The sequence below is a fragment of the Lissotriton vulgaris genome, chromosome 8 (assembly GCF_964263255.1).
Source record: "Lissotriton vulgaris chromosome 8, aLisVul1.2, whole genome shotgun sequence".
Taxonomy (NCBI): domain Eukaryota; kingdom Metazoa; phylum Chordata; class Amphibia; order Caudata; family Salamandridae; genus Lissotriton; species Lissotriton vulgaris.
In genome coordinates this window covers 881,597,818-881,669,906 of record NC_141696.1, presented here as the reverse complement: position 1 = coordinate 881,669,906, position 72,089 = coordinate 881,597,818, and positions in this window count along the sequence as shown.

Sequence of the window (72,089 nt, the reverse complement as noted above, 5' to 3'; positions counted from 1 at the left end):
GATATCTAATATTCTGTGGTGGGTTCATGGGGTTTGTATAGGGTTGACCACTGACTTTTACCCCACATTGGGGGTCTTTCCACTCAGTCCAAGACAACAGCTGCAGAGCAGTACGATGATCAGACCTTGAAATATAGATATCATTGTACTTGCAGCAGACTGGTGTTGCCTTAGGTGCTAGCAAAGTTATTGTATTGATGATTTGACTCTTTCACAAGTTTTACAAAATATAATGGCATGCAGCAAATGAGCAAAAGACAGACAGGCTAACTTATGCTCAAAACGCAGTCTGGCAGTAGGCTCTTTAGGACATAACCGGCTTGTACATCTGAATGTGAGGTCATTGGGTCAAGTGCATATGTATGCCAACATTGTACCACTTTTTAAAGGATTACCTTAAATAAAACCTACAAATACTAAGTAAAATCGGGGCTCTCAAAATGGAGACATAAAACCTCATATCCAAAATGAACTAATAAAATCAATTTAAATGAGTATAAAATTAATATGTGTAAAATGGCACACATTGATGTAATAAGCTCTGCATGTATACTTCTTTTAATACTTGAATGTTTCAAGCAGTAAAATAAAATATATCATATAAAAGACATTATCATATTATACCATCTATTAGGAAGAGATGCATTTTGATAATGAAGTAGACTAGCCATGATTTTTAATACAGTGATTTGGAAAAAATAATGCAGCTTGGAGAAAATGGAAATAAAAAAAAGGAGAAATAGTCTATTTATAGCTCTAATTCTTTAAGATACAGAGTCTGTAGTTAGTGCAGGATTCTGTGCGTGTTTTTGTCAAATCAGGGTACAAATGCTTCTAAACTTCAGCTGAGATGTTTCCTGGATAGTGGAGTCACAGGCAGCATATGATTGATCAATAAGATTGATTGGTACGCAAGTATGTTACTGACTGCTTGTGAGGTGGAGGGACCAGGGAACTGTAACAGATAATCGGGTTCCCAAGCACTCAGAGATGGTAAGAGGGCTTCGATTGATGGCTCAAATGATGTGAGTGGTTTGAAAAAATCTTCAGGAAGCTCTTCAAAGGGTCATTCTGGTCCCTCATAGCTAGAATACCACAGAATGGGTAGGTTCATTGTTTAGCACTGTTTCTGATGTGACTGCAATGGTTGCAGGGGCACTTCTGCATCTAGAAAGCCACTGGGTTTGGTCCTCATGTACTTGCAAGATTAGTTTGGTTGCACAGTTTATGCATCAAAAGACGGGTTTCACTTGCAGAGCATCTATTTTGCAAAAAGACAAAATCCAGCTCTTGCCTATGTTCCAGATACTGCACTAGGGTTTCTCTGCACCTTTGCTCAGCTGGATATATGTACTCCATGTTGTCAATATTCTTGTTCGATCAGGTAGAAGATAAGACCACAGACACACAATATGTAGAAGGATGGCGTGGCAACCCTCCAAAAACACTTGAGAACAAGGAGTGAAAAACCAATGTGATCAGGCCAAATACAGCTTTAAATCCAGTCACCAGACAAGATCTGATGTTCTTGAAAAAGTGCCTGCTGGATGCCTGAAAAATAGTATATATGATATCAGCAAAGTGCTGTCTTTGTAACAGCTTGTATATTTCAAAAGTGGTTCTGGCATAGCCAAGGAAAGTTGTCATCAGGTAGGGAACTTTAGACTTTTTAATGTTCATTTGGTAACTATGTCATGTTAGAGTTTTCACTATCTGGTCCACCCTGGTTAGGTGTACATCCAAGTCGTCATCTGTGAGTTAGATGTCATCAATGTATGACAGCACTTTGGTTCTGGTTGCAAGATCTCTATTATGGGTGCTCAGAACATGCCAGGACTATTCGTATACCTCACGGGCAACCATTTAACCAAGTACTGCACTCATTAAAACTAAAGGCAGTTAGATATGGGCTAGTTTAATTTCATAATCTTCAGATAAACATGGCCAGAAGTCTGCTTTAATTATGCGCGGTGTATCACCTTCAATTTGTATGTGTAAATTGCAAACCCAGTTGGCAGGATTTACTTGTTTTTCAGGAGTCTCAATCTGTGCAGAATTGACATTTGAAGTCCCCATCAGCACCATCTGGAGAGTGTGAGGCACTATTGTTACTTCTGCTGTGCTGTCTAGAAGGGGTCTCGCCCTAGTCCCATTCTACAGATGTTTTGGTAGCTTGTACAGCATTCTTCTTAGAAAGTCCTGCCACTTTCTTCTTACTAAATTGAGTTTTAGAGTCTTAACCTTTCTCTCCTCTTTTTACACTGATCACAGTCTCTCATCATAATTCACATTTTTACTTGTTATATTCTTCTTTTCTACTGTACTCGAACCAAACCCCTCTCTCTTCTCTTATAACGTCATAGTCCTGGAAAGAATGGGATGAGTGGCTATCAAAACACTGGCACCATTCTAGCTTTTTAATTTTATGACGGTCCCCTAATATATAACCACCCTGACTGGACTACTGAGCTACTGCAGATCTAGTCAGTTTTTTCTCACTCCCCCTCTTTTTCTTTTTAACTTCAGTTACAGGTTTTCCCTTAATTGAATCCTCAATGTTACTTTTAGGTTTTAAATATGGCTTAATAGCTCGTGTACCCAAGGTATAACAGACCTCAGAGGTATAATCTTCTGAAATTATTCTCAGTAATTCCAGTTCATGATCTTGAGCTGAAACTGCTGTAATATCATGCTATATAGCCAGAGCTGACACTGCTACCTTATTGTTGCTTAGGATGATTGAGGATACTGTAGAGAAGTTTGGCATTAACGTCATACCTAAGTCCAGAGCCAGTGCAGCCCAGTGCTCATTTTGTACTTGTAATACTTCGGGGAGAGCTACTAGTGAGGGTATGCCATGTGTGTTAATGTAAATGCATTTAAATATACTTCCTATGGTGTTGTACTACTCTTAGGGTGGCACCATTCCAAATGGAAGACACCTCATGAGTATTCTAGGCTTGTCTTAGGGTGTGTATGAAGGTAAACAACTTCCAAATGCTTAGTCTTGCAAGCAACCCACATGGCAATTTTGTCATGCTAGAGCTGGTCAAGTGTTCATGGTCGTAGCACATATTGATTGAGTACACTGTATAAGAATACTATTTAATGTAATGTTCCTACATTGGGGAGTGCTAAGGTCTCAGGACGTGGAAAGGGTGTATATTCAGCTAGTGTTGGACGTCTTGCCGATACCTTAAGCAGGAGACCCAGTCTAACATGTGTGTGTGCTTGTGTGTGTGTGTGATAACTCACCAGCAAACCTGTTTTGGTGCTCTTGGTTTAATTCAAAGGGGTTTCCACATACTGGTATGTCCTATATGTACAGATGGTGCTGCTAGTTTATAAGACTGATACAGCCCTGATGCAGCATCTAGAGCCTTGTATTCCACTCAAGAGAAGAATATTTCAAAGGCGTAAGCTGCATATGCAGCTATTACAGATGTAACTGCTCCTGCCACTTCAGGAACACCTCTATTCTGGAGATATTGTGTAACTGCCTCTCTGTAATTTACTCTTATTGCAACTAGAGCCAACATTTTAATTGAACAAATTAAAAAAAAACATGAAATTCAAAAACACAGAAAACCACAGATGGGAATAGCTTTTTAGTAATTCCCTGGAGGTAATTATGAGTACCACGGACATCTTTGTTGACTAGTAATTATGGTTCCCTTGTGTGTGCATATTCAAAGACTTCTCACATGTCTAAAAAATCTGAATGCTGACATCAGGCACCATGTTGCATAAACTAGGGCTCTGGCCTAGGTCTGCAAGGCTTGGTTGCCGACCCACAGGTACCTGAAATTAGTTCAGAGCACCAATGCTTGAGCATGAAGATCCAGCTTGCTTTAGTCCCACGCAACACCATGTAACATACCTGTCAGTTTGGTGTCCATGCTATCTGAATTACTAACAGTCTTGTAAAAGGGGTCAGGGATGAAGCGGTAATTCAAACCCAATTTTGTGCTTCAGAATAGCACATACAAACACTGCACTAAGAAAAGACACAATGGGGTATATTTATGGGGATTTAGTGCAGGGCAGCACAGCAAATCACCTTGCTGCTCTGCCCTGTGTCAAAGTGAAAGCACTGGAATGCACCGTATCTATGGCATACAGTGCATACTGCGCATGCCTGTCCTTTCCCTTAGCACCGTTTCGGCAGCCTAGCATCAACCCAGGTACCCTTGCACCATGGTGCAAAGTTGCCTGCGTTTTGCATGACAGGATATGCCTTGCTCCATATCTAGGAGGCCATTCAAAGCCACACAAAGCGGCTTTGCCTGCCCTCATCAATATGATTTTGTGGTTTGCGTGGCCTTTGCAGCACAAAAAGTGACGCAAAGGCGGCACAAGGGGCTCATAAATAGGCCCCTATATATTTGAAAGGGTCTATTTCAACATCTCATCCTCTTGCTTAGTACATAAGTAATAAGAAAATAGAATTCATTTTGAACATAATTCCAGCTGCACAAATGCATGTCACAAACAGCAAGAAGAATATTAACAATTCTAACTTGATTTGAATTTTTCTAACAAGCAAACACTCTTAAAGACTACTTCTATGCACTACTCTATGAGCCAGATGCATGAAGGCCCTGTTTTGCGATTTCCTAATTGCGAATCTTTGCGATTCGCAATAAGGAAATCACAAAATGGAATACATGAAAGTGTGTTTAACACTTTTAGTGATTCCTAGGAGATCGCAAATGACCTACCTCATGAATAATAATGAGTTAGGTCGCAATTTAAGACCCCCGAGGAATCACAAAAATCACAGAGATGGTGGCCTGCTTAGTTCAGCAGACCACCATGTCCGTGATTGCTTTTTAATAAAGCAATTCTTTTTTTTTTTTAATGCAGCCCGTTTTCCTTAAAGGAAAACGGGAAGTGTTTAAAAAAAAAATATGAAACGTTTTCTGTTCATTGTTTAGGAGCAGGCAGTGGTCCCCTCTTGAAAAATGATTTAACTTCCATTCACAAAAGGGAAGGAGTCCCTTGGGAAAACCTTCCCATTTGCGAATGGGTTACCACCTACTTGAAGTAGGTGGTAATATGCGACTGTTTTGCGACCGCATTCACGGTCACAAAACATTAATTCATACCGTTATTATTCGCTATTTGGAAGGGACGCCCTAAACAAACCCCTTCCAAATAGTTAATCGCAAACCCATTTTGCGATTCGGTAACAGGTTACCGAATCTCAAAATTGGGTTTGCTGCATTAGAAATGCATTTTTTGCGATCGCAAACGGGCCGATTCTGCGAATCAGCCCGTTTGCGAGGATCAAAATGCATGATGCATCTGGCCCTATGAGAGCATGGAGTAGCTAACTTGCCTCTAGAGTTTCTTGGGATTCAGCGCACTGCATACCTGACTTTGGCCAGAAAAAAGTGTTCCCTCGACAGGAAAAGACACATCAGCTAGGCTCAGCTCCTCTCCTCTCAATATTGGCTCCATTGTGGCTCTCAGCGTAGGAATAGATGCTGCAGCAGTATGGTTGTCTGGCAGGACCTCTTGCAATAACCTGGGGCGAAGACCTCTTGGATTTGGTGGTCAATTCATGGGTTTTTTACAGGGTTGACCACATTTATTTATCCTACTTTGGGAGATTTTCCACTTAGTCCGATACATAACTGGTATAAACCAGTATGATGAAAATACGTCAATTCAGACAACATGTTTATTTTGTGCATTCACTAGTAAACTTTGAAATATAGTTATCAGAGAACTTGTGTATACTTGTGTTAGCAAAGTCATTGTGTAGATGAATTGACCCTTTCACGAGTTCTGAAAAAGATAATGACAAGGCATATGGGCCAAAGGCAGATAGGCTAACTTAATATGCTCAAAATGGTGTCTGGCTTTGGGATCTTTATCTCAGTATTTGTCACTTAGGCTGTTGTTGTTACTCTCCACATTCCTTGCTGGGGTACGAAAGCAATACCAGGAACTGATGTCACCATGTTGGTTGTCACCTTCTGTGCCAGTGTATCATCTCTTCCTGGATGGGTGGCTTCGCATCTGATGCTGCATGCTGCCATCTGGTAATGCTGGAGAGCTATTGCAGGGGTGTAGAGGAGTTTCCTGATTTAATGCCTGATTACAGTGTTGGAAGTCATACTGCCATCATCCTGTTGGAGGAGATGCGACTACCGACAGCCCTTCGGTTCAACCGCCGTATTACTATACTGACAGTTGGTTGACATCAGCCTGATACAAGACCGCCGACACCACCAGGATCCAAGATCCCGATGGTGCAGCAGCCAAAGGAGCATCCAGAAATGGCGGCAGTGCCTAAACAGGCACCGCCATCGTGAATACGATATCACGCTCTGGCATCCTTTTTATGATGGGAACCTCACCATTAAAGGTTGTCAGCAAGGAATCAGGGGGCCCCAAACAGTGCCACCTGACAAAGCCCAAAGAAAAGTGTCACTGGGGGCACATGTAGTGCCCCCTTCCTTAGCACTTACATCCGCTCACTGTGTGCCATGCTCTAAATGGTACATGACACACGGTGCATGGAGGTGTAGGAGGTGTTGCATGGCGGAGTCATGTGCTGCGCTCCTTTTCCATGCCCGCATCATTTTCACACCGTGGTAGCACCAACTTAGGACCGCCAATCGGGCGGTTCAATTGTAATACGGCATTCAGACTTCTGCATGCTCGTCAGGCGGTCTACCAACGGCAGCAAAGGCTGTCAGCGATCAAACCGCTAGCATCCAAATGGGTCCCCCAGTCTAGAGCTTGGAGGATATTTGCAAGGCACAAGATCTGCGGGTATATATCCTAGATACCCCAAGTACCATTAGTAAAGGTAAGTAACTTTTTCTGTTGTCTGGTACAGTGTGGCCATGTAAACATGTAATCTGGAAAAGGGCTACATGGATCTTGAAACCGCCACCGAAGGTTCATAAGGAGAATGTATTGTGTGAACTGTGATTAATGAAAAACTCTTGTCAGATTTCACCTTTAATATCTGATTTGCTTACCAAACTTTACTGACTTGTGAAAACTTATTTTGTACTAAATATAAAGGGACCATTTAAAGCAGTTTTGAGTTATGCATATTTTACCTTCATTGCATGTACATCACAAATTGTCCAGGATGAATGTCATTGGCGTATTAAGCTTTACTTATTATATTGAGATGGACAGATAATTGGCACTATGCTGGCCTACTCAAAACAAGTAGCATGTTTTAGGGATAAAGCGAGGGGGGCTATTAGTGGTTCAGATACATACAATATGCTCATAGCTGAATTTTTCAGATGGCTTTCAATTTGTGTTTGAAAATGTATATTTCTTGCTTCTCTTTGCAGGGCGCTTTCACTCTGGCCATGGCAAATATGCCATTCTTATGAATACTGAAACATCCTTAGATGCTGTTCTGACAAAGAGTGTAAGGAAGTAGACGTGTAAACCAACCAACCTCGCCAAATGTAGAGTGTTAGCAGATTTCTACTGATCATCAGAAAGACTGCTTTGTGTGAGGCAGTCCTATTCTCAATTTCCTATTCATGTCCCTTTGATCCGGATTTATTATATTCATTGATAATAAACATTAAATTCAATTAAATATTTTGAAGGTCTCTTATTATACTGGAAGTTTGAGAAATCACTTTGGGAATAGAGTATTACTTTTGCATGAAACTCATGTTCTTGTGTTTACTTTAGTTGGTATCATGAATGTGATGTTGTTAGTCTTGACGTTTCTATGCGTGTTATCCAAAAGCAGGTATACATTCTCACAATATGTGTTTCTGCGCATGTATGAACCTAGATGTTTTATTTTGGATTTTATATGTTAGGGTAGGCGCTGTTGACATCTGTCTCGACTAACGGTCCTCTTGCCATGGTTTCCATGCTGACCCACACATTTTGTGAGGCTCTTAAGTAAAGTGTTTGTGACACCTATTCATTTTGAGTTCCCCACATTTCATACACATTTCCTCAACATTTCCTCAACAGCAAATGGATACTTTGTCATTGCTTTTACTGTTTTCCGTTCTCAAAAAAGGCATGGAACACTCGTAGACGGTTATGTATCTGGTTTGGGGGCTCAAATGCATGCAGCATTTCTAAATTATTTTTATTTTTCAGAGATATTTGTCCTGTTTGTCATCTTCTTCATCTAGTTCTCTAATCTCTCTTAATATCACCTAGGACTATAGGCATCAAAAAATCACAAATATTTTACTAGACCTCTAGGTACAGTGACTACTCGACCTATTTGTAATTCTCTTGACCCATCAACTGGTTTCAATTATGTGATCCTGGGCAAATAATTAAAATTAATTGAGTGCAATTTTCTCCATTATCACATATGAGAGCACCTTCAAATGTGCAAGTTCAGCATGTCTTGCTGCACAAAAAACTAAACTTTCTTTCCATATATAATACAAATCTAACCACATATAGGATACACAAGACCCCTAACTTGCCTCTGAGATCTTTAACAGCGTTTTCATCAGAACGGGGGCAGGAATGTTTCTCAAATCATGTTTAAAACCTATCACTTTTAATAGATACATAACTAAACCATGAAGTGGTAGCACACTATCATTTGTAGTCGGCAGATTTTACATTGGAATGGCCACAAACCTTCCCACGAACATGCAGCTTTACACATAAAACTATACAGTGAGTGTACAAACAATAATGTTTGGAAATAAAGGTACTGCAAATATGTGTCATCACCATGTAAAGTGCTCTGGCTTGTTTTCTCCTATTTAACTCTTTGTATGCATCACACTTCTTAATTACAAAAACGAATTGTTTCTGTAATTCCTGATATATTATTAACTATTTGTAATATTAATTTACAGGCTATTTATTTAAATGTTATGTGTTGGAGAAAAATAACTGACATTTTCAGGCAGGTCACTTGACAAAAACCTCTAACTTTAGTAAGAGAGAGAAAAATTAACCTCATTTTCTAAGCAGGAATTAGTTAAAAGAAACTGACATTCGACCTCTTCCATTGAACAGGCAGCAAATGTGTCAAGATAAAAACAGGATATAATGTCATCTTAATTGCTCATTCACTTTCTGAATGAACAGAACACATGTTCCTTTCCAGCCTAACTTTACTTGCCAGTTGGGACTGTAGGTGCTAAAAAATAGCAGCACCTGCTAAAGTTTTACTCGCAATTGTGAGTGGACGAGTAGGTTTTTCGAGGCCCGGACTAATGTTAAAGTACAGAAACTGGCAGCCCCTCATTCCTCAATGTGTCCCTCATATACAATTTATTCGGTGCCTTGGGGAGAGCAACGCCATTATACTTGTAACATATACAAGAACTTCAATGCATCTTCTAGGTTTAGAACTCCTGGGTGTTCCAGGATTTTGTAGCAAGAAAGGACCTGCTAAGTAAATAGTTTGTTTTCTGTTTTTTTACAAAATCTGCAATTGTTTTCTCCCTTGTAGACCAGACACTGGTAAACAAAATGAACCTGAAAGTTAGAGTGCAAGCATATCCAGTGGCTTATTTCTCATGGTTGTGCTCAGTGTGAGGATAAGCCAAACAATGAGAGTGCTATATATGCAGTTATGTATGTAGAGTTGTTAATAGAACATGATCCAAGGTAAGGACCAATGGAGCTATGTCATAAGAAAACAGTATTAATAGTCCAGCGAGGGAAAAGTAGGGCCTTGCGCATAGCAGTCATATCCGTTTGAGGGTCCCAGGGATCACAAGGGTTAATGAGATGCAACCAAGGTGGTTGAAGCATTTTTTTACTGATGTTCTAGGACTGTACCTACTCTTGTTCAAAACCTCAGTTCCAGGTAAATTCTTTAAGCAGTTGACTCTCAGTTTAATGAGGCAACCTGTCTAAGCCTTCTCAGGGAGGTAGTGTAGTGAAAAAGACTCAGAAGTCACCATCACACAATAGAATTCTTTAATTCTGTTTAGCCAAATATTTTTGATTTCTGAAAAAACAAATTAATTTTGTTAAACTAATTACTTAACACCCCACAAATTGATTATATAAGATAGCTCATGTTAAGTTTTTTCTCCTTCCCAGAAACAAGTTGTCTCTAGGACGTTCAATAATAAAGTCATAAAGATTAAAATAATCTAAGATTGTTTTGGGTCTCCTGGGCATGACTGCAATAGACAGCATAATGTGTGCCCCTTCTAGGCCAGGGCGGTGAACTTCGCTCCGTTCGCTGAGTTTTCTGCACTATGCACTCCGCGGAGTTGGCGGAGTGCAGAAAACTCTGCTTCACGATGTGCAGTGGATTTTTTTCCCCGCTCGCAATCGCGGCAGGAATACCAGCACAAACTGCAGTTCGCACTGCACTCCGCCACTCGTGGAACTTCGCAGAGTTTTTTTGTAACTTCGCAGAGTTTCGCGTACCAAAACTCCGCGAACTACGCCCAGGCCCCTTCTCATATAGCAGGGCACCCTGGTAGATCTGGTATTAGACTTTAACATGCAAGCAAATACTTATCTTGTATAGGGACCTGTTTTCGCTTGGTGTCTGCTGCTGCTTGGAGCCGGACCGGGGGAGACTACAGCTACCAATCTCCCTTGCCTTCTTGCGGTGCACTGCCACCAGCATCATTGTGGTGCGCCAGGAGGTGCTACTAAAAACGCTCACGAGCTCCCACAGCGCTGAGCGCGCGTGGGCGTGCCCGGGCCAAGGGCGGGCCAGTCTGTGACTGGAGGAAACTGGGCTGGGCCATACCTCTTTTGCCTGCCATCGGACCTTCCTACTGAGGAGAGTGCACACGGATAGGCGTTTACCTAATCACACTTAACATAGGGAAGTGAGTGGGATTACTCCCAGAGCGGCTCTTTACCTCAAGTATTGACAGTATGCTGGAAAAGGCGGTCAATATTGTGGCAAACAAAATCAAATAGACTGAGAGGCGTCTTTCCCTTGGTATTAGGGCATCTCTCACTGGCCTGACGACAGGTGTAGACTGTGTCACTCTTTTACCCCCCTGCATTACGACAGGCATTAATTTGGGTGCTTCTTTCCATGAATGCTCTAACACTAATATAGAGGATTCACCTGTCGAGTTTAGCAATGGTGTTAATATATTAGCACCCTCAACAATAGACTTGGCCCCTTCAACCACAGTGCAGGTTCCGAGGTTGGCCTTGGGGCGAAGTGTAAAAGAAAGCTCACTAAGCCAACGCGTACAATCTCATCTCCTACTGTGCTGAACTCATGAATATGCACTTCTTCACCCCCAAAGCCAATTGAAGTGCCTACGTCTATGCACACCTCAGATAAGAAACCCAGTCGCTCTATCAGCACCCAGACTGAGATTGGTTCTTCTTCCACAGAGTTCTGCAGCCAGGGGGAATTCCTCATTAATCTTGTAGCGGGTACTGTGTAGGGACGCATCAGAAATCTATTGGACGATAATTTTGCCACCTTATGGAAACGACTCGTTTATTTAGACTCGCTCTGTGCCAATCTAAGTTCTCAACCCAATCCTACTTAGCCCTTCATGTTTGGGAGGGCTGATTTGAATGTGCCCAAGAATATTGTCTACAATTCTAATATCAACACTGGGACACCTGTACCCGCACAAATTTCTATTTTATCTACTGACTCTTCTGGTACTTGTAACAAAACTAAGGAGCGCTGTGTGGTGATATCGATAATTTACCAGCTAAAAATTTGCAATTTCCCCCCAACGTTCTCAGTACACTTAATGGTGCCCAGGTTAGTGTCATCTCGGGGGGTAGCAAACCACATAAGGGCGAATCAGACCTTGTGTGTACCCCAAACCTTAAGGGATATAGGGAGGTTTTAAATTTACCATCGGCAGCCTGTCCCTATGTTGTGCTTTTGGCAGGTGTACCCTCCCCTCAAAGAAAATCAGGCTGAAATGTGGGATCAATTATGCAACAAAAGTGTTGACTGGCTGTCCAAACATTAGGGGTTGAGGGCATCATGATTTAACAATATCATCATGGCGCGCAGAGTTGGTTGGTTGGGACAATCCAAAAAGAACTTCGAGGGAGACTGTATAGTCATCAACATTCGTAGTCCGTCATTGGTTAGATCTTTAATAATGGCTCGGGAGGATTACTCTAACACTCCAACTCACATCTGTGCTTTGCCACTGAGCAATTTTTATAAGCCACTTTTAGGGGTCTCAACCATGGACGCACCTACCATTCTTACATATAACAGGTTTTTGTCAGTGGTCTGGATAACCAGGATTGACCATTATCTCCAGCAGCACCACTCAAGCTCATTCCACTACCTATTGAGTCTCCACTCTTCGAACATTGTATCCCAATTGTGTCTGATGTTGGTCCTTATTTAGAAATATTGAGTTGGAAACATTACCGGACTGGTATCCAAAAGAAATCTACCAGACTGGCTAGACTTAGTCCATAAACAGAACATATTAATGCTTTAGGAGACATGGGCCACAAAGGATATATTTTTAGAGGTATTCGAATATTTTAATATTGTTGTTCCCACCCCGAATTTCGGTCGCCCTTCTGGGGGACTTACAATTTGGGTTAAAATTCTTGCTGGTGGTAGTGTAAGGGTCCTTGACACTAATAATAACACATTTCAGGCCATTATTTTTAAAAGAAGGGGTTTCCATTTGTTTTATTACCTACTATAATAATGATTTCCAAAATGTTCCAAATATGAATTTTATTAACTTATTTGAGTTTATTTCTACTATACAGAATCTAGAGAGCTCTGTTAGCTTTGCAGGCATTTCTTTAGGGGGTAATAGTGGAATTGAATTATCAGACCACCTATGTACAAACAATCTTTTAGATGTAATGGAGATTGCCGCAGTACCCAATATGGATAAATATATCGAACCAACTTACAGAGTTAGGGGTAGTGCTTCCACCATCGACTATGTTTTTAAATCTCCCTCACTTGAGGATTACTTGTTAAAAACTGGGGTTATCCCCACTGTCCACCGGCCGCCGCGTGACCTCCATAAGAGGCGAAGTGGGAGGGAGGGGCAGCTGGGAGGCGGGAGCGGGACGGCCAATGGGTGGGCAGGCAGGGGAACAGAAAGGAAAAGGGGGCAGGGCCACGGGGGAGCAGCAGTGGGGAGCTCGGGGGCACAGAGGGCAGGGGCACACGAGGAGCGCCTAAGACTCCACAAAAGACAAAGGTACAATAAAAAACAGGAGAGCAACAACAATACAACAGTGGGGAAAAAGAAAGCAAACCCGGGGCACACCAGCGGCGAACCCTTGGCGGCACTCGGGTCCCGGAGGAGTCAAGCGACGTGGGGAGTGACGTGGGGTCAGGTCACGCTCACCTGAGCAGCGCGACCTCCGTAAGAGGCCAAGTGGGAGGGAGGGGCAGCTGGGAGGCGAGAGCGGACGGCCAATGGGCGGGCGGGCAGGGGAACAGAAAGGAAAAGGGGGCGGGGCCGCGGGGGAGCAGCGGCGGGAGCGGGGGGCACAGAGGGCAGAGGCACACGAGGAGCGCCTAAGACTCCACAAAAGACAAAGGTACAATAAAAAACAGAAGAGCAACAACAATACTACAGTGGGGAAGAGGAAAGAAAACCCGGGGCACACCAGCGGTGAACCCTCGGCGGCACTCGGGTCCCGGAGAAGTTGAGCGGCGTGGGGATTGACCTGGGGTCAGGTCACGCTCTCCTGCGCCGCTCAATCTCCTTAAGAGGCCAAGTGGGAGGGAGGGGCAGCTGGGAGGCGGGAGCGAGGCGGCCAATGGGCGGGCGGGCAGGGGAACAGAAAAGAAAAGGGGGCGGGCCGCGGGGTGCAGCGGCGGGGAGCGGGAGGGCACAGAGGGCAGGGGCACACGAGCGCCTAAGACTCCACAAAAGACAAAGGTACAATAAAAAACAGAAGAGCAACAACAATACTACAGTGGAGAAGAGGAAAGCAAACCCGAGGCACACCAGCGGCGAACCCTCGGCGGCACTCGGGTCCCGGAGGAGTCGAGCGGCGTAAGGAGTGACTTCCATCTATTTGGCTTTTATGGATCTTTCCTCTGCCTTTGACTTTGTCAATAGGTCCCGGCTTTGTCCATTCTTTTAAAATACGGTCTGGCTCTAGTACACTTTTTGGCTTATCTGGATCAGTAAGGACGAAAAGGTATCAAAAGACATCAAAGTTGATAGAGGGGTCAGGCAGGGTTGTGTCCTGGCCTCTCTTCTTTTTATTCTTTATATAAATGACATGCATAAGTCACTGGCAACACTAACCCATGATGTCCCCAGTATTAATGGCAACTCACTACCCGCTCTACTGTATGCCGACGATGCAGTCCTAATTGACCACACACCAAATGCTTTACGAATTTTACCATAACGAACTAAACCTGCCTTATATCGAAGATTATAATAAGGCTCGCCCTGCTACATTTTTTCTTGCTGTCTAGAAAAGTCCCACAGCTCATCTATCCAGGGAAATAATAACTGCCTCCCTTGACTGTGATAAGGGAACGGAAATACCCTGGCTCATCGCTGTTAGGATGAGCCTGTACAGTGTGAATCTTGGGCATCTATTCTTAAACCCCATTGATTCTGAAAGCATGAGCAAAAAAAAAATACAGAAGGGACTAAATGCACTTTATAGTTAAAGCCAGACATGAAACAGAGGCACAGAAATCCTCTGTCGCTAAATATATCCTGATTGAAAATACCTCCCATTTACCATCAATTACCTTTTAAAACCTATTGACCATTGGGAGAGGATTTTGTTTTTTCGATTAAGGGCGTGCAAAATGAAATTTTAGCTCTGCTTTCCTCTGGGGTACAACTCTGATCTGGATCACTTGCCATGTCCCTGCAACGATCAATGTTGCATTTTTTTTTTTTTTTTTAATTGTTATGCAAAATACACCAAATGGTTCTTGATCCCATTTTTTAAGGCCATACCTTCGATTGATTACAAGGCAGCCTACAGGAAAATTATCATTTTTGAAGAGGAAGAACTAATTTACTGTGTAGGTTCTTTTTTGAAAGCTGCAGTGCGTGCTCGTAAATTCCATGTGTACCCCTTGAAGCTTGTCTTGCTGACTTTGTTCTTATAAATTATATATTTTTTACTTGGTAAAGATACAGTTGGCCGATTACTGTTTTGTACATATTATTGTTTTAGTGTGCATAGTAACTTTTGTTGGAAATTACTTTTTTTTTATGAAGTGCTTCACTTTGTAGCGTAGTTCCTATTTTCCCAATAGGCCCTGCGCATTGGAATAACATAAACAGTAGTATTGACGTAGAAGTGCGGATCTTCCAGGTCTCTACTGACTATGCTAAACGTAATTGGGTTTGTTACCAACTAGCTCAGAGGTCACTGGAAACTTTCTTGACTGAATAGGAAGTGATAAGCTTCCCTGGTACAGACAAGAAGGGATTCAGTTTTCCAACAACCGCATAAACATGACAACTTTGCTCCTTAGAATAAGAGTCAATCTCTAGAGTTGTGTGAAACAATAGACAGTTATTTTACACTGTCAGTTGTGCAGATTACTTTCACCAAGATGCAGAGAAATAGAGAGACGGACGTTTTCAATAAAAAGGTATTATTTAATGAACAGTCTTTCTTCTCGTGCAAGAGAAATGAATTGCCACAATTGCAAGACTAGTTATTATAAAAAGTGCGTACAGTAAAATGAGGATTGCGAAATAATACTGTAAAATCATTGATATGGTTTCTTAGCCATACAATGGTTTAAAATGAATAAAATATATACATTCATATATACATTTGACTAACGTACTCAACTGGTGCTTCTAACTACGCCTACCCCAGTGTACCTGACCTAAGCCTAATACTTGGGAGGGAGTAAGTAAGTAGCAGTTTTAGTTAAGTTGGTTTTGCCAAGGTTTGCTTCAAGAATTCTCTCTAAGGGTTTAGTCAACACCATACCTCTGGAATAGAATGTTGGAGGTCTTGTATCTCCTTCCAGGACTCGATATCCCAGTCACTCGCAAGAGTAGGCTGGAAACGCCGGAGCTGGATTTTCTCGGCAGGAGAAAAGACAGCGTCTCTCTCAGCGCGTCGAGGAGGAGGAGGGGCAGCGTCCGTGGGCAGCTTGTATCTGCTGGGCTTTGCAAGGGACAACTGTTCTGCTCCTATGTTCACCACACCGTCTCTATCATCGATGTCGTTGAGGCAGCGTTTGCTTAAGGCAACGTTGGTAATATTTATACCTGAAAGGTGCCTGGTTTGACGTAAGTTTTTGGACATAAGACGTCAATGAAGATGTCACTAGGAAGTGATCGTCTCTCAGTGCTCATTAGAGTTCTATTACTAATCAAAACATAGCAAGCAGGGTTTTCCCAGGTTGCTGAGTTTTATCTTGTTGAAGAACTCGGAGTGTAATCTAGGAATCTTAGATAGTGACTTCTGCTGTGTCATTTGCTCTAATGAGCTGCAGAGGAAGCGATTCTGAAATGTGGCTCTGATCGTGTTAGGCCAGAGACGAGTTTCTGAAATATCACTCTTGATCGTTTATGCCATTATAGGGGTACAAATGGATTATAGCCGTATAGGGGCATAAGGTCACAGTATTGATCTGGGTCCTAGATTAGAACGCGACACCCACTCCACGAATTTATGTCCATCAATTTACTAAAAACTATAGCAAAAGATGCATGTGTAACATTACCCACCCCAAAATACATATTCACATTTGAAATGGCGTATTTGAAATACATGGATTGTACTGTACGTCTTTAAGCATAGAAATCATTCAAAATTATAGCATATGCAATCAGTGAACGATTTTGAGAAAAAATTATACATGAAATATCCCTTAATACAGAAAAGAAGGGCAAGATAATTTCATCACATATAAATGCAATTGCTGTAACATGTGCTAGAGGCTGATGTAAAATTATTATGTCTCTAGAATTACCTAAAAATAGAAGCTTCTGTTCTTTATGAATAGGTCTACTTTAACTCAGATCAACAAAAGAGTGAATCAAAAACATATATAGCAACCTCGTACTGAGCGTCCGAGATGCAAAGGAAAGAAAATGGATGTAGTAATACATACATAAGGGAGTGGGACACAACCAAGTGATTTTAAGAACCCTAACTCACCACCTGGTGGTGACATGCTTCATCACCGGGTTCCCACTGGAAAGACAGAGTGTCTTTCCAGTGTGCTTCAACGCCTGGTTACAGCAGAGCTGGATCTTGTGAGTGTTGAGGGTGTGGTTGAAGCCAAATTCAGCTTGAGTGAGTGCAAAGATAAAGAAAAAACTTAAAAAGTGCAGAATCGTGACTTTCAACTATTTTATTAATAGTCCGATGTGCACTGGTTAAAAACAAATTTAGATGGACACATAGGTGTGGTCTCGGTTATTAAAGACCCCTAGTCCATAGTGAAAGAGTAGGTCGACATGTTTCTGCTTAGTAAGAGCCTGAGTCGCTCAGCTTTCGTCAGGACCATAAGGTGTAATCCTCCGGTGGTGTACACGCCCTAAGGTGCACCCTGCCGTGAGGAGTTTGTGTGAAAAAGAAAAAGTTTTTCCCTTTCCAGTGAGTATTATACTTACGGCAAAAAAGCTGTTCAAGACACACGCAGCAATTTTGCTGGGGTCATGTACCTGTAGGGAAAGAATGTTTCAATGATTAGAGCGATTCAGTACCAACATTGTATTGCAATATCACATAATACTAATACGTCCCATCACCCAGACAAAGATAGGCACCCATCTGGTGACTTAATCATAGTGGGTATAATTTGAAGGGTATTCCCCTTTATAGAAACATGCAATTAATTTCAAAACAGTCTACTGGGAGTTTCATTAGTTCACACAACTTTACATGTCCTCAAATGTCTCGAGGGTCCAGCAATCTGCCTGGCCTGTTAAATGCAGTGGCAGATTGGGAGTGGTGAAAACAATAACAAAAAACTAAAGTATGCACTTAATTTACTCATTCACACAGAAGTAAGAGTCAAATAAAGGCTCTATGAGTAGAGGATTTACTAGAGCCAAACAACGGAGACACATGTAAGACAGGGAGGCCCCTCCTCAAACTTACAAGAGGTGCATCAGTGTGAGACCCCGTGGGCATAAATGCGATGTGGGGCAATTCTTCACGCCGCAATTCTACACAGACGGGGAAACCACAACATGAAAAAAGGGTCCGGTTAATATAGATCGTTGCGTTAGCGATTATTGCGGTGGCCTCGGAAGAACACGGAGCGCCTACATGTTGTTGAGAGGTACTTACATGTTTGCAGGCGACTCGCCGCCAAATACCTATTTTAGCACAATCGCAGCCCGGACTGAACGCCGAGCTGGCGGTGGAAAGGTGATGATACTTCCTGGTTTCACCACGTGATCGCTTGGGAGGTCACGTGTTGTGTGACGGGAGATCTTAACGTTAAAGGGAACAGCAGAGTTATTATTCCCCAATGGTTGGATATCAGAATGCGGTTTTGATTAACAAATCACAAAGTTTACACGTACAGATTTCGAATCGTGTGAAACCAAGTAGCTACGGTTCGCGACTAATTGAAAACAAATTTTTTTGAGGAGGAAATTATATCGCTTAAATGCAGGTCTGCTTAACTGGTGGGTGGAAGTTGTATTAACCACCCACCGGCAACCCTCCCCAGGCAGGAGTTCAGTTAGGTTTCTTCAAACCTCCCTCATGACAGAACACTAATGTGGCCCAAACCAATCTCTCAAACAGCTGACCATTACAAAACCAATCGTATTTATAGCAATTGCTATCTACATGGGATTATTTAACCTAAGGTAGATTTTTAACCCCACAAGGGGTCCGTGTGTTATGAAATGAGAATTTTATAGGGGACCCAATGTATTGTAAATTATTGGAGTACTGGCCTTGGAATCCTTGTTAATATTAGGCTCATAGAAATACAAGGATGGACACCTATTGATGAGGTCTCTCGGTATCAACATAGGGCTCATGTATTATCTATTAATGAGACGGGGGTCAACGTCATAGTACTAACCCCCAAGGGATATCGTCATTGAGGCCTGAGCGATGACTAGACAGACGATGGATCCATCGCTGTTCTTTCTCAAATAGGATCTTCTCATTCCCAGACACATGTTCTACGACAGTCCAACGCATGTCGTTTGGTGTATGGTTATGTTCAATGAAGTGGCTGGTCAACTTTGTGGTATTTCGTTTGCATCGGATGTTGCTGCGATGCTCGCAAATCCTGAGCTTGACACGCCTCGTAGTCATACCAACGTACTTGAGACCGCAGGTGCAGATGATTAGGTATACTACATTGCTAGTATTACAATTGGTATGACTACGTTGTTCCCATTGTTTTCCAGGTTCCAAGTTCAGATGTTTTGTATGAGTGGTTAAGTGGCAGATACTACAGTCGCCACACAGAAAATGTCCCGTCACTGGGGGCAAACCCCATGTTAATAGTACAGTGGGTTCTTGGGTATTCTGCTTTCTCATAGGACGGGTGTGGACTAGGGAGTCTCTCAAGCTGGTCCCTCTCTTATAAGAAAAGTGAGGTTTTTCCCAGTTCAGTTGGTTGCTCGTCACAATCTTCCAATTTTTTTGGATGCTGCGGCTCACCACGTTGGATAGACTGTTATAGGTGGTAACGCAAGTCAAAGGGGCTTTGCGACTACGACTACGACTATTGCTGTCTTTCTCTCGTCCACCATTTGGCATAACAAGTATCTTCTAATTCATAACAGACCCTTTTACTGGAAATCCTGGAGGACCAGAGGATTGCTCTGGATTTCGCAGTTGTTCTCACATTCTACCTTTCTACCTTTTCACACTCTTTGTTCCTCCTTTGATTTACCCTCATCCTTTGCTCCCAAATACCTTCTACTTAACCCTTTCGCTGCTGATGACGAGCTCAGCTCGTCATCACCCACGGGTGTCGTGTGCTGATGACGAGCTGAGCTCGTCATATCTGCAGCAGAAGAGCAATTTGCAGCACAGCGCAAAAATCCCCGCAGCAGCCATGTGGTTAAAACAGCGGTCATGGAGGTCTACACACAGCTCATGCAGGCATCACCCTCCTCCACTTCTCCTGACCCTGTCCTCCAACTTTATTCTCTCTTGCATACCACTCCTAAAGCTTCCATCCTTTACAAGCATCTTCATGCTCATGCATCTATTAGACCTAAATCTAAGGTGGAGGAGCAGTGGGAACAGGACCTTGCTGTGTCTTGGCCAATATCCCTGTGGGACAAGATATGGACAAAGATTCGTAAGACGTCTAGATCAGCGTCCTTGACGCAATCCTTATTTTTCATCTACAACCGGTTGCTCCATACTCCTTTTACCCTTAACAAAAGGTTCTCTACTGTCTCAGACACTTGCTGGTCCTGCTCCTCACCTCACGCTACTCTGTTTCATATGCTATTTCTTTGCAAACATGTACATGATTTTTGGTTGCAGGTTTGGGCTCAAATTAATGTAATTTTCCATACATGTATTCCCCTGTCTCACACTCATATTTTTCTAGGGAGACTCTCTCCCTGTTGGGAGGGGACTGAGCTACATGTTCGCATTGTTGATTTGCTTTTGGCTGTTGCGTTCCAACAGATTACTATTAATTGGAAGACTTCTTCTGACATTTCTTTTAAAGCATGGTGGTACAATGTTTGCCATAATCACAGGCTTGATACTGCTTTTGTTTTTCCTGTCCAATTGGCAACCAAGCTTGCAGACCTATGGCTCCCTGTTACAATGTATTTGGATAATTGTGTGACTCGTGCTTTCTGCCCACGACCTGCTCAGCAGGAGGTTCTCAAACCCCCCTGATACCCTTTTCCTTTCCTGTATTTTTCTGCATTATTATCTGCTTTGTCCTCATTTGCACCTGTTTCTGATGCATAATTATTGTACCTCTTATTTTTATTCTTATTGCCCATGATACACCTTTTGCTATTTGATTTCTTGTAAGTATATCCTGATTACTCTTTATTTGTTTCCCATTCCCCCCTTATTTCCTTCATTTCTCTTGCTTTATTATGTATTGATACCTTTTTATGATTAATAAAAATGTTCTTGAACTTAAAAGAAGGAAGTGAGTTCCAACGGGTAGGGGCAAGAAATGAGAATCTGAGGCCCCCATGCTTTTTGCGCTTAAAGATAGGGGTCGTAAGCAGGCCGAGATGGGAAGAGCGCAGATTACGAGATGGGCAATAATGGTGGAGGAGAGAGGAAATAAAGACTAGACCAAGGCCGGCGAAGGCCTTGAAGGTGATGCAGCCTAATTTGAATTCACAACGTTTGGCTACTGGGAGCCAATGAAGGGTTTTAAGCAAAGGGCGAACATGATGGTGTCTGGGTTGATGGAAAATCAATCTCGCAGCCTGGTTCTGGACCAGCTGTAGATCGTTCAGCTGATATGAAGGGATGCCAACATAGAGAGAATTGGCGTAATCGATCCTGGAGATTACGAGGGCCAGAAGGGCTAAGGTAAGGAAGCGGGAGATCTTACGAATTTTGCGGAGGTGGAAGAAGCTAGAGGAAACCACTGCATTAATGTGGGGCTTCATCGAGAGGTCCTTACTGATAATGACACCAAGGCTCTTAGCAAAGTCAACAGGACAGGGAGATGAGCCAAGACATGGCGGCCAAAAATTGGAGCTCCATGGATTGGAGACGCCCCCGATCAAGACCAGCTCGGTCTTGTCGGGGTTACGTTTTAAATGGTTTTCCCCCATCCAGCCACTGATGAGGCACAGGGTCGACTGAAAATTGTGGATGGATTGATCCGAGGAGTCGATATCAAAGATCAACTGAATGTCGTCCGCATAATTAAATGCGGTGACATTACTTCCTCGTAGGGAACGGATCAGGGGGGTGAGGTATAAATTAAAAAGGAAGGGGGAAGGGAGGAGCCCTGGGGAACGCCACAAGTCAGTTTCACTTCATCAGCAGAAAAACGGGAGAGGCGGAGTGCCTGGTAACGGTTACTCAAGAAGGAACGAACCCACTCAAGGGCCGGCCCCTGGATGCTGGCATCGCTGACACTGCCGACCAAAATATTATGGTCGACCGTGTCAAAAGCGGCCGACAAATCCAGGAGCACTAAGGCCTGACTGGTCTTAAGGTCAGCCCCTCTCTGCAATTCCTCTATCACTGAGAGTATGACTGACTCAGTCGAATGGGCGGGTCTAAAGCCAGCCTGCTGAGGATCCAGAAACTGAGTACGTTCAACAAAAGAACTCAGAAAGCTGGTGACGTGGGCTTCCAAGACTTTACTAAGGTAAGGGAGCAAAGAAATAGGACAGAAGTTACTCATCAAGGCCGGGTCGGCGTTAGGCTTCTTCAAGATAGGTACCACTTCAGCAGTCTTAAAGGAGGCAGGGGCCAGTCCTAGACGAAGGGAATTATTGAGAAGTGTCAAAGGGGACATTGGACAGGCAGTGAAAGCCTCACGCAGAATATGAGGGGGGCAACAGTCTGTGGGGGACCCTGAAGTCACCCTTTTTAGCAGGGCGAAAAAATCTCCTTCAGAAATTGGGGGTATCTGTGTGACTAAGTGAGGGTTCAGGTTGACAGGAACAGTGGCAGAAGTGGACATGATTGAAGGTATACTGCGGATGATACTATTTTTAATTTTAACTATTTTGTCTGTAAAAAAGGAGTTGAGAGAATCACAAAGTACTTGGGAGGGAAGGGGTTTGAGGGTCACCCTGTCCGGGTGCGACAGTTCTTCCACAATGGTGAAGATGTCTTTCACCTTAGATGCAGAGTCTGTGATCTTATTAGAAAAATATAGGGTTTTGTCCTGAAGGATACTGTTTTTATAGTCTTTAAGCAAGGCCGTAAAAGCTAATTTTTCCTCCGGGGCGTAATCTCGCCTCCAGCGACGCTCAGCCAGCCTAAGTGTGAGTTTTTTTGCTTTTAAGTTCCTCTGAGAACCATCTTTGTGCGTCATGGGGGCGTTTTAGTTTGACACGTTTAGTGGTGCCACAATGTCGCTTGCTCTTTCAAGCCAGTTTTCAGGGAGTCGCATTTGGCAGGGGGGAGGCACTGAGTAGGGTACAAAATTCGGTGAGGTCCGTCCTATTCCAGTTCCTAACCAGCAAATTTCCCTCAAGAGTCTTGCTGGTATGAAGCACAACGGCAAGGGAAAACGTAATAGTGAAGTGATCAGACCAAGGGCAAGGACGAACGAGGGGTGGGAAGATGTCCAAGTTGGCAGTCCTAACCTGATCTAAAATATGGCCTTTAACATGCGTAGCTGACTGAATATGTTGGGAGCAGTTCATTCCAGTCAACAGTTCCGTGAAGGTGGACGAACACGTACTCTCCCTGATATCAAGTAGCCAATAGTTGAAGTCGCCTATAATCAGGAGTTTGGAGTTATTAATCACCAGCTGGGATAGCATGTCGCCAAACACTAACGGGAAACTAGGCATGTGTTGGGGGAGCGGTAAACGATAACACAGATAAGGGGGGACACGGGGGATTGGAGTCTTAAAACTAGACCATCAACCAGAGGGATGCTGGCAGTATCTATGGACGAAAACCTGCTAGGATGTTTGATAATGGCTGCGACCCCCCCCCACCCGGCTTACCGGGGGGCCTATTAGCCTGGAGAATGTAATAACCCGGCGGGATAGCCGCTAAAATGTCGGAGTGTTTCTCCATAAGGGACATCAAGATAAACATAGAATTCTCACAATGCGCCTTCCTTTAGCGTTGGTTCTCCCAGTAGAAGATTGCACCACATAGGGCACAGTGTTTGCTGCAATCTACACCATCACGCATGGTACACCTTCCATAGCTGTTTTGTCTAAAGTACTGAAGCAAATTCAAAATGAGTATGAGATGGCCCCTGCCCTGGATTTGGAGATGAAATTGATTGCCAATTGTGCCACAGTATCCTAAATTATTTTTAAGTAATGTTAAAGGGGAAGAGGCAGCTATGACCGTTCACCAACATGTTGCGCAGGTCACTCTAGCAGACCAGGAGTGCAAACTACGTAAAAGTATTGCTGAAACCCTATATTTCTATAGGTCAATCTAAGTTGGGTGTCAGACCTAATAAACCACAACTTAGAGGTAATTCTGAAAAGCATAACTCAAAAAAAAGCACCAGAATCTTCTAAAAAATGCTGGGATATTAAGAAAAGTGAGAATGGTGCCAGATCTTAAGGGGAGTTTGCCACAGGCTCATGTTCTCCACATACTGGGCCAGCAACGTGCAGGAATACATGTTACAGGGGATTCACTGGCTGATGATGCTGCAAAGGCAGCAGTAGCTGCAATAACTTGTTCCCATATGAGGGTAGAAGAACACATTACAGTGACTATCACAGCTTCTTACTGTGGCACCCCATTACTAAAGTCATATCCAGCAAAATACTCCTACCTATTTAGTGCGCTAAACATTTAGTTTGCTCGTATTCCCAGTGTGGGGGATAGAGTAATTCCAAATTCAGCTTGCTGACCAGAATTAATCATGGCAGCAAATGAGGGGTTAGCATCTGCCCATGATGGGGTGGCAGCTACAGTTTTAGTCAGTTTGTATAGACCTGGTGGCCAGGTCTATACAAATAGACTAAAGCCTATGTCCTTGAATATGATTTGTCAATAAATAAGTGTCTCCCACAACACGTTCACCACGGACACCAACAAGTGGGGTCCCTGGTTTTGCACAGACTGCCTCTGACTATTTTGCAGACATTTATGACTTTTCCTCAGCTGATTCTTCAGACCCACCATTGCATGGAATTCTTCTTTTTATTATTTGGCTCAACAGTACATATTTTGTTCCACCCTGGATCTACTTTTGGATTTCCATTTAATTGATTTTCCTTTTCATCTGGATTAGTGTTGTGACAGTATTCTTTTTACTTTTAAACATACATTATCTCCCAGAATGTTCTGCATTTGAACTGGTAGCCAAGGTATTGATGCCTCATTCTTCATCACACAGAGTGTAAAGAGACTTGTCACTTGTGAACAATTCTGCACTTCCTGTCTCGAATGGTATTGTTAGGGATTAGGTCCCACTTGATATATTTGGTCCTACCGAAACTTTACAAATACCATATGTTTTCAAAGTCTCACTAAATTCCAATATCACTGCTGACAGCATCTCTGTTGATTGAGATATTATCACTGTAAGATCTAGGCTCTCTGAGCAGGAACATTATATTGTTTTTGAAATTGAAAACATTTAGAGTGGAACATCTACTTATGAAGAGATGTTTTGTTACCATCACTATGCACACCCTTACACAATGGGAACATTGCCCTACACCACCTTAATAATAATAAATCATATTTGTAAAGCACAAACATATAACCCCTTAAGGGTTTGAAGGGGCTGGGAGCCATGAGGGATGTTAAGTAAGACATTGCCCAGAGTCACATGATGCTGAGCTGTGATGCTACCAGCACCGGGGATCAAACCGTGAACCCTGCGCTCCCGATTCAGCTGCTCTGGCCACTGCACCCTAGCTCTCCTCTATTTTGGGTAGCTCAAAAACATACTTACAGAAATGAGCATATTTTTCTAGCAATAACCCAGCACACCCAGAGTCTTTTTTAATATAAACTTCTCCCTTTCCCAGCAAAAATAAATGCCAACCAACACAGAATGAATGCATTCAACCAGCTCTATTTCTCAGTTGTCAATACAAGGATACAACTTTAGACAATTTTTTTTTTAAATCTGTTTAGGGAACCAGAGACTGGCAAGTTCAAAGTAATGAGGCTTTGTGTAGAGAATGTCTAATATCAAGACAAATGATATTACTGAACAAAACTGTACAACAAACATCCTGCCTAGGCATGGAAAAAATCAAGGATTGGAATGCACCAAGCATTCACACATGTGCACGTTTTGAAAATTGGCAGCAATTCACGGGCTACACAAAAGAACATTTCAACAGTATGCTAAAGAATGGTATATACAATCTTTCATATTCCAGAGGGGTGGTTTGTGTGAACATTAGATTTTTTTGAACAACACAAGTGTTTTAAGAAAAAATATGCCCGAACCATATTATGTGCAGACACAACACTCAACGTTGATAAAAATGTACAACATTATGTAATTCCATGTTAGAGGTGAAAGAGTACTTGTCTCTCCTTTCAGATGACGTGGATTTACAGGATTTTGTGTTAGGTGCTAGAAAGCCACGTCATAAGCGCTTTTTGCATGCTGTATGCAATGAGTTGTGGAAAGTGTCACAGCAGGAAGCTGCTGAGCTGATACAAGAGATTGAAAGAGTGAACTTAGAAAAGGTTTTAGCAGTAGTTGACAGTAGTATGACCACCTTATCCACCATAATTTATTCTCTGAGTAACATTGTGATGGCTGCTATTGACATCATACAGAGTGATGCTTCCCTTTTACACCTTGGACAAAACCAGTGTAGATCAATTATACTATTGATCTGGATGTTACAAACTCTGCGAAGTGGTTGGGTGCCCTGGAAGGAGTTGAATATTACAGATTTATTTCTGGCCTATAAATTAGCCAGAGAAGAGGAAACTATGGCAGAGAAAAATGCGACATATATAATATTAAACATAGAACATCTAGAAAAATTACCATTCACTGTGGCAGAAGCCCCTTCAGCCGATTGGCTTAGTCATGGGTTTATATCTTCACCGCTTTCAACAGTCCACCTTGCAAACTGTTTAAAACTCTATCAGGTAGGCAGATATGAAGCTTTTAGGGGGTGAGGTTTGTACAAAAGACATGGGTCCTACCATACGATTACAGGTATAGGAATGGAGACACTGAGGTATTTTTTAGCAGCACAGACTGCGAGAAATATTTGGCCATTCTTTAGTTTGCAGGGAAGGTACACTTTACTCGGCATATAATGTGTCAAAGGCAACATTAGCATGTTATCTGTAGGGTACACCAGCTGCTTGTAATTTGTTCGGCATACAGATTGATTTCTAATGGAAGCTAATTGATGTTGAATGACCAAGGTTGCTTTGGATTAGACCAGGAGTACCCTATGTGGCGAAGTTCTGGAGAGTCATGACCAGTTGTACAAATGTGCTTTTACCACCAGGTTGTACAGCTAGGGGAGTGACTGTTGGCCTTCAATTTCTATTGTTAATGTGTGCTTTGGTAGGCTGAGCAGATTGAAAGCTTCATTGTTTAACATCTGCAAGAGAGCAGTTTGATCTGCAAGTTGCAATGTCTTCTGAAATACAATCTCTACTTGTAGGAAGCGGGCTCTGTATATACTATACAAAAGTAATGTATAGTGTGCACAGAGTCCAGGGAGTCACCAGAGGTAAAGAAGAGGATAAATTAGACAAGTACTAACAGCTCTCTTTGTGATAGTGTGGGCAAGCAGGTAGGCTTATCCAGAGGGTGTGTTAAGCATGTATTGTATTCACTCAATCAGCGACTGATTACACACACTCAGAGACAGAATCCAGACCAATTGGGTAAGTATAAAAATGTATACTTATGTTTTTTTTGTAGAACCAAGCAGGTATTGGCACAGGCAAGTATGAAATACTTTCAACAACAAAGCTGTATACAGAAATACAATTGAAGATTGTATTGGAATCATTTCCAGTTATGTATTACTTTTAAAAGAGTCTAAAATACATAAAGATTACTTTCGAATATTTTCAGATTTTTTTACATTTCATCTACTACTTGGTGGGATCTGCCTAGATATAACACCATGGATCCTACAGTACAAAGGTAGACTTTTTCATGTTTAAGATAGTTACTTTTCTTTCATGCAAAATGTAGGTCACCAAATGTTTTAGGAACAGAAAACTTGTAACATTGGCTCCTATGGGATAAAGTGTGTTAATGGTTCACTGGTACGTAAATGACTTAGGGGTATGAGTTTTGGGGGTTAGGACCAAGGTTCACCAAGGTCCAGTTAGGCACTCAAAGTGCACCACAAGCGGCACTGGTTCGGAGTGCAGTGGCCCAATGTTAACCAATAGGGCTAAGGGGGCCTTCGGTTAGGGACTGCTTACAAGCAGGACACTGGGCGGTGGGAGCAAAGCTCATAGAGTTAGGGTCAGCACTGCAGAGACCAACAATCAGCACAGGATCTGCACCACCAGCGGCTACACCAGGATGGGCGGGTGCAGAGTGCCAAAGCGATGTCAGGGACCCTGTTGATTTCAATGAAGATCTGCTATTCAGAAAAGATGCTGGGGGCTCGATCAGGTAGGCTTCACTTACAATCTCTAAGAATTGACTTAGATACTGTAGGGGTATAGGGTTCATGCCACTGTACCCTGACCTGTGGTCTAGTGCACCCTGCTTGAGGGGTGGCTTACCTAGGACACAGGCAGTGGATTGCAGGCATGGCACACAGGGTTGTGTGTCATGTTGACTCTTCACTTTTTGCTGCACCACAACACACAGCCTGCAATGTCAGTGTGTGGGTGTTAAGGTACAGGGCCCCTAAGGGTGGCACAATAGGGGCTGCAGGCCTTTGAGACCTTCACTGGTAAATGTACCCTTGGTACCCATGGTACCTTTTACAAGGGTCTTACCTGTGACCAGAAATGTGCCAATTGTGGGCAGCTTTGGGAAAGAACACAGGGCCCGGGAACCTGATTGGCAGGGACCCAGGAGACACCAAGTCAAAGTGCATCATGTGTCAGGCAAAAAGTGGGTGGCAACCATGAAAAAAGGGGCACTTTCCTACACTACTACGCAGTAAGCTCCCACACCACTTCAGAGAATGTGTGCACTGCATTGGTAATACATCTAATTCTGCAAGATTAGTACAATTTTCAAAGAGATTGGGTCTGGGTTTGTTAGCACTTTCCATGCTGTCTTCGGCGTTATTCAATCTTCCATACACTCCTTGGTTTCCAGTATTTTTGGAGGCATTCCTCTTTTTCGGTTTCTGTTTGTCGTGGGTCATGATCCTATTTTTGCTTCTCAGTAACGGATGTTCCACCACGCCACCAAATGGGAAGTGCATTACCACATGTGCTACTGTGTTGTGATCTCACAATGCAATGTATTTTGGGGCATCTTTGCTACAGAAACTGAACAACAACTCCTCTTCGTCCTTCCAACCTGTATGGTTACATTGCATACTGCCTGTGTTCTGCTTTTTCTGTGCACTTTTGAGTGTGCCATGGAAATATGCCTTGGAATGCAATTGGTCCAATCTACAAATATAGAAGTGCTGATGAGTCCGTTGAGAATTAAGCATGGGCGAATTTTGCGAATTCGCAATCCGCAAAATTCGCGAATTTGTGAAATTTGCGGATTTTTTTATTTTTGCGTGTTCGCAGGGCACTTTGCGTGTTCGCGGGTGTTCGCGGGGCGCTTTGCGTGTTCGCGGGGTTTTTTTTTTGCCTGGTTAATCACTGCCACCCTCTCGTTTTTTATGCCCTTCTGCCCTCTGTACCACTCGTTTCTGTGCCCTTCTGCCCTCTGCCCCACTCATTTTTTATCCCCTTCTGCCCTCTGTCCCACTTTTGTGCCCTTCTGCCCTCAGCCCCACTTAGAATGGCGCCGGCAAGCTGCCAGCGCCATTCTAAAATAGCTACAAGGAGCTTCAACAGGAAGCTCTAATAGATAAAGTAAAGCAGGTGCTTGAGTTGAATGTCAAGTTAAGTTACACAATCATTATTCACCCCAAGTTTGGGGTGATTAATGATTGTGAAACTGATTTTGAGCTTCAACTCGAGCACCTGCTTTACTTTATCTATTAGAGCTTCCTGTTGAAGCTGACTTTTGTAACTATTTTAGAATGGCTCTGGCAGCTTGCTGGCGCCATTCTAAAAGAGTTACAAAAGTCAGGTTGAACTTTTGACCCAATCCGTTCCGCTCGCGGATTTTGCAGGAAATTCGCGAATCTCGTGGATTGCGAATTTACCGAAAATCTGCGAGCGGAACGGATTTTCCGCCCATGCTTATTAAGAATCCATTTACAAATCTTTCCTTGCCGTTGCTGCAGAATGCATATTATGAGCCTTCTCTGGATGCCTCAGCTCCTGGATTTATGGATCCAGACTCATCTTCTGCGGATGAACTACTGACTGTCACAACTTCAGTGGCTGCTGATTGGCTTGGATACAACCATGTTTGTTCTTTGGAACTTGTGACTGGGGTGCAAATGGAAACATCATCTGCGGAAGCTGGAAACAACGTATCCACTGATTCTTGGAAAATGAAAACATTCAGGCAGTTTTGATAACTTAGGACCGTACGAGAAGACCAGCCACGTGCTGAAAGTGTTACTTCCTTGTTGCAAACTAGATTGCCCATGAATGTACTGTGTGACCATGTCCTCTTTTTCTCCACTGGGTCTACAGCATCAATAATCCATGCATTACTAATGATTCTTGTACTATGCCCCAATACACAGCGGTGATGCATAGTAGTATTAACAATGTCAACCATAGTGTGCGAGTGAGATGATGGTGCATCATCTTTCTTGCAAATATGCAGCCTGCTGATGAAGACCATGTAATTTAGTCCAGCCAACATGATCTACAATCTATTTCAGGAAGTAGCATCTTGCCAAGTCATTAACCCCAGCCCATTCAATCCCCTATCCCTCTGGTGTCACTCCTTATTTTTTAGCTATGAATACTGATTTTATCACACCTTTAGCAGATAATCCAAAACCCTATACAGTCACAGTAATCTATGAACACATTAAGAAGAAAACCATTATTCTAGATGCTTCTGGTTCTGGAAATGCTGTGCCAGCCATCCGAAGCTGACCTCAAACAACACGGAGGTCCTCATCCTCGGCTCCAACCCTTCAGCCTGGGACGACTCCTGGTGGCCGACGGCACTGGGGGCAGCCCAGACACCCACCGACCACGCACGCAACCTGGGAATCATCCTCGACTCAACGCTCTCAATGACCAAGCAAGTCAACGCCGTCTCCTCCTCCTGCTTCAACACCCTCCGCATGCTCCGCAAGATCTACAGATGGATCCCGACAGATACAAGAAAGACAGTCACCCAGGCCCTCGTCAGCAGCAGACTCCATTACGAAACCACCTCTAGGCGGTAGCCCCGACCAAGCTCATCAAACGACTACAACGCATTCAAAAGCCTAGGCACGACTGATCCTCGATGTACCACGCCACGGCCACATCACCCCCCACCTGAGAAACCTGCACTGGCTCCCGGTCAACAAGAGGATATCCTTCAAGCTCCTAAACCAATGCACACAGGGCACTCCACAATACCGGCCCAGCCTACCGCAACAGACGGCTCTCCTTCTACATCCCCAAACGCCAGCTACGCTCCACCGACCTCTCACTCGCCAACGTCCCGTACATCCGAAGAACAACCACTGGTGGGAGATCCTTCTCCCACCTCGCCGCCAAGACATGGAACACTGAGCCTATGACAGACCCAAGACCTGCTGACCTTCAGGAGGATACTCAAGACCTGGCTGTTGGATCAGTAGCGCCCCCCCCCCCAGTGCCTTGAGACCGTCATGGGTATGTAGTGCGATTTTCAAATGATTGATTGATTGATTGATTGCGTATTTGTTATGATAATTTAAACCAGTGCTCTAAGCAGTTCCTGTTTAAACCTGTTCAAACCCACAAAGGTGAGCTTTGTTGGTTCGACAAGTTGTGCTCTGCAGTCAAGCGCAGATTAAGGAAGGCTTTGGCCGCTACCTGGAGAGATAGGTCCCTTGCTTTGGCTGCTCATCAGGAATATAAATCTATCCTTAAGTCCAGAAAAGAGGTCCTGTATAAGAAGGATTGGAATTCACTGGAACATGCTGCACCTAGGAATAACAACAAGCTTTTCTGGGATCTGGTAAAAAAGTATTAGATCAAGGAGCGCCCCAGAATGTCATCTACTACAGTGTAACATCCTGGCATCTAACTGTGACTTGTACTTTACCACTATGTATCACATTGAGGTGTGTGTGGACTGTGTAAACACTCCTTTTTTTATTTTTTATACGGAACTTGTTAAGCGCACGGTCACCCAGGGGTTTCATGGCGCTGAGGAAACAGATGGTAGATGGTAAATGAAGAGACAGATGGAACAATGCTCTAACCGTGCGCTTGTTTGAATAGCCAGGTCTTCAAAGCTCTCCTAAACTCTGTCAGCTTGGTACAGTTCCGGATAGACAAGGGTAATGAGTTCCAGGTTTTTGGGGCGAGGTATGCGAAACAGGATCCGCCAAGTCGTTTCTTTTTAAATGTCGGCACCGTAAGGAGGGACAGATGGGCAGAGCGAAGGTCTCGGGTCGGTTCGTGTTTGTTTATGAGTTGATTGACGAACCTGGGGCTTTTTCCGTGGAGGGCCTTGAAAATTATGCAGCCTGTCTTAAAGGTAATCCGATGGGCTATGGGGAGGGAGGCCAACAAAGGTTTGGCTGACTTCCTGCGATTGCTCTTGAATATTAATCTGGCCGCTTGATTTTGAACAATCTGCAGGCGTTTGGCGATGACGAGGGGAAGGCCCAGGTAGATGGAGTTGGAGAAATCTAAGCGCGATAGAACCAATGCGAGTACTACCTGGATGAGAGCAGGATGGGTCAGCAGATGGGTGATTTTCTTAATCTTTCTTAGCTGAAAGAAACAGGAGGAGATCACTGTTCCGGCCTGGGTTTTCAGTGAGAGGTCGGCACAAAGAGTGACCCCGAGGCTTTTTACTGACTGGGACAGATTGTAACATTCACCAACATTTTTTGTATCTTTGCCTGAAATAGATTCAGCATATGGCAGTTCTCAGGCAGAAAAGCACCCAGCACAGATGGGCTCCCAATAGACCTAAACAAATGTAGAATAGACTTTTGCGGCCCATTGATCACTAATGCTTTTAACGGATTCTTCAATTTAAACATTCTCCATTCATGGACTTTATTTACCGTTGCCCAAATGTTTAAAAAAGGAGATCATATGTCCCCAAAATGTTACCAGCCCACATCACTTATTGATAGCTTAGTCAAAATGATTGGGAGAGCAGTCTGTAACTGCCTTATTACCAGGGCCCAAGAGTACAACATACTTTCCCCTTTTCAATTCTGGTTCTGTTCTGGCTTGAGAACAGTGGAGCAATCTTTACATTTGAGTTTGATTATACAAAAATATACCCATGCAAAGATTTCCATTGTATCTCGTATTTATGGACCTGTCTACAGTTTTTGACTCTGTGGAAAGGACCAAGCTGTGGCTGATTTTCTTGGATCTTGGGGTGGATCTACCTCTTGCACTCAGTGCATGTAAATTAGGTGCATGAATACTCTTGAGTACCAATGGGTAACTGTCCCCCAAATTTGCCTTGAAGCAAGGAGTGCATCAGATGTATTTTAGCTCCCCTACTTTTTATTATTTATATTAATGGCTCTGGCGTAGCTAGAGCTACTGCCATCCGGGGTGGCCACTAAGTTTGCCACCCTCTGCAGGTAAGAGTGGAAGTGGGGATGGCGGAGGATGGCCGACGACTTGTTCCGGGGGGGGGGGGGGGTAACTTGTTCTCGGAGGCAGGGGGACTTGACTTTCTCACCTTTGCTGCCCCCAAAAAGAGTGCCGCTCCTTGCTACACCACAGATTATTGGACTTGTTTCTTATCTGACTTTAAACCCAGTAGTCACCCCAAGGATTGCTGGCTTACAGGTGCCTGCACTGCTGTATGCCTATGACGCGATCCTCGTAGACCATACCTTAACGCCTTGTGACTGCTGGTGGACCGCTTCCTCTCTTTTATGTCCGTCTCAACTTAGTTACAAATTATGGGAAGTCGCACATTATGGGGTATGGACCTTCTAACCTACCAAAACTTACTGTCAAAAGTCAGTCACTAGACAATGTGGGAAGTCGCACATTATGGGGTATGGACCTTCCAAGTCCAACCTACCAGAACTTACTGTCAAAAGTCAGTCACTAGACAATGTTAAAGATTTCAGTTACCTAGGAGGAACTTTTAGCTTGTCAAGGTGGTGGCACTCCCAACTTTTTAGTTCACATTTTAAGTTTAGCAGGTCGGCAGGAGCAATCTTTCGTTTATGAGACCCACTGGTTAAGGAACCAACCCTTCCATGCTGAAAGTGTATAATGCACAGTGCATTAATGCAGTCACAAATGGGGCAGGTTTTTGGGGTCTCGGTAATGCTTCTTTTCTCCAAGCTGAAGAAAATTGTATTCAGCAGAGGCTTTTGTATCTTCGGCCAACCACATCTAGTTTTATTATCCACTCTGAGGTAAACCAAGATTATATAGCAGATAAGGTTAATTTAGTTCCTCTATTGCTCTGGTTGTGTATGGGTAAATCCAAAGGCGTCATTATGCAGGGACATAATTTTGGATTGCCTCAGTTTGAATGAGGGATCTTCAATACCATGGCTGAGTTATATCGCTAAAACTCTGCATGTCTTGAGTTTGTCCTCTTTGTTTACAAATCCAAGGAGTATCACAAAGGAGGACAAATCCACCCTCTTTATAAATTTTTAGCGAATTATCAAATTTGAAAACGGAATTAACTAAATGCTCTGTTTTTACATGTTATAGGTCTTTGGCTCCAGCTGAGCCCATGGTCTACTTTATGATTAAACATTGCTCACTAAGAGAAATCAGTTATTTGTTGTTTGAGAGCAGGCACGATTTGGCTGCTTTTATATTTTAAAGGTCAGCCAAGCCTGGCGGGGGCCCTGTTTAGCCCTGTCCTTGTGATAATGCTAGTGAACAATATTTGTTGCATTTCATGTTCTTTTGCAATTGTCTTAGCTTTTCATATAGGCATTTTATCAAGCCGTTACTAAAGAACATTGGGCATTGCAGAGAGGCTCTGTTACATCTCCAACTACTGAATTCCCCAGACATATGCTTTTGGGATAGCAACTTTTTTATTCAGCAGTGAGAACTAGAAAAGCCCTGGGGTGTTAATTACGTCTTTTGTACGTTTTTAAACTGATTACTGGCTTTGCTAATGTTTAGTTTTTTCTGAACAATCAATGTGCTTCAAAAGTCCTCTAAATATTACAGGTAGTCCACGATATCCTATCTAACTTGGAATGATTGGGAAAATGTGCAGAAAGTGTGTGATGCGTCCTCGTAGTACTTCAGAAGATGGTGCATCCGCATCTGTCTGGTCCCGCTGCCCGAATCCAGTCTAAAGGATTCGGGCAGCGGGATCACATGGATGCAGATATTGAGAGGAATTTTGAAGCACCTTGCTAATGAGCAAGATAAGGCATTCACGGATCACTTTATACGTTACCATCATTTGAGGCTCTACAGGAAGGTTTGGCCCATTTTGGACTGCCACACAGGCACCAATGGAGGATTTACTGAATCATTTATGATTCCCCCACTACCATTAGTAATCAAAAGGCCATTACACAGGCTACCTTGAAATAAACCCATAGTCCTAAAGAAGACCGTGGAGATATTTTTCGTTTACACTCTTTAAATAGGGGTCGAAACTTCAATGTACAGATCAGGCATTCCGTACTAGCACTTCACATATTGGTGCTCAATAATAAGGCTATATGTGTTAATATATATATTTTTCTTCTATGTGAATTTTTTTCTTCTATGTGTATTGTAAATGTTGAACGTTTGGTTTATGTTGATAATATTTATGTATGTAATGATATATGGTGTTAGACTGTCTTGTGCTTTCATATGTTTGTATATATAGTGTGCTATACAATATATGGCTGATAGTACATGGATCACTTTTTGAGTCTATAAGGTTCACTCTCAGTGTGCCTGTAGGCCTGTATGGTATTCAATGTGGGCTATATACCATTGATTGCTTTTTCCCAGTGGTCAGGACAAAGAAAAAGTTTAAAAGTAACTCTACCTTGCTCAACAGAACCAACCATCAGTACATACTGTTCTAGTTCCACAGATTCTATGAGATACTGGGTTATCTCATTAATCTTTAATGGCCTGTGTAATTTTAGGCATGGTCACAGTCCTTGTCTCAATACTGTATAGGGAAAGCCAGCCATGTATTACTGAACATTCTTGCAAGTTTGTTATCTCTGTGGTAGGAAAATTCTAATAAAAGAAGTTTTTAACCCCTTCGGTGCTCATGATGAGCTCAGCTCGTCATGAGGCACACTGCTCGCGTGGTCATGACGAGGACCACACCCGTTTCTAATATGGTCCAGCACAGCAGGGGAATATCTTAAGCAGCCAAGGTGTTAAAAAAACAATGCTTGCCGGAATCTCAAAATCACGAAATTCATTAATTTTGAGCATAAAACTTAATCCTAATAAGTCTCATGGGTGATGTTGCCTGCATTGCCCCCTGTGCAACCGAGCTTGTCGCCAATGTTGTAATTAAAAAATAATAAAAATATCACACAGAAACAGCTGCTTTTCAAGAGAAAAAGAGTATTATTCCACGGCAACATCCATCCCCAATTCTCCTCATCTCTCGACTAAAATAACTGTAAACTCAAGAACATTCCAAAACAAGATGATAAAGGCATGAAGGGAATGGGGGAGGATGTACCAATGTGAGGGGATAACCCAGGTACAGAAAGAGTGAAAATACACGGACATTTATGATTATATATATTGATAAAGAATCTTAAAACTAAGATATGACAGTTTGCTTATGTTCCCGTTCTGGGAGGACCTGGCCTGGTAGTTTGTCTGGGTAAAGTTTGATTTGGATATGGCTGGGCCCAAACTTGAGGTACCATGGTGGCCAAAAGAATGATTTTTTGGAACGCTAATCCAAGCCATTGGCAGTGTCAGACTTTTTGCGGGCATTCCTTACATTACCTTTTGTATGTTGGAGTATTTTGGTGACCCTCATGCCTCTTCACTAGATTTGTCCTCGGCCCCTCCACCAGGTTATGGCTGTGGACCTTTAGGGTATGCATAATCACTGGCCTTGCCTAGTCAGCTTTCCTCCAGAAATTCTCACTGGCATGGATGGTGTGCTTTGGCTAAGGTGTTCTGAAGAGGTGTTGCAGTATTAATTCAGCACATGGGAACTAAAGAGCAGGGACGAAGTCGTTTGACAGCGGCTTTGACTGTGCTGCTTGATCTAAACTGCAAGTAGTTTCTCTGAAAAAAATTCATCCTGGAACCCGGAATTTTAAATTTCTTCTCCGGTCACCGCTGTTCACAGGACGCCCTGAAGAGTCCAGGTGGGAAAAAACAGTCCCGGTGGTGCCCATCGGCACAAATTAAGTACTGTTGCCATTTGGATTCAGACAATAAGAGTGTGGGCTATTTGGTTTCAGAACAGTTACACTGAATACATTTTTACTGTGCTCATTTTGGCATTGATGTAAAGCTACTTTTGGACAAAAAAATTTGATTATCATGCAGGTTGTTCTAAAACCACAGTCTATGCTTTGTACTTAGCTGTTATGCATGACTCCACCTCTGTTACCTTCTCACAAAAGATACCCAAATATTTCTTGTTTGTGACTAAACTGAATATTTTGGTCTGGATTCATTAATATTTACTTGTTTAAGTAAGTACAAATTGTACTTGGTGGTGTGTGATTGTTGATTTGTTAAGTACATATGTGTACTTTCGGAATTATGCATTTGTATTCCTATACGTATTTGATATTGATAGTAGTCTACTACTGACCATGATGTCTCACTTAATATAGAAGTGTCTGTGAATGAGCCACTGTTTTTGTGACATTATATACTAAAGTTCCTAGGTATATAAGGTTGTTCCTTTACATTGATTCTAATTAAAAACAAAAGCCTAACCTTTTTTCAACTGCTGCAGAAGCACCAAAACGCCATCACTAACTTCTACTACTCATCTTAACCCTATGCCAGAGGTTAAAGGCACTACTTTAGAAGGCCATACGTGCCTACAGATAGTTCTTGGAGAGACACATGCATCGTCTAATTGTCAATTAGAAAGGCTATGGGGGAAGTAACTGATGTAGTCAAACACTGGGTTGCATGCTTCTCCGCCTTTGAGGACATGCCAGGCTACATGCAACAAAGCCTGTGGGGCTTATATTACATGGATTGAACCTATGTTGCCGTCTAAAATCCACATAAGTGCACTTTTGTATTTCAACCACAAAGGAGATACAATATCAACATTTGTTCAGCATTAGATGCCAACCTTCACTTCACTGCATATTTGAAATGTGTCCCATTTTTTGTCAAGGTGCAGATACACTAGGCACCACTTGTGTTTCAGACATTAATGGAAATACCAGGATTCCATAACTGCATCCTGATTGCTGAGCTGCAACACAGCCAAACATCAGATGGTGCCCATACTATACTCGAGCCACTCATTACTCACTGCTAACTGTGTAACAATAGACAGCTAATAGATGATGCTTATGGCATCCTACCAGAGCCTCGAAAATAGGGACCAGAGGATAGACATCAGGGCACAGATAAATAAATAAAACACTGTCAGCCTGATTCATCAAAGACCCGTTTTGTGAGTCTTTAATAGCGATTCAGAAGCAATCGCCATTACAGGCTCGCAAAACGGGATTCATGTAGGAATCGCAAAAAAAATGTGATTCCTACATATTCCTTATTTGCGATTAGCAAATTGCTAATCGCAAATAAGGAATAACTCCCCATTCATTCCTATGGGCCAAAAGGCCCATAGGAATGAATGGGGAGTATTCCTTATTTGCGATTAGCAATTAGCTAATCGCAAATAAGATAGCGATTTAAAGGGTGCCAGGGGTGTCCAAAGGACACCCTGTAGCACCCCTTAAATGCAAATTTAAACAGGTGTTGCGCACACACATGTCCAAAGGACATGTGTGTGTGCAACATGCAACTTAGAAAAATGCTTTTAAAAGCATTTTTCTAAGTTTTCGCTATTTACCACGAGGTTTGACCTCGCATTAAATAGCGGCCCGAAATAGCGATTTCGCAATTTGAAAATGGATGATGAATTGCATTTAAGGAATCTCCAATAGAGATTCCTTAAATGTAATTCCTCGCAAATTTGCGAATTCGCTATTACCGATTTTTGCATTTGGGATGATCAATCCCAAAGGCAAAAATTGCGCTCGCAAAGGGACAGATTCTGAGAATCTGGCCCTTTGCAAGCGCTATTCACCTTCATGAATCTGGCTGTGTGTTACAAGCCAATTAGGTGCTCAAATGATGATGCATGGTATATTTTGTTTGTATGACACACATTCTACCAGTAGCATTGCCTTGCTGTGCCATTGTGCACCATCCCTTCTCACCCTTATTTCGAGGATTCCAACATAAGACAGGATCAGGAGCGATGTAGCACAACCAAAAGTGGGGACCTGCTGCAGATCAATTTCATGCTGTACAACATGGCGGCCCACTGTTTCACTATCCTTGGGACAACACTAGTCAGGACCACCACACCTACTAATCTCGAGGAGAGTGGTCAAGCAATCACTGGTGCACTGGAACTGCAAACAATGGAAAGCACATTAACACTGGTGCCATGACTGCAGAACAAACACAAGTGGTACCTCGAGGGCTCTAAGTTTCAATATTCAATCAGTTAATTTATTTTTATTTGGAAACAGAATTCATCAGACTTTTTTTGTTATATATCAAATATATCAAAAAGATTATATGATGAGCAGCTTTCATAGTGCAGAAGATATTTTTATTTCATACTTTGCTTCATATAATTAATCCAACATTTACTACATGAAAATCAAAATGTACATACATTTATAAAATACTGCCTTAAATTTGGAGTAAAGGGTGACTCATACATGCACTTGATTTTATATCTTTATGTATATTAATACCTTCTAGGAAGTAATAATAGGCAGTATGAGGTAGTTAGCTGGCAAATGGTAGCAATGAGAAGCTCGAGATGTACTCATTGGAGCTGATCCCAGAGCCAAAAAACAAAATACACACTAGCTGACGTAGGTTTACCATTACCCAAGAAATTAATACTCATACGTTTGCTCCAGCAATTTGTTATAAAAACAAATGTTATACAGTATAAGCATTACAGAAGATGTTACATTTTACTGTTCATTTCTAATCTTTAAGTAGCATTCCATATTAGTATAATAATTAAGTCTGGGTGGAGTTTGCGTAGCAGTGCTAAGCGTAACTCCGTGAAGCGGTAAAAAACTCTGCTGCACTACGTGGAGTACCATGAGCAAGAGGAGTTGCTTTTCCTGCCAATTTGTTGAGACATTGCCGCCGCACATCAAGGTGGATTGTGTCTTTGGGCAGAAATATCGGGAGACGTGCACCACGCGGTCTCACATGGGCACGGCCATCTTGTTTCTTACTATGTTGCAGGGGCCTACTTTTTGATCCTTCTTTAATCTTTTCAATCCCTGATTTCTAAAAATAGAATTCAGATATTTTTATTTATTATCTGACCCTCTGTCTTCCTAACCATGTACTTTGTTTTTTCTCAATTTTTTCGTGGTTTTGCACTTGTTTTGTACCTTTTTACTTTTCAACATTACACTTCCCCCTTTACCCTCCTTCCTTCTTTTTCCAGTTTTTTTTCTCTCTATCCCCCCAGCACCATGACAGATAAGGGCGCACCAAGGCACGCAAGTAGGAGCCACCTTCCTTGCGGAAGGCGGCCCAGGCAGGGGTGCAGCCCTGTGCCCTGTTTTCTGAGGTGATGGTGGCAGTGCTGGTTTAATATATTCAACGCCATCTCCCCTCCTCCCTGGCAGCAGACAGCAGGCATGGGTTCAGAGTTTCGGGTATGGGATGTGGAAGCACCAGCAGCGTTGGCGACTGTGCCCCGGGCAGTGTACTGCTGCTCTGGGATGCAGTGCACCCATCATCAGTTGACTCACCGCCGGTCCGATATCCTGAACCGAGAGCAGGACCTGCTGGACCTGCTAGGGGTTGAGGACGTGAGGCTAGGTGAGTAGCTAATTATTACAATTATTAATTTATTATTACTTGTGTGTTCTGTGCTATTGCTAATCATTTTTTCCCAAATAGCAAGCGTGCTGCTTACCTGCAGGTAAGTAAAGTTTTCAAATATTATATGATCGTTATTATAGACCTTACCTAGTAATAATACTTGTTGGAGCTCACTTTAGCTGATTAGTGATTATGTAAGAACTGTAATTAGTTATTTGTAATTGTAACTGCTAGATGCATGTAACACGAATGGTGCTGGGATGTTTGTGAACAACATCCATTTTTCAATTATAGGATAGGATAGGACAGGACAGTCCACGATACTACCAGTGGTCGATCTGATTTAGAAAATTTCAATGTTATTGTGATTGCCTTTTCCTGTCAAAAATATTTTGGGGAGATTATTTATTTACCACCAATTTTTTTTGTCTTTATGTCTTATATCAGCATCCAGGGGAAAGAAGAGACCTGAGGCAGGTGAGAGAGCTGGAGGTGCCTCCTAGAGTGCCTCGGCGGATGGCTCTGCTGGTCCCAGTAAGTTCTCCTGGTATTAGCATTAATATTTTGATTTCCCTAACTTTTAGTGCTCCTTATTTTGAATTATGTCTACACATTATATATACATATATATTTTCAAATCTCTTCAATCTATCCGTTTCTAAATTCTTGTTATCCCTGCAATATCTTATATAATTATTTTCTATCTTTCAAGTTTCTGTACTTTACTTCAAACTGTCTTGAGTCTGTACTCTGTGCTAGTCTGTCTGTAGCTTCCTTTCCTCTGCTTTGTAATTCAGATTTCCCTCTGCCCTTATATTATATGATGTTGGCTGGCTAGTGGTGGTACACTAAGACTCAGAGAACCCATTGGTCACATACTAGTACGACTGCTCTGCTGTGCCGATTGTATGCCCATTGCCGACGGAAGGTATTCTATGCATGTTTGTTGAGATGAGAAGCCTCAATCAGAAAAACAAGAGAATGGCCATGGTCACGTTGGACAACCCAAAGTTGTTTCTTCTTAGATAGGACTAGTTTTATTACCAGCAGTTGGCAAACTGATGACCGTGCACCATGGTTGGGAGGAAGAATGAAGAGGATGGCCCCATTGTGTTTGTCAACCAAGACCATATGTCCAGTTGTCCACTCCTGTAGTATTTAAAAAAAATGATCAGATTCATCAATAGCTCTAGCCAGTTCTTAACAGTTTGTCTTGAGGCTTTTTAAAAATTGCCACCAACAAAATGCCCAACCTGATATTTTTGATAGAAGTTACTGTCTGTAATGTATCCAAATTGTAGTGATGTGTGGTTTATTTTGCTATAAAAAAATTGATAAGGGGAGGCGCATTTGGCATCTAAGAAATGTGTAAAAATTGTCCAGCCAGAATGCAGATGCGGAAATATAGGGAATGAGCCAGCGGAGGTGACGGGTGGTGGTAAGTCATATTTCTTGTGTATTGACAATTAACTATATACTCACTGTAAGGGTGTAGTGTTAACTTGTAAACAACAGGTGAACACAGCAGGAGTTGAGCTGAGTAACTAATGGCTGCTTATGTCTTCAACTTAGCAGAGAAAGTTTCATGAACAAGACCTTTAACTATGGGTTGATTGAAAAGGGAAAGAAGGATGGAAGGAGAAAGGATGGGTGAAATGTAATATATATGACTAGAAGAGAAGAATGCATGGGTGAAAGTGATTGCATATACTATAGGTGGCTGACGAGTTGCATGGGTGGGTGAAGGATGGATGAAAGGTATATGGGTGCGAAACCTGCCTGGGTGGGTGCAAGTGTATGTGTGAATGTCTGCCTGGGTATTTCCGCAGATTTAGGGGCATCATCACGCTGAGGCTGGTGAATATTGAAGCCAGACAGAAGCAGATGGACGGCACCTAAAGAAGCTCCTGGCCCACAGTCAGCCTTTTTAAAAACATTTTTGGGTGGGTGGGACTTGTTGTGGGGAGAGGGTGGGAATGTGGTAGTTGGTGCATTGTTAGGTTTTCCTATATTTATGCCAAATTTTATTTTTGGACTCTAAGACATTGATTGGGGTTAGGGAGAGGGGTGAGCCAGTTCTGGGTTTGATAGTTTATATTTGTTTATGGAGTGCATTTTTATAGTTTTACATTATGAATGATTTAACATTTTCTTTGTGGGGTTATTGTTTTACTTGCACTGCTGCCTTTGCTGCAGCTAGTTTTTAAAATCTTGTGTAAGTGTAAACAACAAAATAGTTATGCAGTACCCTCCCTTGTCCTACTACTCTCTCCTCCTAGTCTCTGAAGTCTGCTCCTATATATTGTAACCCCTAGGGACTAAGAGGGGGTGTGAGTGAATTTCCATTATGTGGAATGAATCTATTTCAGCAATGAATCAATCAATCACAGTTGACTTCTCTTACCTGATCAGATGTAGTGAGGGCTGCTTGGTTTTCCAAGGTGCCATGGTGGTGGTAATAGTAGCAGAATGCATTTCTAGCGTTTTAACATTTTAGGCAAAGTCATCACAACTGAAGCAAGGTCCCACTCCCAAGTCAATTGGTAATAACACTTGTTCTACTATTCTGTGTTTTCCTAAGTCTCCAAATAAAAATGGTACCTCACTTGTGTGGAAAGGCATAGTGCCCGTGACAGGACACGGCCATAAATGCAACGTGGACACATCACATTTTTCTAGTGAAAACAGACCAAGTTTTCGCAATGTGCGTAGCTGTGGATTTTGGACCCTAGCTCAGCCGGCACCTAGGGAAACCTAGCAAGATTGTACATTTTTAAAAAAATAATAGACTCCCAGGGGTATCCAGGATGGGGTGACTTGTGTGGCTCTCGCCAGGTTCTGTTGCCCAGAATCCCTTGCAAACCTCAAACTTTGTAAAAAAACAAATGTTCCTCACATTTGTGATGGCAAGTTCTGAAAACTTTAGGGAGACACAAACTTCTAAGCACCCAGCATTCTCCTAAGTCTCCCGATAAAAATGGTACTTTACTTTTGTGGGTAGGCCAAGTGCCGGTGACAGGAAACTGCCCAAAACGCAACATAGACACATCACATTTTCCACTGAAAATTGACCCTTTTCTTGCAATGTGCCTAGCTCTGGATTTTGGACCCTAGCTCAGCCGACACCTAGGGAAACCTAGAAATATCGTACATTTGTGAAAACTAGACACCCAGGTGAATCCAGGATGGGGTGAGGCTTTTATTTTTTTTTTAACATTGCTAAACTTTCTTTTTATTGGTTTTTTAGGTTAAACACCCAGCATCGGTGGGAACAGTCCATATAATCTTCAGTGCATACTGTTTTCATCTGTTTCAGCAGGTTGATATAATTTATAGCATTACATGACAGTGATTACTTTCTCATTTCAAAGAGCAAGCAACTACCCGCAGCATATTTACTTATTTTTGTAACTTTTTTTTTTTAGGTTTCTGACATGTGCTTCTTATTTTTGTTGAATAATTCTTCCATCCACCACATTCGCCGTTTCCTTTTTTTTTTGTTTGTTACGCTTAAACATTATACAACTGTCTGAGTACTCCCCCCCACCCCCCAACCTCATCCCCCCACACTCCCCCATCCCCCCCCTGCTGCTGGGTCCATAAAAAGAGAAAAGAATGAAAATATAAGATCTGAGTCATGTATTCCCTATGACGGGTCGCCGCGTGCCCCTTTGTCCTGAACTGGATCCCCTCCCCGCCCTATGGGCTCTCACTCCGAACTGCCCTGTGTCGGTTGAGTGTCCTGTCCCACCAACTTTTTTGGAACATTACCCGCCAAGCCAGCAAGACCTCAGGTAGTTTGCCATTCCTCCTAGTGTTTCGCATGTGCCCTTCCTCAGCCATTGCCCACTCCCGTAGGTCTGCCCTCCATTTCAGCAGCGTCGGGCCCTGCGGGGACAACCCGTGGATTGCAATACGATGCCGGGCTGTGACCAGGCCTAACATTAGGAACCGCCTGCCTACTTTCCGTTTGGGATCCCTGGGGATCAAGTCAGGAGGCAAGCACGTGGGTCCATGTCCGCTATCCACCCCGTCATCCTCGTCAGAACCTCCAAAACCAAAACCCAGTAAGACTGGAGCACGGGGCACGCCCAAACCATGTGTATAAAATCCACTTGTGCACTATGACATCTCGGGCAGTGGGAGTCTCTGGTACTATCAATGGCCTGAAGCCGTTTGGGCGAGAGGTAAGTCATGTGTATAATATTATACTGGATTTGCTTAAAGTGGTTGCTCACTGACACCTTCCTCACACCTTCATGTATTTTTTCCCACTCTCGGGGGGTAATCTCCTGCGGGCACTCCTGCTGCCACTTATCCTCCACCATCAGGGGTCACAACTTTTTGTCCTCCCGTAATTCCCTGTATAGGTGAGTCACAAACTTACGGCCCCCCGCCATCGCCAACATGGTGACCAGAGTGCGGGTGTGCACCGGAGCCTCTGGAAATGACAGCCAGAGCTGTTGCCGCTAGTTTAGCGTATTGTAGGAATTGCCCCGGTCCCAGCTCAAAGGAGGTCACTGCCTCCTGATAGGTAATAAATCTATCGTCTGGATAGAGGTCAGCCAGCATCAGGCAGCCCCCCTCCTTCCACTTGTCCATGGACATGACCTGTTCAGTCTGGGCAAAGGGTGGCATCAGCCAGAGATCCATGTCAGGGGCGAACGGTCTGACGCGGATCAGGCACCGTACTACTCAGAGGATGGAGTGAGTTATGTGGCTTTCACCAAGTTCTGTTACCCAGGATCCTTTGTAAACCTCAAACTTTGTAAAAAAACAAACACATTTTCATCATTAGCGGCTGTTCTCATTTCAAAGTGATAGGGTGGGAGAAGTGGGATCACAGAAGACAGAAATAAAAAATATGTGAAAATGCACTTACTTGCCGCTCCAACGGTCTCCTCCTTGCTACTGATCCTTGCCTACTGGACTTCCAGGAACTGCTGCACACTGCACAGGCTCCTATATGCCAGTCTCAGAGCTTCTCCCATGCTGGGATTATGATTCCCCGCATCAGAGAAACAATGAGATTGGTGTGAGCACCCTGATTCGACTCTCAGACATGGACTCCCCGGAAAGTGACAACCTTCCACGAACTCAGCATTCCCCCCAAGTCTCCCAATAAAAATGGTAACTCACTTGTGTTGGTAGGCATAGTGCTCGCAACAGGAAACAGGCTAAAACGCAACGTTTACACAACATTTTTCCATTGAAAACCTACCCTTTTATTGCAACGTGCCTAGCTGTGGATTTTGGGCCCTAGCTCAGCCAACACCTTAGGAAACATAGCAAACCTGTACATTTCTAGAAAGTAGGCACGCAGGGGAATCCGGAATGGGGTGACTTGTGTGCCTCTCACCAGCTTCTTGTACTCAGAATCACTTGCAAAAGTGAATTTTTGTCAGTAAAACACATTTTCCTCACATTTCTGTGATGAAGAGTTCAGCAATCTGTGGTGAGCCACAAACTTACACCCACCCACACAGCATACTTCTCTTGTGGGGGTAGGCCTACTGCTTGCGACAGAAAACAGCCCAAAGCGCAACGTGAACACATCTCATTTTTCCAGTGAAATGGACCCTTTTTTTGCAATGTGGCTAGCTGTGGATTTTGGAACCTAACTCACACGACACTTTGGGAAGCCTAGCAATACTGTACATTTTCCAATCCTAAACACCCAAGGGAATCCAGGATGGGGTGACTTGCGTGGCTCTCACCAGGTTCTGTTACCCAGAATCACTTACAAACCTCTAACTTAAAAAAAACAACACATTTTCCTCAAATTTCTCTGCTGGAAGGTTCTGGAATCTGGGGTGAGCCACAAACTTTCACCCATCCCAGCATTCCCCCAAATCGCCCAATAAAAATGGTACCTCACTTATGTGGGCAGGCTTAGTGCCTGCAACAGGAAATGTCCCAAAATTTACTGTGAAGATTTCAAAATTATCGATTACTGAAAGACCTGGTTTTGCGAGGGAATCACCTTTATTTTTGGTTTCAGGCTCGTGGGCATCGAGAGAACCTACCAAACTCAGACATTTCTAAAAACTACACACCAGGAGTCCGGGGATGTGTGACTTGCGTGGATCCCCCAACATTTTCCTACCCAGAATCCCCTGCAAGCCTCAAATGTAGCTAGAAGTATCACTTTTTCCTTACATTTCTGTGTGGGATCACCATCCGACACAAATTTCCTACCACTCAGCGCTCTCCTCGGTCTTCCGTGGACTGGCGCTTGGCTGGTTGTGTGCGTAGATTGGCACTTGGCTGGCAGTGTGCGTGACCTGAGGCTTGTCAGCTTGTGAGTTGTAAAGCTCCGTCAAGGACCCAACCGCTTTACATGCCATTCACAAACCTTTTGAATGTGATACACATACGACCATTCACACCACAAGCCGCGAAACCAACTTATTACAACATGCAGAAAAAGTGACATTGTACACCCTGGCAGAGAAAGACAGAAAATAGATTTATTACTGCTCAACCATATATTGATCAAGTACACACACATACTGGTTGGATTTGGAATGAGGGTACATTACAACATTCATATCAACAAACATTGCAATTCAAGGGCCCATCACTTTCATATGCCCACATGCCTGACACAGCAACCCCAACATCTGGCAGAGTGTGTGGACTGGTGTTTGGCTAGCAGTGTGTGTTATGACCAGCAATGAGACACTACTCACACACTGCCAGCCACACACCAGTACACGCACACTACCAACCAAGTGCCAGTCCACGTACACTGCCAGCCACACGCCAGTCCATGCACACTGCCAGCCAAGCACCAGTACATCACACTTTTTATTTAACAAATAGGAAAACACAAACAGATTGTGAGTAGATACAAAACTACAAACACAAAAGCTCTTACTAAATACATCGCACTGATGCCAACCTTGAAACTGAACACAAAATATAAAACATTACTGACCAGGCAGTTCACTTTCACACTCACAGTTTCTCCTAAAAACTCTTTTGTATATGGTAGGTTCTGAAACAAGCAGGCACACACAGCACAGGTTTAGAAGGACACTCAGGCAGGACATAAGAGTCTTCATCACACCTCTTCGCATACAGACTCTACCTCTCCTACTGGTAAAGTATTTTTTGACAGTGGGAGGAATGTGATCAGCAAAGTGGTGATCTTTCAATCTAGCCACATGCTCCACTACTCCAACTCTAGGAACACTTGCCTGTACCAATACAACAAGGCTGCCTATCACAGACTCCTGAAACATAACAAATCTTATCTTTGACTCTGGAGAACACTCCTTAAATGCAACAAAAGAATTAAAGGTTGCTAAGTGGAAAATATGGTTAGCCAACTTTTTATACAAAATATATGCCTTATGAAGACCAGTGTAAGGTTCCAACCTCTGATTAACTATATCAACACCACCCATGTGCCAATTATATTCTAAAATGCACACAGGTCTACGCCCCTCAGCAACTTGACCCCAAACAGTCACAGGTGAAGTACTTTCTCAATGGAAGTTAGTCAGCATGTAGACATCTCTCCTGTCTGCAAACTTCACATCTCTAAGTTCATCACTACTCCTTTCACTGCACTGTCCCCTCTTAAGTTTTTGACAAACAAGTTATTTTGGGTAATCTTTACAGTTAGAGCCGATTGTGCTACAAGCAACAGTGTTTACGTTGACCAATTCTCTGAACAATTGCACACTAGTGTAGAAGTTATCTACATATAATGACCTCCGTTAAAAAGTCCTCTACCAAGTTCCCACCCAATTTTTTCAGTAACTCTGAAAGTCGATGAACAACCTGGGGGGCGGGGGGGATCCTTACTGCTATACAACTTGAAATTATAAACATATCCAGTCCTACTCTCAGACAGTATATACAACGTATTACATAACAGTGCCCTGTTGCTAGGAATTTACTGCCTAAAAACCAAAACAGCCCTTGAACAAGACCAAAGACTCATCCTCATTTATTTTCCAGTAGCATGGATCCCTGAAAACCAATGTACAAAGTAATCAAGGACAGGCTGAATCCTAAAATGTCAGTCACAATCAGGGTAATCTTGTGGCAACGCTAAACCATTATCAACAAAATGCAGTATCTGAAGCAGAAGCAAATACCGATTACGAATCATGATTGGAGGAAATATAGCCATTGCCATCAAGGGACTAGTGGATCAATATGAAGACATCTGCGGCTTCCTTATCAAGCACATCAAAAAAAGTTAAACCTAAGAACTTCTTCAACTCATCCAGATTTGAGGGATTCCACCTGGTAGCCCTAGAGTGGGGCTTAAGTTGACACTGTTGTCCCTCAAATACTACTCAGCATACAAATTTGTCTGCTCAAAAAATCTCATCCAAAAATACATCATTCATAAACAACTTAAAAAAATGTATAGGCAAAAGGTTTTCAGTATCCACTCTACAGTCTGTGACACCAGTAAAGGCAGGCAATGCCAGCTTCACCATGTTTTGGGCAACTCAGAGGTCCGCTCATAAAGTAGAAAGCCTTGCAGACCCAGGCTGCAATCCAGATTCCTCTTGCTGCACTATCAGCACACCCGTGTCCTCCTCTAAAACAGGCACTTCATCTGCACTGAGAGTGGCTTTATCAGATGATTTCTCTCTGACAGAAAATTCACTGCTGGAATCTTCCACTCCCTCCTCTGCTTCTGTTTCAGAGTCGGTCTCTGAACCATGGTCAGAGGAAGACTCGAAAAGCATACTGACGATTGCTGAGTGGTCATTCTATGGCTAGTCATAATCCTTACTAAGAAAAGTAACTTCACAAACAAATCAACAACAATCAACACTATGTAAAATAAATATTAAACAAAGTGTGGCTTTATCACAATGACCTATATACTGAAAAATAATACCAGTTACTTGCCAGAGACAGATAGACTCACCAACATCTACTCTGCATAGATACATCAAAAACAAACAATATCCCACTAGAAAGAAAAAAACAAATAAATATTACTCACAAGACAAAACAATACAAACTGTGCACAAAGGCAAATAGATTTTCACACACAATAAAACAGAAGCTAAACATGCTGCTATTATTACACCATTTACAAAAAAACACATTCATGCAGGAGAAATGATACTCATTTAGAGTAAATAGTACAAAAAACGTTTTCTTTTCCAAAGACATGCAACTACACAAACTGCAGAGCAACCAATGATGAAACCGCAAGCAGGTATAATAGCAAAGAAAAACAGCAAAAGCGTTGAACAAGAATAAAAAGGAGAAATAAAACATTACAATCACAAATGACAAGAAATACAACAATTGACATTATAAAACACTATGTCACTACTCAACAGTCAGTCCACACATACTGCCAGCCGAATTCCAGACACAATCAAAAACTTTTCCTGGTGTCTTGTGGTTTTCTGCCGCTCTTGGGTAAAAACATGTCTACAACTATGGCCAATCTGCCACCAATGGGAGACAGAAAAACAGCCAAAAATAAATAATAACCGATGCCCAATCCCATTGGGCAAACGTTTCCAAAGGGGCCACCCCCCAAACATAAATAAATACATAGCCCTGATGCTAGTGGGTTTTCTGCCTCCCCCGGAGCACATGGGCCTCCATAGATGGCCGATCTGCACATGGGGAGGGGGAGAAAGGCCAACAGTAGTTTAAAAAATTATTATCCCCAATAGGGGTGAACCTTGCCCAAAGGACCGGCCCAAACATAATTTAAAGACATCCCTGCTGATTAGCCCCAATAAGGGCGACTCTTGCCCAGAGTACCGCCCCCAAACATAAAATGGCGATATCCCTGGTGCTAGTGGGATTTCTGACCCCCCCCTCCCCTTGGGCAGATGGGATTCCAAATAGGGCCGATCTGCTTCCAGGGGGACAGAAAATGGCTGAATAAATGTGCCACCATTTGAAAGTGACCCCTGCCTAAGGAGTCGCTTTAATTTCCAAAAACAAATCCCTGGTTCTAATGGTGGCATTCCTGCTGCACGATCATGACCCCATGCGCAATAGTGCAGCAGGAATGCCCTGCGAAGAGACATCTGGGCAGGGGAAATACTCTTTCCTCTCCACAGCTGCCGCTATGCACGCTGTAACCCCCCCCCCCCCTCCCCCCGGCAGGAAAAACCTACATCCACTCCGATGCGCTGGAAACCAAATGGCTTCTAGCATGCCCGAGGGCTCTCCAAGGCGTCAACGTGCACTGTGCATGCCAACGTCATCGTATTGCAGGAGGGGTTGGGGTGGCAACAGGGGTGATTCCGCTGACATCCCTATTTGGGGGGTTTACATGGGGCAGCCCATGGGAAAGCACTAGCGCTTCTCCCATGGGCGGGTGCAAGGAGGGAATGGCTCCATCCTCAGCACAAGCCCACCATGGCTGAGGACAGAACTTTTCCGTCCTCATCACGGAACAGGTTAATATGCCAGGCAATCAGTGGAGGAGGTAACAATGAATTCCAGCATCCAGTGATTGCTCTTTTGGATAGCAACAGAGCCAACACTAATGGCCCAATTTATAGTGTGACAGAGATAGTACTCCACGCAATGATGAAGAAATACCCTCTCCTCCTAACTGAAGGTACGCCTGCCTCATTTACAGTTAAGGGGACCTTCAGTATTTCGATAGCTGAGACCACTCTGTCTCTACTGCTGACTTACACCTCTGACGGCCAAACAAAGTAAGGGGGTTGGAGGTTTGGCCATTTGTCCACCCAGCGTATTTAGAGTGGGTAGTTTTCACTGTTTGTCACCCCAGGTAAAACCTGAAGGTAAGGGACAGTGAAAACTGTAAAATTAACCCCATGCCATGGGAGAAAACTTCCATGGTGAGGGGGTTTATAGCTGTTCTTTTTAAATAAAAAAAATCTGCTTTAGAATTTTTTTTAAATAAAAAAAACGGAATATTTGTAGCACAGTTCCATCATATTGACAGCTCCATGTGTCAAACATTTAATGTACTCACAGAGTCTGCTGTGCTGGTGGTTCCTGTAAATGCCAGAGATGTCCTCTGGGCCAGTGAACATCTCAAAGGTTGACAAGTGAGTACTCCCTCACAGCCTTCACCCTGATGGAATAAACACCTATCTGCCAAACTCTAAATCAAGGACAAAGGAACAAGTGGTCACTTTTGCCTTCGGTGACATATTCCAAGTAAATTGATCATAGCATTATTTGGGGTAGTCCAGCATGTGACCTTAGTGAGTACCAATAACATATCCGACCAAAAGAATTGTTACGTCTTACAGCTTCAAAGCATATGTGGTAGGTCTACCATTGTGACTTGACATCTGGGACAACTGGTGGGGGAGACTAAGGGAAATAATTTATGGAGCTTATTTAGACTGATGTAGGCCCTATGAAATATATTACATTGAATGAGTGTGATCTGCCAGTCCTTATCATTGAAAAAGTATTGCAGTCCAGTTTCCCACAGTTTCTATTTGTTTATAAGGACACACTTGCATGTTCCCAGATGGCTTTAAAACAAATAGATTTCTTTCCACGGCCTGTTGTGTGGAGGGTTTGCATTACGGCTGGTATAGCTGGCTCAGATAGTGTTGTCTTTCGTGCTTCAAATTCATGGCATATTCTACTGTACGGAAGTTAGCAACCCCCCCCTCCCCCACTCTGCCCTCCCCCAGAAAGGCCAGACTGTTAAACTAGAGTCTGGAACCCAATGAGGGCTCCCTCTATAAATTAATCATCCACTAATGTGTTCCAGCTTGTTTTAATGGTGGCAGCTCATGAGCAGAGTGGAAACCCTGTTGTAGGAAAGGACCCCTTTTTAGGTTGAAGCCTGTGTTGCAGGGCATGGCCCTGCTGCAGGCAAAGACCTATTGTGAACAGGGGGATTTCAGAACTGTGTGAAACCACGCCCCCTTTTTCCATTGGCAGGCCTCTCGAAACGGAGGCCTGCCATTGGAAAAAGCTCTTGTTTAGCAGATTTGTCTGCTCTGGATCCCACCTCTCGAGGACTCCATGACCTGCCTTACGGTAGCACGACAATATTTTCAGAAATATTGCCTTGGCAACCATGAGGCAGGGCAGGGAGTCCTGGAGGGGCGGGATTCAGTATTATGTTTCCGCCCATTTTTTTTTTCTTTGGTTTCGTTTGTGCCGTCATTCCTGTGCGTCCCTGGGCGGTGGAGGAGGTAGGGGAGAGGTGGTGCTGGTTTTTCCAAGTTTATGAGGTTAAGCAGGCTCAGTGGTGAGAACTGGCATACATACACATGTTCCTCTTAGTGTGGGCAGTATCCCTTCTTTTGGTCAAAAAGTATCTTTCTCTTTTTAACTTTCTCCATCCAAAAACGTCAGCACTCCATTTAACTGTTCTGTCTCAAATGTATCTTTTTAGGTGACGCTAAAGGTTATTGTCAAGTGGGCGTGAATTGGCAGGCGCTGTGTTGATTCCCTCCCAGTAGTGTGAATGAGGAGGGCGTAACAGAGCACGCTTCTATATAAGGTCGGGGACAGCAGGTTGGCGGTAAAGAAAGTTGCCCTGGCAATTGAGGACACATACACCGAGTCGGTTCGGGGGCAGGGTCACAGTTTAAGGGTGGCGCTGGCGCATAAAGATAGAAGAAGGCTGACAGGGACGAGGGGTAGCATGAGAAGGCGGAGGAAATAACCTCAGTCAACAGGGGCCTGAGAGTAAGATGGAGGCGGGGCCGCTCCCCGCAGAGGAAGGAGAAGGCGCCGCTCTCAGCATGCTTTGCGCTGCCGGTTTCTCCTTCATCTCCTGACAGCAGCACAGGCCGGACATAGCGGGCTACAGCAAGTACCTGACTCCGCGGAACTACACCTTGGCCGGAGCCGCTGCCTTGGTGCTCTTCCTGCTGAACCAGCGGCGCAGGGCAGCCACGGCCCTATGGTGAGAGCCGGGCGGAGCGGAGGATGGCAGAAGCTTGGCACACAGGGTGCAGTGTAAGTGGTATCAGCACCTGCACACTGAGAGGTCAACGAGCAAGTGACGCCCCCTTTAGACATGAAAGACACAGTTGTTTGACAGGGGCTGACTTTTAGAAGAGCCCTGGCAGATCGCTGACCGCCAGCGAGACAGGCACTTGACTTCCATCCCCTTTCAGTGACCGCTAAAGCCACAGATCCTCTCCGCACCAGACAAGTGTCAGAAACAGCCCCAGACAGTATCAGGCTCAGCTCTTTGCCTCTCCCAGTCCCTGCCCCTCGCTTTCCTACTACCTGATCGATCTACTTGCGACCTCACAAACACATGTTAATGCATTACAATACTGCTTTATTTCTGCGACTGTAAGCACAAGTATTGACAAAGCTTAGTTGTTGACAACATGGCTTCGTGTTTTTAACAATCATTTCAATGTTACCAACTGCAAAGGGAAAACAAATGCAGGCTAGAGAATAGAAGTGATTCCTTGCTGTAAAATGCGCACATTCTGTAATGGCTAAGTGGTTCCATAACAATTTCAACCCTATTCTAATGCACACGCCTTACGACATCCTTCAAGGCCTGCTATGTGCCTGACAAAACAGCACTCAGAGTAATCCTACATGCTAGCTATTCAAAAGTGGGAGATTTAAAGAAAAAATCGGAGGAATGTATTGTTCGCATTGATTATATTTATTGAAGCAGAGGCATGTTCAGTTTTGATTCTCGTCAGGGAGGGGCCCGGGTCACGTGATCTCCAGCAGGTTCTTGAAGACAGGGTTCCGCCAGACCCTACGGTCCTTTCACGCCCCTGTCAGGAGAGAGAGAAGGGGAGAGCCCTCATGAAGAAGGGGAGAAACACGGCAGAGCAGCCCTGTGAGTTGAACTTTATTTTTGAAAGATGTTTTCTTTGTTTTGCAGTGGTATAACTGGGCTGGGCCCCACCCCCGCTGATAATTACCATCTGGCGTTCTATTTTATTTAAATTTTCTATTTAAAAATATTTATAGAGCGCACGTACACCAGCGGTTTCATGGCGCTAGACTGCCAGATGGCTAAACATGGGGGGAGAAGCTGGGGGAGTTAGTTAAGAAATTTTGCAAAAAGATGTGCCTTAAGCTGTTTCCGGAAAAGTAGGTACGAGGTAGAGGCTCTGAGCTCCAAAGGCAGTGAGTTCCAGAAGATCGGGGCGTGGGTCGCGAACTTAGAGCCTCCCCATTTCTTCCTCCGGAACCGTGGGACCGTGAGAAGTGATAGGGTAGAGGACCGCAGTTCCCTCGTGGGAACATAGGGAATAATTTCAGATGAAATGAAAGCCGGGGCCGTGCCCAGTCGAGCCTGAAAAGTGATAGAGGCAAGCTTGAACTGGACACGGGCACAGACCGGGAGCCAGTGGAGGGATTTCAGAAGGGGAGTGACATGATGGGATTTAGGGAGTTTAAACACCAGGCGCGCCGCCTGGTTTTGGATCTGCTGCAACCGCCGAAGACTATATGCAGGGATACCTGCATATAGGGCGTTGCCGTAATCCAGGCGGGACACGACCATGGCAAGGGTAATCAGTTTAAGTGCATCAAATGAAAAAAAACGGGACACCTTGCGTATGGTGCGCAGTGCCAGAAAGGAAGAGGAAACCACAGAGCTGACCTGGGAGTGAAGGGTGAGTTGCGAGTTAAGCTTGATGCCAAGAGTTTTTACTGAGGTCGAGGGGGCAGGCGGGGGGCCAAGGGAAGGGGGCCAAAAGAAGGGGGACCAGGGGCTGGGTGAACCACCCGTCAACACCAGCTCAGTTTTGTCTGGGTTGAGCTTGAGATGATTGTGGTTCATCCAGTCCCGGATGTGGATCATGATGGTTTGAAAGTTGAGAGCAGAGTCAGGGGAAGAAGAGAGGTTAAAGACAAGCTGGAGGTCGTCCGCATAATTAAATACGGCGACCTCCATTTGTTGCAGTGAAAAAATAAGAGGGGAAATGTATAGGTTGAATAAGAGGGGGGAAAGGGAGGAGCCTTGGGGAAACAGATATACAACGGGGCCAGTTTACAGGCAAATCACACTTATCAATTTTTAACATTAAATGCAAATGCTTAAAGGTAATCGATATCTGCCATTTAGTTCCTGTTTCCATTTCACATGTTCCATGAATGTGGCCCTCGACTCTCGCCTTATAGCTATAAAGTGGGCTCAGGTCCATTCCTGGGCACTCAGAAGGTTCTGCCACTGGGATCCCAAACATTATAAGGGGGGAAGAGACTTGGATAGGACAATTAGGAATTGAGTGAATGCATTACTCAACTGCAAAATAATTCCGTAATTGTGGAAAAGTCCTTCTGGAAACAGCTGCTGCTGCAATTAATGCATCATGTACAATGTTTCAGTCCCCGGTTTTGGTTTGGTAGCAGCTGTAACTCGATGGTGGTGTTCATGATTGTAACCACATGTTTAAAATCAATAAAACGTCTATATTACTAGAAGCATTACTTAATAAGCATTGGCAAAGTCAATAGGTCTCGCTTTGTGACCTATTTACTTTGCCAATGTACTCTAAACACGCTGCAAAGAATCCCTGATCCTGTGCAAAGTGGATAAAGTTAAACAAGCATTCCATCGTGGTTCAGTTTTTAGTCTGAAGCGCCAGGATACTCGTAGGGTGACAGTAAGCGCTATATAAGTTTTAAAATCAATCAATCAATCATTTGTAATGCTATAGGTCGAAACTTTCACCCATTGGTATTGTAATTGACAATGCTTTGTATGTATGTGCACTTTGTACTCAAAGTTGTTGTTTGCACAATTTCAAAATGCATCAATAAGAGGCATTGTCATTTACAATGCTAATAGCTCAAAATCTCGCAAATGCGAGACCTATTGCATTGCAAATGCTTGTTTACATGGTCATCGACACTTTTTATCTGGTATTTGATATGATTTTGACTGGGCGTACACTGGGTTCCTGTTAACCAGGTCTCCAGTGGTAGGTCTCTTTCCCAAAACTGTACAATTGTTCCCCCAATTGGCAATATCTTTAGTACTCCCTGTAAGTCCCTAGTAAACGGTGCCCCTGGTACCTATTGTAAGGATGCTAAAGAGGGTCCTTAAGCTACCTTAAAGGACCCCTCGCCAAAACACATATAGACTGCCACTGCAGGCTGCATTTCTTGGTGCTGACAAAAGTGAAAAAAGTACATGACACACAGCCTGTGTGCAATGCCTGCAGAAACTACATGCAGTATAGGTAAGTCACCCCTATAGGAAGCCTTACATCCGTATACAACAAGGAAAGACATATCTGCATGATCAGATATGCCCCTGTGCTTGTCAGCTCTAATGCTGCTACTACAAGTGAACAGGGAAGCCATTTTAAGTACATTTGCTGGATGTTGGTGAAAACGAGTTCCCAGCTACGCGATCGCTTTTGAAAATTATAATAAACCCTCACTGATGCCAGTATTGGATTTATTAATACATGCACCTAGAGGGCACCTTAGAGATGCCCCTTAAAACATACCAGCAACCAGTGTGCTTACAGACTGGTTTTTCGAAGCCTGCCACCAGAGACAAGTTTCTGACACCCAAGGGTGGGAGCCTTCGCTCTCTAGAGGTCAGAAACAAATCCTTTCTTGGGCAGAGGGTGTAAACACCCCTTCTCTCAGGATCATCTGTAGATTAGCATTCAAATGCAGGGGAGCTTCAAAGAGCTCACTGCCTTTGGTATACAAATCTGGCTTCTCTCAAAAGAGAGGAAGCTGACCGTCTTTGTCCAGAGCCCTTTGGCACCTGATCAGGTGAGAAAATTAGCTAGTCAGATAGGTGTGTCAACCCTCAGGCTTGTACCAGCCCTAAGGTGGGCTGCCTGCAATGGAGGCTAATTTTCTAAGTTAGCTATCTTGGTGATGGAAAACATAGGAATTCTTTGACAGGGTTATCCTCACTTCCCACAGGAAGTGGTCATATAGGGGGCGTATCGACCCCAGGGGTATGTAGCCCATTGGCTACTACCCAACACTCCCCTAAATTCAGTATGTAGGGCAGCCCCTGGCAACAGAAAAGCAGATCCTGTGGACCTACGAAGAAGAAGGACATCGAATAGCTGTGAAAGCAAAGACTGATAAAAGAGAACCTTACCTGGCCCCAGCCCTGCAGACCTGTCTGCTGTTCCTGTCAAAATGTGTGCCACAGTCGTCTTGTCCTGCAGCTGTCGTGCCTCCTAAAGCCTGGGAGGACTGACTGCCTTCAACAAAGACCCAGGACTCCAGGGAAGAAGGTGAGCTGCTTTCCTGCATTCTGCAGGCACTCTAAGAAGACCATGGGGACTTCATACCCGCAACACCCCAACCCTGCCAAGCAGCACTGGACCCGAGCCCCCCAGCTGAAGTTAAAGTGGGCCAATGGTGTCAGCATGGTCCCCTAGCCCTCAGGGGACAAATTCCATCTTGACTTCACTCCTCGTGAGCTCTCTGATATCACCTGCAGCCTCTGCATGCAGGCCCCCACAACTGTGATTGCTCCCAGGCGAAGGAAACCTACACCTCAAAGACCCACTGTACCCAGCTGCCACCACCGGAGGTTAAGAGGACCACCATTGTCCCCACATCCCCTAGCATCACAAGGCTCAAATCTTCTGGTTAGTTTAGCCCGGTGGCCTCCCATACAAACCTGAAGCCTCTTTTCCTGCGTCCGATTTTCATTGACTAACAGTTGGCACCGATGCTGTTTTGCACCAGTGCACCTGACCGCCCTAGTGTTGCTGGAGATGACCTGCTGGTGATGCCTTGGACCTTGCCCCATACTCACCTTAAGTCTCGGAGATTGGTTTCATAAGTCCCTGTATCCTACCAGAATGCCATACTTATTTTTCCTCCCATAAGTTAACCTTGCTGCTTCTAAAAAGTATAATGTTGACTTTTTAAAATGTAAAGGATTTCTACTGCTAAAGGTACTTACCTGATCATACTGCTTTTGGTGGAAAAACATATATATAGATGTGTGTTATTTTTATAAATTGGTGTGGATCTCCTTCTTGAGTCATGTGCATCATTTATGAATATTCTGTGTATTTGAAGATGTTAACTCTCCTTTCTGATAAGTCTAAGGCTGCTTGACCACACTACCCCCTAGAAGAGCACCTGGTATTGCTGGAGCAGGCCCTATCCACTCATACGGGAACATCTGGCCTCTTTGCACTATATACCTCATTTTTGTGTATCATATAAAGAGTCAGCTTCCTACACCTGTCTTATGAGAGGACTCAGCACGGGAACCATTGTTGCACAGGGGAGAGCAAGTCTTGTATACCATGTGTTGCAGTGAATACATGTCACTGCTTTATTAAGTAACAGAGTCTGGTGTTTGGACCTCCTACCAGGGGGAAACAGGGTTCTATGCAGTGTACCATTTCTGATTTGTGATGGTGGTAGTGATAAACCTGTCTCAGCACAGTGATGCCCATGAGCCAATAGGTGGCCCACTGTAATTGGTCGGCACAGTAATTCCTCGAAAATTGGGTGCTCTAGGCCTCACTTGCTGGTGGGGAGTTTATGCTTAACCAAGTCAGTTCGCCATCTGCCCATGACACAAATTAAGTCACCCAGTAGCAAATCCAATTCTGCAAAGATTTGTCTCAGGACTATTACCGGAGATTCACAAAGTTGAGAGAGCAGGCGAGAAAGCATCACCATTTTTTAAATGACAAGTCAGCTAATCACCAACAGATGTAGGGTGGTCCAAAATGATATCTGAGAACTGAGACAGCAGATAGTATTCTCTAAGGTACTCTATAGGAGGTCCACTTATGAACAATATATTTTGATTCCCAGGGAGCAAAAGGTATGGGGTTCCCACTGTATCCAATCCTCTCCAAAGTGGAGGTCTCTCTGAGTCTCGTCCCATCTAAGGGGAAATGCAAAATACTTGTTGGCGTTGGCCCTTAAACCAGAGAGCTCTTGAAACCTATTGAGAGTGGCAGATATTTGGAACAGATCAGCCTGAACTGTCTGTAGGTAAAGGAGCCTGTCAACTCCGTTTAGGGAGACGGTGTGCATTTAGTCTTTTATATGTATAACCTAAGAACCTGCCTCATCTCGTTCCCCTGGCAACAGCATGACTGTCTGAGATGTAGCAACCAGTGTTTATCCTTGCCATTGGGCTGGCACATGGAAGTTTCATACAAGTCAGATTTAGGGAACCCACCCTAATTATTTCAGTTGAAATAATTTTTATTGATTTTGTAAGATAACAATACAACCTAAACCACCTACATCTGTTGTCCAGCTGTTATACCGTTGGGTGCATATTCAGTAGGCGACGAGTAAAGAAAAGAACTAAATTATAATAATTACACTATTAAACTTAAATCAACAGTAAAGAAGGGGGGAAGAAAAGGTAAGAGAGGTGGGAGAAGGGGGGAACTCCACTCTACTGGTGCGCTGGCATAGCTTGTGGGTAGTTGCGATCTAGGTGTATGCATCGGGTTCAGTAGCTATTAGGCATAGGATCCGCAGGTATTGGGGGCATGTCAGCTCGCTGAACTCATCCGCGAGGTATGTTAGGCAAGGTTGCCAAATCTTGTCAAACCGGGGTAAGTGCTGTGTAGCCACTGCTGTAATTTTCTCCATTCCCATATTTTGTGCAACCAGCACTGGTGCGAGGGTATCCTGTCTGTTCCCCACCTGGCTAACAGAAGCTGTTTTGCTGCCACCAATGTGAGAGTGATAGTCTTGCCCCCAGGCGATTTCAGTGGGTAGGTGAGTGATTTAGGAAGACCCAGCTATATGTGACTGGAGAATTTGGGTATATCTGTGTTAAGCATTGTGTTAATAGTGTCTAAGACTAGTGTCCAATATATTCCTATCTTAGGGCACTGCCACAAGAGATGCAAGAGCGCACTGTGTTGTCCATACTGTCGCCAGCACAACCAGTCCTCTCTGGGGTCCCACTTGGTTACTCTTGTTGGTGTGAGATACCAATAGTAAGCTATTTTGAGGAGCATTTCCTTACTGGTAGTATTGAGGGCGGATGTTTGTGCTTGGTGCAAGATGTCACTCCACTCTTTATCAGAAAAGGGGCGCTCACACTCTTTTTCCCATCTAGCCCTGGCGGGAGAAGACATGGGGTGCACAGGCTGCATCAAGAACAAATAAATGTCAAACATTAGTTTCTTGTCTGAGCTCATTGTAGTGAATCAATTCTCAAAAGGCAGCAGGGGTCTGCCTGCATGTGGTTGGATCCACTGACGGGGGACCCAGTGGGCTACTGCCAGATATTGCCATCTTGCCGAGTTCGGGAGTGGGTAGCATGACTGTAGGTTAGCAAAGTCCATACGTCCATCGGAGTCAAATAAGTCCCCCACCTGCTTGCAATTGGCCTCATGCCATGCTCTGAAACCCGAACCCCCAATGCCGGGGGAAGTCCAGGTTGTCTATCAACGGTGTCTGAGGAGAAATCGGAGTAGAGAGGTTGTGTCTCCGCTGTACCTTATGCCCGACTCCCAATGTCAATCTCATACCAGTGAAATGTATACACCCATTGGTCTAAATGGTTTAGGCAACCATGGCACTTTTCAAATGTGCATCCATGCTATAGTTTGGTCTATAAAACACCAGTGTTTTTCGGTGACCATTCCACCATGTAGAACAGTTGAGCTGTCTGATAATACTTGCAGATATCGGGGACACACAGTCCGCTGCCTGCCACCGCCAGATAAGCTCCTGATCTAGACATTCTCACCCTTTTACCCTCCCAGATGAAGTCCCAGATTAGGGCCTACAGCTTTGCGAGTATTCATGCTGGGGGTTGGAGCGGTAGGGTCTGCATCACGTAGAGCAATTTAGGAAGTAATGTCATTTTGACAGCTGCCAGCCGCCTCAGCCATGAGAGATTCTGTGACTTCCATTTACTGAGGTCCGACCACCTCATGGTGAGTAAGTTTCCATAGTTATAATCTGCAAAGGCCTTGATTGTGGAAATATTTGTAAGCCTAGATATGGGACCCCATTGTCTGCCCACTAAAACTAGAACTGCTAGCAGATACACATTCACTCAGGCTCCTGTAGTGTCAGGTCTAGGACCAAGGATTTCTGGGGGTTGATTTTGAAACCCGATGCTTGCCCAAACTCTGAAATTTCCGCCATGACAGCTGTCAACGAGTAAGACATATTCATGAGAGTCAGAAGGACATCGCCTGAGTATAGCATGATCTTATGTTCCCTCCCTCCAATCTGGATCCCGGTCACCCTTACGTTGTCCCTTATGCGTTTGGCCAAGGACTCCATATAGAGAGGGAAAAGGAGAGGGGACGGGGCAGCCATGTCTGGTTCCTCACCCTATTGGGAAAGTGGGAGATTGTACACCATTTACACAAATGTTAGCCTGGAGGTCTGAATAGCAAGCTTGCCCCCAACTTCGAAATCGGGACGAGGCCCACCCGCTCAAGTACCTGGTACAAGTACAGACAGTGCACCCAATCAAAAGCTTTCTCAGCCTCTATCGTTATCAACAATGTTGGCATATGGGAGAGCTGTGTTTTGTCCAGGAGATGGAATAGCCTTTTTGTGTTATCGCTACACCCACTCCTTGGGATGAACCCAGCTTGATCCAGGTCGACCTTGCACATATGGTGCCAATCTAAGCGTCAACACGCTAGTAAATATGTTTATGTCCACATTCAACAAGGAGATTGGGCGGTAGGATGCACAGTTTTTGGGATCCTTGCCAGGTTTTGGAATTACCATAATGGTGGCATTGCTCGTTGATTCTGGGAGCATTCTGGGCCAATTGGGCTGCGAAGGTTTGATAAAAATTCCCTACTACAGCCGTTGTTGCCAGGTGCTTTAATCAGTTGCAATCTATGTATGGCAGCGAGGACCTCCTGCACTGTGATGTCCTTCTCTAAAGTCCTGCACAAAGGCACCTCCCTTTCAGGTGGGTAGACTCGAGACAAGAATGCCTCAACATCCGTTTCTTGTAAAGGCTCAGCAGTGTAGAGGGCCCCATAAAATTCTCCAAAGGATTTTGCAATACCTTTGTCCGTGTTGAAGGCCAAACCATCGGTTCCACAGAATACTGATATCCGCCGGTCTAATACCTGCGCCCGAAGCCGTTGTGCTACCATGCACCCCACCTTGTTGCCCCCTGCATAATATTTCTGGTGCAGTTGCAATAAAGCGTACTCTGCCCTTCCCATATTTGTAGAGCGTAGTTGTTTACGTGCGAACGTCAGTTATCGAAGCACCATCATGGTGCCTAATCAGAAATGCGCTGCCTCTAACTCTTTAATCTGGTCTTCTAGCTGGCGCCGCTTGTCTCGCCGCTCTCTATTGTAACCCATGGCGACGCCAATAAAGTGGCCCCGCAGAACTACCTTTAGTGTCTCCCATAATGTGGCCTTAGATGTTTTGGCAGTATCATTGTGCTCTAAAAATGTGGTCAGTGCTACTAGGGTGGCCATCTGCACCTTATCATATATGAGGAGTTTTGTATTGAGGAACCAACGATGGGAGGTTGGTGGATGCAATATGGGGTGGAAACACAGGCTAATGGGGTAATGATCGGAGAGGGCAGCTGCCCCAATGTATGCGGTTGTTGTAGCCCTTGTTATCTCTGGTGCACTAAGGAAATAGTTGATCTGCGAGTATGTTTGGTGCATTGCAGAAAAGAACGTATAGTCTTCTTCTGTGGGGTGCAAATGCTGCCAAATGTCTATTAGTCCCGCTTCGGACAGCTAGCCTTTGGTGCGTGCTGTGAGACCTCTGTCCTGGTCCACCTCCCACAACCATCTCCCTGTCCGTGGTAGAAATCAGACGTCCCTGGATGTCCTTGAGGAATGTCTCCTGTTTGTCATTAGGGGCATAGATAGTGGGCACTGTGTACCTGGTACCCTGAATCCGTATATGCAGTTCTAGCAAGCGACCTGGAATGTCTACGAAAACGCCCTCCACCCTCCCTGCAAAACGTGTGGCGTGCAAGATGGCAACTCCGCCTTTTTGGCAGGGCCGGAGGAGAGATATTGACGGTCAAACCAGCGAGAACGCATCCGCCACCTGTCTTGTTGGACCAGGTGAGTTTCTTGCAACATGCAGATGTCGCATTTGGCATCTTTGAGGTATCAGAGTACTGATAACCTCTTCTTGGGGAAATAGGGCCTCCACGGTAATGCTAAGTATGGACACCATGACTTGGGTCATCACACCCTGCCTCCCGCCCACCAAAACGCCCCACCATCCCGCATCCTCCCCCCAAGGAGAAGAACTAATATCAAAATCAGGAAGAGGGAGGGAAAGGCAAGGAGAAAAAATAGAATGCAAAGAATGATACAACATGAGCAATAAATCTATAAACATATCCGCCCAGGAGTCAACACAGGCACAAGTTTGGGGTCCATGCTACAGTTAGGTGTGTGAGCTGGAATTGGGGGGTCATCTCATAGGCTCCACCAGTATGTCCCTGTGATTAGAATGTTGACTTCGGTATAGGGACGACAGTTCTCACTCAGGAGGTCAACAGTAAGCGCGTAAGAATGGTGAGGCCCGGGCAACCTGGACCCTCAATGGTGGCCGGAGGAAGATCCAGCGAGCTTTCATGTTGTAGGTGTTGGAGAAGTCATGAGCGTTCCTCTCGGCTGTTGGCTTCTGTTGGCTTATTCAACTTTTTTGGCCCCAATCTGGAAGAGCATTTTATTCTTTGTACCTCATCTAAGGGCTCGCTGGTCTGCGACCTCGGGGGAGCAAATTTGCGGCAGATCCGGCATCTCCGATATGGCACATGTGCTGGCTAGAGTGTGGACCAACAAAACCCCCTCTCTCCATGTAAACTGTAAGCAGAAAGGGTGGCCTCACCTGTAGCCGATCTCCTGGGCTCGGAGAAAATCAGTTAGTGGCTGCAGGGCCCAACGGCGCTGCAGTGTGGTCTGGGATAGATCTTGATAAAGCCAAATCTGGAAACCTTCAAATTCAATGGTTCTCAGGTCCCTGGTTACGGACATTATGGCCTCCTTTTGTTTGTAGTAATGCAGGCGGGTCAATATGTCCTGAGACTGGCCCGGTGTCATCACTGGGCTCCCAGCCCGGTGTGTTCGGTCCAGGAATATTTCTTGGTCTTGAATAGTCAGATCAAACATCCTTCCAAGTCATTTGAGATGGCCCGGGCTGCTACTCGCTTAATACGTATGTTAGAGCGTCGAGATCTCTTCTCTAAATCTTCGATTTGATAGCGCAGCTCCGTGTTTGGGTATCGTAGCTCCAAGAGTTCCCAGCGATGGTCTGCTAACTCATTGTCTTGGACATCGTTGCTCTTCTCCACCGAGTCCAGTCTTTTATCGAGGGCTGATTCCCTTAATGTCTGAGGCAATGTCACGTCTGGGCCTGCAAAGTCTTCTTGAAGAGTGCCGACCATGCGCTCCATGAATGCCTGCATGAGTGGGGGCTCCTCCCTGCCCCCGTCCTCACCACCGGCCTTGTCTGGGGGGGCCCCCTTGGTCCTTAGCCTCCCGCCCTGCGTCTGTATTTTTCGAATTTGGGCGGGCAAACATGTCTTTTACTGAGGGTTCTTTCTTCGCTTGGCGGGGTGGACATTCCTGCATGTGTGTAACTGTCCCACTCTCCCAGAGGGTCACCTCCCACGAACCCTGCTTGATGGACACACACACAGTTCTTTGTGTCAAGAAGGAGCAGCTCCCAGTATTAAAGCACCAATCAAGGGTGGGGGTGAACGGACCAACACAGACCTCGAGTGCACTACCAGTAACGTAAGGGGGATGGTGGGGGCCCAGTGCACCGTCTGAGCCCACCTCCACCCGCCCCAATGCAGCAGTTCAATTCACACTGGGTAGGCCTACTGGGTAGGCCTCTACCGGCCACGTCAGCCACTGTCTGCAGATGTCGGGGTCACCGACTATGGGGGGGTCAGTCGAGCTCCCCCCACATAGGTACTATCAGGTGGTCCCGCTGGAAGCACTGTGTCTCATGCCACTACAGGCCTCGGTGAGAAAGGGAAGGTAAACTGCGTCACTGCAACACCATTTAGGAAGGCGGGGTGCCCGCAAACGTGGGACGCAGAAGGCTTTTGGTCCATGCCCTTGCCTCAAAATCCTGGGGCCTGGTGATCTCCGCTGCGGACTACCGCTGCTGGAAGATGTCAGGAGGAGCAATGCCCACCATTCTACAAGGCGGTAAAGCCCCATGCCTCCTCTGTGTTACTGTGTTAAGTTCTAGCTGTGGGCCATGGCGTGTGGGAGAGGTGGTGTTGGGTGTGAGCACTGTACCACACCGCTAGCACTGATGGGCCTCTCCCCCGCACCCACACCCCAGTGACTCCACTCAACGTGGGTAGTGTTCTCTTGAGAGGGCCGCTGTGCCTCCATGAAGCTGCCGGATCACTATCTTTGGATCGGCGAGGTAAACCACAGCACGCCACTCTCAGGTAGTGGCACGCCTGGGCCAATCACGCCACACAGGTTGATCCCACCCCAGTCACCAGAGCAAAGTCAGCCTGCACTCCTCTGGCATCGTCAGCCACCTGGTGCTCTCTTGCCTGTTGTCCACCTTCAGGCAGCCTTTCCCACCGTGTCTGGGTGCCCACATCTGTCGCTGTCACCGCTGGGACTAAAAACCGACGGAGCTCCGAGATGTGCATCCTACACCTCCACCATCTTGGGCACACCCTAATCAATTCAATTTGACAAGCTTATAATGCCATCCCAGATTGTCAAAAACCTGCTGCAGGTCGGTGGATATACACACTGCACCAACCAATGTAGGGGCCAATTTCCTTCATTTGAAACAAACGTTCAATATTTAGTGAAGTGTTTCAACGGGTGATAAACACATTTTGATCTTCATGGATAATAGTAGGAAGGCTAGTAAGAGACCCACTAAGATTTTTGTAAGGGTTATATTGTCAGTATTAAAAAATAATAATAGGTTGTATGAAGCAAAATGTTCAGGGTCGCAGTTGAATTTCAGCAGTGAAGTGACAGTTGCCTTTCTAGTGGTGGGGGAACGATCATTTCTAGTTCCTTCCTTAAATAGTTTAGCCAATCTAAGAACAACGAGTGATTAGTATGTGAGATTAAATTCTATTTGCAGCCCCTCTGACTCAGGCGCCGTGCCACAACCGAGGGCTCGTATTGCACGTCAAATTTCTTGCTCTGATATCAGAGTCTCAAGTGTTTCTAAGAGTTGAGAGGCCTCTTGGGGCTTGGCATTTCCTATAACAACTTCCTCCAGGGCCTTCGGTATGAGACTGGGTCCAGCTGAGTAGAGTCTATCAAAGTGTTTAAATGTTGTGTTCAGGGTTGGTTGTGTGAGAGCTGGAATGCATGAGGGGTCTCTGATCATATGTATCGAAGTAGGGAGTTAATGCCATCAGATCAGTCATGCCAGTAGCATATCCATTTTGCGACTTTTGGCACTCGTTCTGGCAGTTTACATAGCCATGTCCAGAACATATAGGCATTGCAGCAGTCTCTGTTTATCTGTGACTTGCTACAACTGATCTGTACTCTCAGGGTCGGCTATTTTCTAGGCCTTCAGAGATTATTCTTTTTTTCACTAGGTTGTCTATTACGGTTTTGCTGGCCCTGTTCATAGTATGAATGCAGGGAAACATCTATTTCAACACAGGCATTGCATCATAGTTCCTTACCAAGAGTTCCATTACAACGTAAGTCATTACAACACAGGCATTGCATCATAGTGCCTTACCAAGAGTTCCATTACAACATAAGTCATTACAACAACCTGAAGTGCAGGACTGTGGTGAGTTACCTGTGTGAAAGTCCAGCCACTTCGCCACCTCCAGACCGATTTAATGATTTATGCTAATGCGTACTCCCCCCGGAGTTCAATAATTCGGAAGATGTGGTGTCTTTTGCCACCTTGTGGATGGCATTGACTCTCTCTGTCTGGATAGTGTGTGCATCAGGCTCCGAGTTCTCTACAGGTGAGCGCCGTCTCACAACTTGCTGCCATCCATCTCTGGGTGGACGTCGGGGTGTTTTCGGTGGTGTATCCCCATCGTCCTACACTATGCCAAGCACTGTGCATGTCTCTTGGAGTGAGCGGAGTTGGTGCAGGGTGCTGTTCCACCTAAAAATCAGCCAAAAGGGATGTCCCAGGCATATGGGATCTCTTTGCTTCTTAAAAAGTTTGTTGCAGGTTTGAAGGCCTTGCATTTTTGGAGCGTAATTGCTGAAAGGTCCTAGAATAAGGCCACCGGGTGGCTCTGGAACCGCAGGGGCTGTTGTCGCCTTGCTTCCTTGAGGATGCGTTCTTTAAGAGGGTAGTCCAGTAGGAAGGCCAGAATGTCCGGGGGCGGCGCGGGCGCCCGTCTCGCCAGCCCCACCCTGTGGGCTCTGTCGATCCTGATTGGAAAGTCCGCTGGTTCCCCTAGGATATCCCGGAATAGGGCTTGCAAGTATGCCTCAATGTCTGTGCCCTCTTCTTTGGATGGGATCCCACGGACCCGGATGTTGTTCCGTCTGGACCTATTCTCCAAGTTCTCGTTGTGGGCTTGTAGGTCCAGTTGTTGTTCTTTCAGGCGTATTACGTTCTGCTGTAGCTGTGCCACTTCTTCATCCCGTGCTCGCCCCGAGTCTTTGATGTTGAACACCCGTTCACCGAGGCCATCCAACTCCCTCCTGGCTCTCGCACCTCCGCCGCCACTTCCTGCTCAGGGTATTAAAGTCCTCCTGGAGGGAGTTGAAGAGAGATTCCATGAAGGACCTAGTAATGGGCACCTCTCCCTCTTCAGGGTCACGTTGAGGTTTAGATGTGCTCGGGGACTACTGGCTCCTGTCCCCTTTGGTTTGGTTTTTGATCAGCATTTCGGGGAGGGTGCGGTCCCCTTTCTTCCTCTGGCCCGCCATTATGTGCCTGCTGTTAGCGTGTGTGGCGCCTCGTCCTTTGCGTTCTCTTCGCAGGCCCCTTGCACGGCGTCCGTCGCTGCGCTTGTTTCCTACCACACGAGTGGGGGGCCCTCTGCGCTGCAGGTCACCGCACCCTGCGGCCCCCGGCTCCTCATGCACAGGGCTCTCTGTCGGCGTGAACTACGTCCTGCGACTCCCGGGGATTATGCCTCTTAATTGGTGAAGGCTGGAGCTGCTTGCGTGAAGGCCAGTTCCACTGCACTCCTCCTCAATCTGACAATGGGGTCACCTCGTCCTGGGGGCGCTCCTGTGTGGTCCGGTGCGTCTCACGCCACGTGGTCTTGGGGTCCCTAGTACCTCTGTTGGGCTTCGGCCTCTGCCACCTCTTGATCTGGATCCTGTGCCACCCCGGCTGCAGATGAGTCGGTGAGGTGTGCGTTGGGTGTCAGTCCTTCACCACAACTGATTGCCACCAGGGCCCTCCGCGCCCAGTCCCGCCGGTGTACCTGGGTGGTGTATCTGAATGGTGTGACTCTGTGAGGACCAGTGTCTATGCCGGTAATGCTGAAGGCCTGTCCAATACTGCGCCGCTAAGGGACCGTGGGGTAGTGTGCAGGGCGACGGGCAGCAAGCTATCTGGGCCTATGTATGCCACCAAGGGCGTAAGATCAATGTTCCTGCTGATGGAGGAGGTGGGCCAGCCAAGCCGATGGTGTACCCCTGCGGTGGAGGTGGATATGCACGTCTTCAAGCACTCCAGAGGCTTTCAGGCCCCAGGTACGTGTAATGTGGGTCTCATGGCTATGGATTCTTCGTGGGCCGGTGCGGCGGCTCTCCCCCTGTCACCGCCCCCTCGCTGTACCTCTCCTTACTTGCTGCCCAGGGGAGGGGCGGGCCGCGTTGTACAGGTAGGTCCGGGCAAGACCCCGCGTTAGGTCGTGTCCCCAGCCTCAATTTCCGGGCCGCCGGCGCCCAGGCTCTCCCTCTTGCCGCCGCTCGTCCCCCGCTGCTGTGCGCGGCCCCTTCAAAGCCCCAGCGGGGCCGCCGGACTCGGTCCTCGCGTCCCGCGAGGGTCGATGCATTCCCTGGGGGCCCTCAGCTTGTCCCGCTATGGCCAGACGGGGGTCTCAGTTCTCTCATCGGGCTGGGGAAATGCGCGTCTCCAAACTCCAAAGCTGTCTGGCCCCAGGTGTGTGCCCTGTGAGTCTCAGGGCTATGAAATCTGTGTAAGCCGGTGTGGCGGCCCTCCCTCTGTCGCCGCCCCTCCCGTTGCGCCTCTCCTTACTTGCTGCCCCGGGGCACCGTGCCACACGGTGGGCGGTCTAGGCAGCCAGTCCCGGAGCGTTGGGCCTCAGGGCCGTTAACCAGTTCCGAGACCGGGGTTTTCTCAGGGTGCCAGGTTGCTGGGAAGGGCAGGCCGCCGCCTCGGGCCGCGTCGTGCAGGCAGGCCCGGGTGCGTCCCGCACTAGGCCGCGTCCTTGGCCTCGATTTTCAGGCCGCCGACGTCCAAGGTCGACTCTGCCGCCACAACGCCACCCGCTCCCGGCAGCTGTGTGCGGCCTTCCCAGAGCCCCAGCGGGCCCGCCGGCGCCGGTCCTTGCTTCTGTGAAGGGTGAAGCGACTCCCGGGGGTCCTCAGCTTGTCCCGCACAGCCAGTCAGGGAGTTTCAGGTCTCTCGCACGCCTGTGGCCTCCGTCGCCAGGCAGGCACCTCAGTGCGAACGGTCCGCTCTCCCTCCGTTGTGGCGGACAGATCGGTCACCTCAGCGTTAGTGGCGGACAGGACGCCACGCCACTGTTCCTCACCCCTGTGGAGGCTATTCAGGGGGAGAAATGCTGAAAATCACGGCCCGGGCAAGGTGGGTACGGAGTAGCACACGGAAAGTGCGACCTCTCACTCCCCCATCTTGGCCACGCCCCCTGTAATAGTAATTTAAACTATTTTAAAGTCCAACACTTCCCTGAAGCAAGTCATTGTAATAACTTGAGTTGTAATGGAACACGTGGTAAGGCCACAGTCATGGTATTGACTGCGTTGTTAACCCATGCATGGTTTTGGCATGCATGGTAACAGGTGCTGTGTATGAATGCATGCTCCGCTTACCAGAACTTTAAACGCCCCCCCATTCTGCTACAGTAATGAAGGCTGATCCAGTGTTCTTTTGAAAATAATAAACAATTGTTTCATGCAGAATATCATTGAAGATGTCATCTTTCAGCCACAGAGGCAGCAAAGTCTGAGTAGGGATATGAGAAGATACTTTGCCCCATTATTAACCCAGCTGTACTGGCTTATGGTCAAAAAGTGTTTTGCCTGTATAGGATGCACAGTATATTCAAGATTGCAGTTATTCTGAGCATACTAAGGGCCATATTTATGGCCCGATTTGCATCGCTCTTGTACCACGCAACGTGGATCAAGAGCGACTCAAACCGTAAATCATATTTTTGAAGCCATGCTAAGCCACTTCGCGTGGCTTTGAGTGGCACCAAAAATATGGAGAAACGCACCACAAATCACAAAGTTGCGTTAGTCTGCCCTGGCTAGGTATTGCATGGGTGTTTACAAGCAACTCACATGGTATTTTGTTGCATTCCCAGATTTATAAGACCGTGTAAACCTGGGAATGCACCAAAAATATTGGCCTCCCTAGGGAAGGCGTAACAAGGAGAAATATGTTAATGTATTCTTGTTTTTACCCTTTTCTGGGTGCGCTGCATTCTGCAACACTCATAGAAAGAGGAATAAGCCTCTCAGGATTGGTTTTGTGCAGGAAGGTGGCCCTTGAGAGGTGGGCAGTACAGCTACAGCCATACTATTTTAAGGTTGTCTATAGTCCAGGGCCCAACAACTTGGTGAATTACTTGCGAAGACACCCACCATCTCCTGAAGGAATGGTACAGATATAAGACGCCGAAGGAGCAGATTACTTCATACGGATGGGGTACATGAAGCATGCTGCCCTGTGCTAGGAGATCCAGGAAGCAGCTGAAAAGGACAAAAGCATCTCCATCCGCATCTCAACCAGCTCAGACGTCAACCTCGCTAGCGCCGAACACCTTCACTTCCAGATCCACACCGACCCCAAAACCACACTCAGAGGCACCCTCCTCTACAGGCCACCAGGACCCCGTACACAATTCAGTGAAGACATCACTGACTTTATCACCCCACACGCCCTCCCCTCCGAGGACTATATTCTATTGGGAGACCTCAATTTTCACCTGGAAAAGAGCAACGACAGCAACGCCACCACCCTCCTGGACAATCTCGCCAACCTCGGACTCAAACAAATTGTTAATACCCCCACTCACTACGCAGGTCACACACTCGACCCAATCTTCACCTCCAGCAAACATATCTCCTTCAGTCACACCACAGTTCTCCACTGGACGGACCACAGCTGCGTTCACTTTGTCTACAAAAAGACCACAACCCACAACCATCCTCAACCTACTCTGCGAAGAAATTGGAACAAAATCCCCTTCGACCAGATCTCCTCATCGCTTCTTCAAAACCCCCCGGCCCACTCTTCGAACCCCAACCAAGCAGCCATTAACCTCACTCAATGGCTAACCAACAGCGCCGACAACCTAGCACCTTTGAAAAAACGTCAAATCAAACTAGCCA